General features: G+C 41.9%; 1 protein-coding gene and 1 long non-coding RNA gene across 5 annotated transcripts; both read right to left on the reverse strand.

Annotated features, from left to right (window-relative positions):
* Positions 1-19,163: 19,163 nt before the first annotated feature.
* On the reverse strand, positions 19,164-29,083 carry LOC138351230 (uncharacterized). The gene is made up of 4 exons (XR_011222378.1): positions 28,670-29,083; positions 21,678-21,726; positions 21,413-21,515; positions 19,164-20,883 (listed from the first exon to the last, which is right to left on the reverse strand). It is a non-coding gene; the product is annotated as an uncharacterized lncRNA (long non-coding RNA).
* A 1,910-nt stretch (positions 29,084-30,993) lies between these two features.
* LOC123763201 (uncharacterized) lies at positions 30,994-52,889 on the reverse strand. Of its 4 annotated transcripts, none has more exons than XM_069303016.1 (8): positions 52,818-52,889; positions 51,133-51,546; positions 39,021-39,129; positions 38,047-38,183; positions 37,137-37,292; positions 35,270-35,567; positions 34,483-34,600; positions 30,994-33,183 (listed from the first exon to the last, which is right to left on the reverse strand). In XM_069303016.1, the coding sequence occupies exons 2-8, from the start codon at positions 51,508-51,510 to the stop codon at positions 33,120-33,122; spliced, it is 1,260 nt and encodes a 419-aa protein (XP_069159117.1). In that variant the 5' UTR covers positions 51,511-51,546; positions 52,818-52,889; the 3' UTR covers positions 30,994-33,119. The 4 variants fall into 4 exon arrangements, with proteins under 4 accessions (XP_069159117.1, XP_045606184.2, XP_045606183.2 ...); XM_045750228.2 differs by having other exon boundaries at positions 30,994-33,225; XM_045750227.2 differs by having other exon boundaries at positions 30,994-33,225; positions 51,133-51,582; positions 52,818-52,888.
* Positions 52,890-61,350: the final 8,461 nt, after the last annotated feature.

Genomic DNA, 61,350 nt, shown 5'->3' on the forward strand with positions numbered 1-61,350 from the left:
CGACTATATAGCACTAGGAAGGGGTCAGGATAAGGATTTGGGATGGGACGAAGGGGAAGGAGTAGTAGTGCCCAACCACTTATGGACGGTCGGGGATTGAACACCGACCTGCATGAAGCGAGGCCGTCACTCTTACCTTGCTAGAAAAGTACGACCCCAAGCAACCTCCCTAACCCATCAAGCTTGCTGCAAATAACGGCAATAGCATGTTATTTAATTGTTTACTAATACGTCTTATTCCTAACGAATTGGTCAACCCCCCCCCCCCCAAAAAAAAAAAATATATAATAATGCTACCTATTAGGTGAAAAGACGAGTTATGAGGCCTGGCTAATCCCATTTGCTCTATTGGAAACCGATTGGAGAGTGCCTCTATTACATTTTATCAGATTTCAGTGAATATCAGAGCCTCAGGCACTAATGGTGGAAACCCTTTTCGTGCAGTGTTCAATCCCTTTCGTGAAAACGTCGATCTCTCCACGTGAAACAAAACCCGAATTTGATACACATGTTTCGTTTTTTTTTCTACCAATTCTACTGAGGAAGATATATTTAAGTATTTATTTGAAGAGCGATAAACTAGCAAATACCCAACTAAGTGAAACTTTATGGAGTTGATAATTATTCACAGTTGCGTATAGTTAAATAGCATGTAGGTAAGTAGCTATTTTATGCCTGTGACGCCTAGTGTAGGTAGCTATTTTATGCCTGTAACGCCTAGTGTAGGTAGCTATTTTATGCCTGTAACGCCTAGTGTAGGTAGCTATTTTATACCTGTAACGCCTAATGTAGGTAGCTATTTTATACCTGTAACGCCTAGTGTAGGTAGCTATTTTATGCCTGTAACGCCTAGTGTAGGTAGCTATTTTATACCTGTAACGCCTAGTGTAGGTAGCTATTTTATGCCTGTAACGCCTACTGTAGGTAGCTATTTTATGCCTGTAACGCCTAGTGTAGGTAGCTATTTTATGCCTGTAACGCCTAGTGTATGTAGCTATTTTATACCTGTAACGCCTAATGTAGGTAGCTATTTTATACCTGTAACGCCTAGTGTAGGTAGCTATTTTATGCCTGTAACGCCTAGTGTAGGTAGCTATTTTATACCTGTAACGCCTAATGTAGGTAGCTATTTTATGCCTGTAACGCCTAGTGTAGGTAGCTATTTTATACCTGTGACCCCTACTGTAGGTAGCTATTTTATACCTGTGACCCCTACTGTAGGTAGCTATTTTATGTCTGTGACGCCTACTGTAGGTAGCTATTTTATGCCTGTAACGCCTACTGTAGGTAGCTGTTTTATACACGTGACGCCTACTGTAGGTGTAGCTATTTTATAGTTTTAATACCTTCAAAGACGGTAGGACTCTGGTTACGGTGTTTCTTAATATATTATTATCTTATTATCTAAAATATTTACTTGAAAACAAGTATCCAACTCTCTCACTCTCTCTCTCTCTCTCACACTCTCTCACACACTCTTTTCACACTCTCTTTTCACACTCTCTCTCACACTCTCACAGTCTCTCTCTCTCTCTCTCTCTCTCTCTCTCTCTCTCTCTCTCTCTCTCTCTCTCTCTCTCTCTCTCTCTCTCTCTCACAGTCTCTCTCTCTCTCTCTCTCTCTCTCTCTTACTCTCTCTCTTACTCTCTCTCTTACTCTCTCTCTTACTCTCTCTCACACACACTCACACACTCTCACACTCACTCTCACACTCACTCTCACACTCACTCTCACACTCACTCTCACACTCACTCACACACTCACTCACACTCTGAACCTCTACGTTTAGTGGCTGTGAAGCTGAAGCTCTCAAAATGCATTTAAAACTTGCGTCAAGTTTGTGATGGCGAGACTGTGGAGGCGAATTAGTAATTAGCAACTCGTCCCGTCTTCAGAAACAAAGTCTAGAGGCTCGTTAAAGCAGCCACCAAACACCCCCTTGTTCATGAATTAAATACACTTTACACGCGAGTTACGGTGAAGATGTTTTAAGATTTCTTGAACATTGCTTCAACTTCCTCCTGAGTTCGAATACCACTTCTCTAGATGGCTTCAATCTCGACTAAAACTCGGGGATCCTGGGATCCTTGGGAACGGCAAGCCAGAAACGCAAGACCGATCCCATTGCACGTCTGCAATATTTTATCTTACAAACATTAAAAAACTTATAGTTTTAAATTGTACATTGAGAAGATGCAGAATTAAGGACTATATTGTTTTCTATATAGACATGATACATAACTTGAGACTTTTATAGGTATAAAAAAATAGAGCATAAACATGACTAAGATCATGCTATCTATCATGCTCAATAAGATGTTTAATTTTTGTAAACATCATACTAATACATTTGACATTTGATCAAAACTATATTTGTCAAAATACCCGACCCTATTGTATTTTATCCGAGAGGCAAGATTAGCATGCACCAGCTTGTAGTTGTTTTAGGTTAGACAAGATAACTACTCAACTAGGCTGTAGGCAGTTTGCTTCACTATTTTATACCTTGAATGTATTATATTTTATACCTTGAATGTATTATATTTTATACCTTGAATATATTATATTTAATACCTTGAATGTATTATATTTTATACCTTGAATGTATTATATTTTATACCTTGAATGTATTATATTTTATACCTTGAATGTATTCTATTTTATACCTTGAATGTATTATATTTTATACCTTGAATTTATTCTACCTTGAATGTGTCAATGTGAGCAAATAATCGGATATCCACACGCAAACACTTGGATTGGTAGGTAGAGCATCGGATAGTTTTCTTGCAGACTCTGCGTTCGAGTCCTGGGGCCAGATTTACGAAGCTGTTACGCATGCACTTACGAACCTGGGGCCAGAATCACGAAGCAGTTACGCAAGCACTTACGAACCTGGGGCCAAATTCACGAAGCAGTTACGCAAGCACTTACGAACCTGGGGCCAGATTCACGAAGCAGTTACGCAAGCACTTACGAACCTGTCCATCTTTTCTCGATCTTTAGCGGCTTTGTTTACAATTATTAAACAGTTAATGAGCTCCGAAGCACCAGGAGGCTGTTTATAACAATAACAACCGTTAATTGGCAAGTTTTCATGCTTGTAAACTGTTTAATAAATGTAACCAAAGCCATCAAAGATCGAGGAAAGATGTACACGTTCGTAAGTACTTGCGTAACGGCTTCGTGAATCTGGCCCCCTAGTGGCAGAAAGAGTTTCATATCCCAGCTCTTTGTCCCAGCATCCCAGCTCTCTTATCCCAGCCAAGGACTTCACGGTCATACGGTCTTAACCCTTTTAATCATCTTATTTTACGTACATAAAAACGCTTTCACAGGTTTAATTGGTCACCGGTAAGAGAGGGGGGGGCGTGACGTCTGGGATGCTCTCGGACGCAGGTTCGAATCCTCGTCACGGCCCTTGTGGATTTGTTCACGTGATGGGTATATCCTACCGTTGCTGGGGGTATATACACATCCCCCCCCCCTGTTAACGGGATACCTCCCTCCCCACACCATTCAAGAACAACAGAACAAGTAGTCACAGAACACTATGATGAACGAGAGTTTAATTTGGCGTCTGATCCTGTTATTGGATGCCCGCAGGAGACACCAGACTGTGATGGGTGGGAAAATGTAGAATGCACATTATAATGGCCCGTCCCCGTGTTAGCCTTTGATATGAATAACCTCACCTTTTATATTCGTTATTATTAATTTCAGCCTTTGTGATCACAGTAACCTGATTAAAAAAAAAAATTATATATATATATATATATATATATATATATATATATATATATATATATATATATATATATATATATATATATATATTCTCTTCACTTCCTTCGGATGCATAGTATATGTAAAAATAAATTTAATCTCTCAACAAACCGAAAATAGGTTGGGGAAAAAATATATATATATTTTTTTACCTAATACGTTACATATTATTTACGGTATCGAGCAATGCGTCAGAAAGGCGACGTATCGGCAACAATTAAATCACCCTAATATTAACGTTTTTTGGGGGTCCTCGATTAGGCGTTCATTAAACAGTCGCATTTGTTACGTTGTAGCAAACCGAGACAACGTGTTCTATAGTGAACATGTCTCCTTCGTTCACCTTTTCCAGCACACAATAATGATCTTACATGTCGTTGTCATATCCCCTCACCTTCCCTCAGGCTTGGGTCAGGCAATACAGTTGCATTTTTGACGGAGTGGCAAATCTAGGAAAAGGGGATGTTATCATTACAAGATGGGAGTGGATATTTAAACAACTTCACCTGCTACATCTGTTCACCTTGCAGGTACCCGGGAGTTAGGCGACTGTTGTGGCCTGCATCCTGGTGAGGATCAACAGTAGGCCTAACAGGACCTCGACCAGCCTAAATAGGCTTTCTGTCCCCAACTATGAGACACCAACGGGGGGGGGGGCCTGACGGCTGAGTGGACAGCGCTCAGGATTCTGAGTCCTGAGGTTCCGGGTTCGATCCCCGGTGGAGGCGGAAACAAATTATCAGAGTTTCTTTCACCCTGATGCCCCTGTTTCCTTGCAGTAAATAGGTACCTGGGAGTTAAGACAGCTGCTACGGGCTGCTGCTTCCTGGGGGATGTGTAACAAAAAAAAAAAGAGGCCTGGTCGAGGACCGGGTCGCGGGCACGCTAAGCCCCGAAATCATCTCAAGATAACCTCAAGAAGATACTTGCTCGCTAGCCAGTAATCTATTCAGAGCCTTAATACAACAACAAGGCTTAATGGACCCTAAGCGTCAAAAGTCCGACGCTTTAAGGAAGTTAAAACCGCCGGAATATTAACGCTTCCGAGGACTAATGAGCAATTAGCCTGGAAACGTAAGTGGAAACGTCCAGCTTTGTACGTTCCTGGTTAGGAACGTACCGCTTCATATTTGACGCTTGGATTAAAATACATTGTAATCTATATGTATTGTTAAAACTGTATTATGTCGCGTAGCTTCGTAAAAAAATAATAATAATATACAACTAAGGGGACCCATTCGAAGCTGTTCCTATGGGAACCTTTTGCGTTCCTATGGGAACGCAAAAGGCGAACCGCCTCTGACGGCAATTAACGAAAAAGACAATATTTACCTAATGACGGTAAGGGATGTTATTTTCCCGCGGTGCGCGCGGGCGGCAGACAGGCGGGCGGGTGCGCGCGGGCGGCAGACAGGCGGGCGGGTGCGCGCGGGCGGGCGGGCGGCAGACAGGCGGGCGGGTGCGCGCGGGCGGGCGGGTGGCAGACAGGCGCGCGGGCGTGTGGGCGGCAGACAGGCGCGCTGGCGGGCGGGCGGCAGACAGGCGCGCCGGCGGACAGCAGACAGGTGGGCTTGACCACCTCTCTGTCCCACTTTTCATTTAATCATAATAGTGCAATTATTTAATGGGGTTGTAGTGCAGGGCGCCTGACAGCTGGGTGGACAGCGCTTCAGATTCGTAGTCCTGAGGTTCCGGGTTCGATCCCCGGTTGAGGTGGAGACAAATGAGCAAAATGCTTCTGCCACCCTGATGCCCCTGTTCACCTAGCAGTAAATGGGTAACATCTGGGAGTTAGACAGCTGCTACGGGCTGCTTCCTGGGGATGTGTAACTAAAATGAGGCCTGGTCGAGGACCGGGCCATGGGGACGCTAAGCCCCGAAATCATCTCAAGATAACCTCAAGATAACGTCTGTGTTCCCCGCTACCAATAATACCCTATATAATATACGCAGTATGTCTCGGTATAATTAACATTTTCCTTATCATGTATAAGCATTAACTCTCTTTAATCTTTATTTAAACATGGAAATCTTTATTTACCTTCTACGTAAACATTTATCAGAATTAGCATAAAAGCGTCATTTTTTAATAATTTGATGAGCAAACACACTAAGGACCCCCACAAAGGGATCACTAGCTAGCTGCCAGATGAACAAATCACTTACTTTCCCTAGGTCTTATATTATATATATATATATATATATATATATATATATATATATATATATATATATATATATATATATATATATATATATATATATATTATATATTTTACAGTGTCAGACCACGGAGCAAGAATTGAAACAGGAATTTCCTTAAGTACTTTCGTATTTAATGATACATCTTCAGAAGTCCCTTCTGAAGATGTATTATTAAATACGAAAGTCCTTAAGGAAATTCCTGTTTCAATTCTTCCTCCGTGGTCTGACACTGTCACATTTTTCATCACGTGTTAAATTTCGTGATTTACACACACATATATATATATATTCAATCTTAAAATAAATCCATATATACCAGCAAGCGGAAAGCAATAAAAATAGATAAAGAATGAGATGGCACTTCAAGAGCCCCTATTTCAACACCCTCCACACCAGACAAACAGGTAATTAGCACAGGTCTCCCACGAGTCCCTCAGACGGTGAGAGGTAATTAAAATGGCGAGAAATATTTATATCAATTCATTATTGGGATGCGAGTATTTGTAGCCTGTTGCTCGTGTGGGTTTGTAATTTGTAAGAGGATGGGTTGATAGCGACGCTCCGCGCGCAGCACAGAGACGCTCCGCGCGCGCGCACACACACAGGTTGCAGGTTGCAGAGATGGTCAGAGAAATGGCTACTGGAGTTCAACACGAGTAAACGTAAAGTTATGGAAATAGGATCAGGTGATAGGCGACCAAAGGGACAGTACACAATGAAGGGGATTACCTCATCCCTTTGTGTGTATTTTACCTCAATAAACTTATTTCAATTTCAATTTCAATGAAGGGGAACTGCCTACCTGTAACAATTCGAGAAAGAGACCTCGGAGTGGACGTAACACCTATTCTAACTCCTGAGGCACATATAAAAAGGATAAAGACAGCAGCGTACTCTACACAGGCAATAATTAAAACTTCATTCAGAAACCTAAGTGAGGAGGCTTTTAGGGCGCTTTACACTGCCTACGTGAGACCCGTCTTAGAGTATGCCGCGCCATCATGGAGCCCCCACCTGAAGAAACACATAAGGAAACTGGAGAAGGTTCAGAGGTTTGCGACGAGGCTTGTCCCAGAGTTACGAGGGATGGGATATGAAGAGCGTCTGAAGGAACTGAACCTTACGACACTAGAGAAATGAAGGGAGAGAGGAGATATGATAGGGACATATAAAATACTCAGGGGAATTGACAAAGTGGAAATAGATGAAATGTTCACACGTAATAGTAACAGAACAAGGGGACATGGGTGGAAGCTGGAAACTCAGATGAGTCACAGAGATGTTAGGAAGTTTTCTTTTAGCGTGATAGTGGAAAAATGGAATGCACTTAAGGAGCAGGTTGTGGAAGCAAACTCTATTCATCATTTTAAAATTAGGTATGATAGGGAAATGGAACAAGAGTTATTGCTGTAAACAACCGATGGCTCGAAAGGCGGGATCCAAGAGACAATGCTCGACCCTGCAAGCACAAATAGATGAGTACAAATACGTGAGTACACGCACATGCACGAACCTGTACACCTGTTGATTGACGGTTGAGAGGCGGGACCAAAGAGCCAGAGCTCAACCCCCGCAAGCACAATTAGGTGAGTACACACACCGACAACAGTGATCTTGTTTCATTACATTTAAAACAAAAATCGTCATTTCACACCTAATTATTAAACTTAGCACTAAACTACTCTGTTTTAATGGTGCAAAATACAATATTTCTCAGCTTGGAGAGAGAATTATTTCGTTCTAAATTAATTAAGAGTTTGAATACATATTTGCTAAGGGTTTAGTAATTTGGGTCAAGTAATTGGAAAAGGCAATTAAGGCCGAGTAATTCGGGACTGGAAAAATTTTCCCTCGTATAATTGAGGCCGTATAATTAGCTGGCAAATAATTGGGAGCAAATATTGGTGCAGTGTTGAGAAATTTAATAAATTCCGCATAGTTATCTTGAGGCTACGAAGCCAGTCCATCTTCAGACTGTATGCTGGTCCAGACGATGGCCTACACTAACAGTCACTCACCAGTTTTAACATACAGAATTAAAAATCTTGTTTTTTTTTCTCGTATATAAATTGATATTACGTATTAGATTTGTATTCAAGGTGTAGGTTAGTTGTTTAGGTTCTGTTGATAACTATTTGTATTTCAATACGTCCTCAAGGCATGCTCGTCCAAGCATTGACACTAATATACATTCATACATTTTAATGCACTGTGAATTCAACTCGGTATTTTATTATATACAGTTCACATAATTTTATATAAAAATTTTGTGTATAGGTAGGCTTAAATTATGGTTATTTTAAGTGTTAGATCACAAGGCTAAAGGCTAGGTCTGGTGTCCAGCTGCTAGGTGTAGCAGCACTTCTAGTATCCAGAGGACCAGATTCACGAAGACGTTACGCAAGCACTTACGAACCCGTACATTTTTTTCTCAATCTTTGGCGGCTTTGTTTACAATTATTAAACAGTTAATGAGCTCCGAAGCACCAGGAGGCTGTTTATAACAATAACAACAGTTGACTGGCAAGTTTTCATGCTTGTAAACTGTTTAATAAATGTAACCAAAGCCGTCAAAGATTGAGGAAAGATGGACACGTTCGTAAGTGCTTGCGTAATTGCTTCGTGAATCTGGCCCTAGAAGTGCAATCCACTGCACCTCTGCTGGATAAACAAGGAGAACCCATTACCCTATCCACGCTGTCTAATCGACTGATTGATAAGTTGGTCGAGCAGGAGAGAGAGCCTGACAAAGTGAGCTACCCAAGTTGACAGCTTGACTGAGCGGTCAACCGATAGTTTCCGGCGTTTTAGGTCCGGTAGCTGAACCGAACTATTTTTTTGTTTACGTTTGGGGGACTCAAAAGAAAACGGGCTCGTTCATCAATGGTAGACTCAACTGGCATGTTCGTGTTCTGTATTCAAGGGAACAAGCAGGTGCCTTCATGTTCAAACCTTCCACAAATAAAATGGAACAATGGTTTTATTTTGTGTATGTAAAAACCTGTGAATTTCTCTTCCCCCAGCTTTGTCTGTCTGGGTGTGTGTGTACTCACCTATTTGTGCTTACGGGGGATGAGATCCGGCTCTTTGGTCCCGCCTCTCAACTGTCAATCAACTGGTGTACAAGTTCCTGAGCCTACTGGGCTCTATCATATCTACACTGTGTGTGTGTGTGTGTGTGTGTGTGTGTGTGTGTGTGTGTGTGTGTGTGTGTGTGTGTGTGTGTGTGTGTGTGTGTGTGTGTGTGTAAGTCTAGCACGGTGCAGTAGGGTTGCTGACTGAAAGAAAATCCCGCAAATGTGATACTTGACTGACACTAAGCTAATTAGTCAAGAAAAATAGTGTCCTGTGTAATTTAAACAGAGGGAACTAGACGAGCCAGCCAAGGATCGATGGTAACATCCACTCCCAAGAGCTTCCCGTCTAGACAACGAATACTGGAGCCAGATTCACGAAAGCACTTACGAACGTGTTCGGAAACGAACTTTCCTCAATCTTTGACGGCTTTGGTTACATTTATTAAAACAGCTTACAAGCATGAAAACTTGCCAATCAACTGTTGTTATTGTTATAAACAGCCTCCTGGTGCTTCGGAGCTCATTAACTGTTTAATAATTGTAAACAAAGCCGCCAAAGATTGAGAAAAGATGTACAGGTTCGTAAGTGCTTGCGTAACTGTTTTCGTGAATCTGGTCCCTGGAGCATAAATTGAAATAAGTTTATTGAGGTAAAATACACAGAAAGGGATAAGGCAGCTAAAGCTATCCTCACCCCGTTCGGTACAACGTGTTCATACATACATAAACACATCACAAACAATAAACATATTGCCGAACATTCTGAGAGATTAACATATAAATTTCAGAGAGAAATTGGCAAAAGACATGCAGATAATTCAACATTAGATTACAGTCTTGGTGCAAAATTCTTATATCTCTCCAGAATATCATCAACCTTTCCGTTGTTCCAAGTTAGATTAGATGACGTTAGTTGAGATTAGGTGAGGTTAGGCTTGGATAATGACAGGTAACATTGCGTTAGTTAGGTTTAATTAATGCTAGTTTGATTTAGGTGAGGTTCAGTTATGTGAAATTACATTCAACTGCTTTATTGAGGTTAGGTGCGTCGAGGTTTAACTGGATGTTAGCCTATCCTCTCCCCAAACTATCTTAGGTTAGGTTAGGCTAGTTTAGTTTAGGAGAGGATAGGTGGAATTATACGAGTTTAATTTTGATTAGGTTAGATGCGGTTTAGTGGAGATTAGGCTTGACTCAAACACCCAGACACACATACGTGTTCCCATACCTCCAGACACACACACACATGCCCCACACCTCCAGGGACTATATTATGACCCAGACGAGCTCTCTAACCTCCAGACAAATAAAAGTGGTTGCCATATTTATTTTACACTAAACTACACTTCGCGTCACCCCCCACCATACCCATCGCATACATCGATTTACACACTCTCGCCTCTCCCATACACCCCTACTCTTCCGTTCTTACCTATACTACACCCTTGTGTATATACACCCTTCTCTCCCAAGATAATCCTCACCATAACTGCTTGCTCTCTTTATACAATTGATTCCTCTCTCTCTCTCTCTCTCTCTTTTTTAAGGGGACACAGGTGGAAATTAGTAAGCCAATGAGCCACTGGGATGTTAGGAAGAATTTCAGCGTGAGAGGTAGTTAACAAATGGAATACATTAGTGAAGTGGTGGAGGCAGACTCCATACACAGTTTCAAATGTAGATATGGCAAGATGACAGTAGGCTTAGGAACCTGTACACCAGTTGATTGACAGTTGAGAGGCGGGACCAAATGGCCTAAGCTCAATCCCCGCAAGCACAACAAGGTGACTAACTAGACGAGTATACCCAAACACACACACACAGGCAAGCATACACACGTGCACAAGGACATGCAAGCAAGCACACGCAAGCAAGCAATCACACGCAAGCAAGCAAGCACACGCAATCAAGCAAGTACACACAAGCAAGCAAGCAGACGCCATCAAGCAAGCACACGCAAGCAAGCAAGCAGACGCCATCAAGCAAGTACACGCAAGCAAGCACAAACAAGCAAGCACACGCAAGCAAGCACACGCAAGCAAGCACACGCAAGCAAGCACACGCAAGCAAGTACACGCAAGCAAGCACACGCAAGCAAGCAAGCACACACACTTACCCACAACCGTCTCTGCATACATCCCTATTCGCCACTGTTTACATCCCCAGACCAGAGAAGCTCCACGTAAGGGGCTCAAGGAGGACGCCATCTTGTTAAGCCCAGCGTCTTGAATACCTTGCACCTGTTGCATCGTCTTCCGCCCCTTCCTGCGAGTTGCCTCTCTCCCTTCTCTTCCATCTCTCCCTCTTCTCACTTCTCTACTGTGAGAAGCGCAATTTTCTACATCGCTCCTGTGCCGGGTAAGTCCACTACGGGCTCACCATAGCCCGTGCTACTTGGAACTTGTTCCGAGTAGCTGAATCTGTAACAACAACAATACCACTTACGGGCTATTCATGCCCGTGCCACCACCTGGGTGGCTTAACCTTCATCAATCTCTACTATTTCTCCCCTATCTGTCTCACTCTCAATATTGTCCTCTGTTTCCGTCTCCATAAACATGTTCCTCCAGTTGGGATAAGTGGTGACATTGCCACGCACATCTTTTCAACAACGTAGTCACGCAATGGTATCGAACACTCGTCTCTGAACGCCTCGGGCACACGCTCTGTGTAATGATCTGATAGCTGAGTAGGCTGACACCCTGCCGAGTTGACTGTTTTTTATATAGAATTTTAACCGAGATGATTTAATTAGTTTTAGCTCCAATTATGCGTGTGCGTGCGCGCGTGTACACCCACCAAAAAGGCACAAAACATATGATAAAGTTTTAACTTACCAAGATGGAGGAAAGAAGAAACAGGGAACATAAACATACTGAAGACACGGAACAGTGGACGAAAACATTTTAAACGGCAACCGGCAAGACTACAGAGGCGCCACGGCAAGACTAGCGGCGCCACGGCAAGCCTACAGAGGCGCCACGGCAAGATTAGAGGCGCCACGGCAAGATTAGAGGCGCCACGGCAAGATTAGAGGCGCCACGGCAAGACTAGCATCATCAGGACGATTTACGTCACCGCAAGAGCCACATATAAACGCAAGAAGCTGTAAGAAGATTTCCAAATCCAGTAACTAACTTCCAGAAAAAACACAGCTAGGGAAAAAAAATCAAATAACGCAAGTATATAAATTAAATAAGTCGGAGAGGCGGGGCTAGAGAGCTAACATTCAACCCCTCTGCAAGCACATCTACCCGAGAAAACACACACACACACATACACATACGCGCACTGCACCAGTTCGAGACCCCCTGAAATTGGATACAAACGCCTCAAATAAGGATACAGTGCAACTTGTCAATTGGCCCCTAGCTGAGCGTTCACCTACATATTACAGTCCCTGAGGAAAGCGTAAATGCTCTGACGGCATAGCCTAACGAGGTGAGAGCTAGGATTACCGACTCCCGGCCATCTACCACCACCACCACTGCTCACCAGGGCGAACTCAATTCAATCGACAATCAACTTGAGAATGGTCCAGGACGGACCGAAACGTCGTCGTCGTCCCTTCACTTTCTAGTGTGTGGTTTGGTCAGCATATTTCAGCCACGTTATTGTGACTCCTCGCCTGCAACTCAATTCAATACACAACAGGTTAAAGCAGGTTAAGGCAGGTTAAGGCAGCGTCTGGGATGCTCTCAGACGCAGGTTCGAATCCTCGTCACGGCCCTTGTGGATTTGTTCATTTAACTCAGTTCAATTTCTCTTCAATTTCTGCGAACTGCGAACTCGAAATTTTGAGCCGGTGGCTGAACGGACAGAACACTGGACGCGTATTCCTGTGGTCTCGGGTTCGATCCCGGGCGCCGGCCAGAAACAATGGGCAGAGTTTCTTTCACCTTGATGCCCCTGTTACCTAGCAGTAAATAGGTACCTGGAAGTTAGTCAGCTGTCACGGGCTGCTTTCTGGGGGTGGAGGCCTGGTCGAGGACCGGGCCGCGGGATCACTAAAGCCCCGAAATCATCTCGAGATAACCTCAAGAAATTAAAAGACTTTAATGGTAAGTTTAATGTGCGATTTCTCGGAAAAAAATATAAAATAATATAACTGATTGCAATACTGCAATCAAACTAATAGGAATAATAATTGGTAATTTTAGTATTGTCTAATTATATACACATTTGCGTGTATATATATATCGATGTAGATATTATTCAATGCAGCGACGAGGTGGTTAACAAAACTACCAGTGTATATAAATGAAGATAATGAAGCAAGTTAAGATACTGGTGATCTGGCGTATGTTTGGTGAGGCGTCGGGTGTTGCAGGTGTAGGTTTATACCCTCCTTAAACCCCACTAACACACGCAACATATGGTACGTCAAACTGGCTTGCGGCCCGAGGCGTTTAATGGGGCAGTGGGATATATATATATATATGCAACAATGATCACAAAAACACTGATCCAAGTATGCAGAATAACCACATATGAAAAATAGAAAATGCTTAACGCGTTTTCGGCTAATTCGCCTTCATCAGAGCAAAGTAGAATCATTCTACTTTGCTCTGATGAAGGCGAATTAGCCGAAAACGCGTTAAGCATTTTCTATTTTTCATATGTGGTTATTCTGCATATATATATATATATATATATATATATATATATATATATATATATATATATATATATATATATATATTATATATATATATATATATATATATATATATATATTATATATATATATATATATATGCCAAATATGCCGGAAATGAAAACTGGTTCGATTTCAATCAAACTTTTTTGACGAATTGTATATGCAAAGGGTTTTATCTGGTCCAAGTCTCAGCATCGTAGCATAAATAGGAAGGGAGAAAAAAATATTGAATGTGTCAAAAATTTTCCAAAATGGTCAAAATTAACATCCAACAAAAGTGTCAACTGAAATCATGTCTATGACTCTCAGCTATCACAATAGCATATATTAAAAACAAATTATAGTTTTATTAATAAAAAATTAACAAAAAAGTTTTTTTTTAAATAATTGTTTTTTTATTTGTTAATCGGACGATTTGCATGAAACTTATACACCTGACTGCACGTAAGCCTATCTGTACGGGTGCCAATTTTGGAGGAAGTTGGTTGATGTCAACCTCAGCCACAGATGGCAGCACCTTAGACTTTAATATTTTAATGATTTATTTTTCAAATAACATAAACGACTTCAAACTCTTTCATTTTTATTCAATTTACATGAAACTTACATCTTATGTGCAAAGTTTGTCTTTAAAATCTGAAGGAAGCGTTTTTCCTAAGTTCATTTATTGATGTATAAATAGCAATAAACATGTTATATTTGCATATTTTTTTTTTTTGGGGGGGGGGAACTTTGACTATCGTATTAGGGAAAACTAAAGATGTTTTGGAAAATCCCCTGCTACAAAATTCATATTTGAAAATTCATGAATTTTCAAATATTAATTTTCAAATATTAATTTTCAAATATTAATTTTCAAATATTAATTTTCAAATATTATTTTTAAACATTTTTAAATATTAATTTTAAATATTATTGTTAATTATTCAATATTATTAAATAATAATTAAGTATTATTATTAAATATAAATATTTATATTTAAAACACACACACACGAATTTTAGCATTCTTGTACAGCCACTAGCGCGCACAGCGTTTCAGGCAGGTCCTTAATCTTAATCTTCACACACACACATCCCCAGAAAGCAGCCCGTAGCAGCTAACTCCCAGCTACCTATTTACTGCTAGGTGAACAGATGCATCAGGGTGAAAGAAACTCGGCCCATTTCTTTCCACGTCCACCGGGAATCGAACCCGTACCCTTGGGACTACGAACCCCGAGCGCTGTCCACTCGGCCGTCAGGGCCCCCCTATTCCACTGAACTAGCTCTGTGCCCTGCCCTGGCACTATTCAACTGGCACTGTGGCATATACGTAATTGATTGATTGATTGATGAAGATTAAGCCACCAAAAAGGTGGCACGGGCATGAATAGCCCGTAAGTGATGGCCCTTTGGAGCCATTACCAGTATCAAGAGCTGATACTGGAGATCTGTGGAGGTGCGACTGCACCCTGCGGAGAGGTCGTGACCACTGTGGCATATACGTGTCTAAAGTGACCCCAATATACTCGCCAATCACTATCAACACGAGAGAAGCTGTTAAACAACACCCAAGATACAGCTGGAACTTCACCCTTCCAGCCATTATGGGCTATTCATGCCCGTGCCACCTCCTGGTTGGCTTAATCCTAATCACTCCTTCCAGCCTAAGCTGTTCGTCGACTTCACAGGTTGATATTTATGTACCGAACTCACTCTCTCAACATTCAGAATACACCCATATTTCGTTTTTCAAATTCGGTCATTTAATCGCAATACAGTCAATGTTTAAACGCAACATATTCCCAACCATCTGTGTGGTATTCATAACATATGAAGGTCTTTCATCTTATAAAAATATTGTAAAATTGTATCTTGGCCACTTTACTTCCGTGCTTTAATATAAAATATTAATTATAAAATGTATTAACTATTTAATATAAAATGTATTAAATATTTAATATTAAATATTTAATACAAAAATGTATTAAATATTTTATATTAAATATTTAATACAAAATACATTAATATTTAATATAAAATATATAAAATATTTAATACTTTTTGTATTAAATATTTAATATAAAATATTCAATATAAAATATATTAAATATTTAATATCAAAATATTTAATACTTTTTCTATTAAATATTGAATATAAAATATTGAATATAAAATACTGTAGCAGCATTTACCTTGAGATGTGCTGGTGTTCATAGCAGGTCTGGTAGTCAGGTGTGGCTGTTGAATATCTTAGAAGCGTTCTTTCTTCACTCGGTATGGCGGGATCTTTAAGCCAAAGCAGTTGATTCCTTGAGTGGTAGCCAGGTCAGCCTACGGTGGTGAAAGTTAGTTTGGTGGTTTATTATTAAATTTGTCTGTGTCACCATTTGTTACCATCAAGAGTGGGGTTTTTCCTCTTCGGTGTCGCGGTCAGAGATCCAGTGACTGGTCGCGTTGAGAAAGACGGTTCAGTTAGCCACATACAGGTGTAATTAGTAGTGCGAGGTGAGCATTTAGCAGTCGCACGCAGGCTCCATTTAGTATGTCCAGGTCCTCCTCTGGCGAGCAGAAGGGTGTGTTATTCCCACATACTCTTGTCTGGTGTCGACGGGTTTCGTGTTGGCGAGGTTCTTGTAGGAGGTTTTTGATGGTAGGAGGTTCTTGATTTTAGGAGGTTCTAGATTTTAGGAGGTTCTTGATTTTAGGAGGTTCTTGATTTTAGGAGGTTCTTGATTTTAGGAGGTTCTTGATTTTAGGAGGTTCTTGATTTTAGGAGGTTCTAGATTTTAGAAGGTTCTTGATTTTAGAAGGTTCTAGATTTTAGAAGGTTCTAGATTTTAGAAGGTTCTTGATTTTAGGAGGTTCTTGATGGTACGAGGTTCTTGATGGTACGAGGTTCTTGACGGTACGAGGTCCCTCCTGGTGTATGAATGGTCACTCAGGATGGGTGAGCCTGACTTTTGTAGCACATGGTAGCTTCTCTATGTGCCAGTACCGCCTTCCTCTATAGGTCGTAGAGGATTTGAATTCCTGTAGAGTGGCTCCAGCTGGATAATGCCTTCCTCGACAATACCCATTACATAAAGAGGCCCTCCATCTATACCCCGAGTAAGTTCAAGATATCAGTGCGGGTTGACCTCTTAGTGCAATGCGTCTTATCGATAAGAACATGATACACGATCTTTGATCTGTTTCTGGGTTAAACCTGGACTAATATACACGCTTCTTAAGAGGATTTGAATTCTCTTAGCTCCAGCTGGATGGTGCTTTACTCTACAATACTCATTACATAAAGAGGCCCTCCATCTATACCCCGAGTAGGTTCAAGATATCAGTGCGGGCTGACCTCTTAGTGTAATACGTCTTGTCGACTATAACACCATATATGAGCTCTTGTTAGAGCGAACACGTCCTTTTTCCCATGGCGAACGTTCAGAAAAAACAGTCTGATCTGTTTTTAGGGCTGAACCTGGGCTACCATACGATTTTACACGCGCATTATATAAGGATAATTGTTCCCGCCATTTCTTATAAATGTTCACTAAAAAAGTTCGCATTAAATGTCACTTTTGTTCGTAAATAAGGGGTTACAAAGTTACACAACACTGCACACTGACTTATACCGTTCACTTACATACATATCCACTTTTGTAGTGTTGATAAACCACTCAAACACTGTTTACAGCACAATAGGCACTTCGGAAACGTAGTTTTACTAGTAATATCCAACAGTATCTAATTCACTATCATTTCCAAATCCCGTATAGCCACAATTCGTCATCACTATCGCCTTGGCAATCACTAGAGTCGTGCAAATAATCCAACAATGTTTTAATCCAGGAGCAGCGACGAGCGCCTCCACACCCACCCACGTCTGGAGGTCAACTGACCCCCTTCCCTCAGCTGAGGTGGGAGGTAGTGTTGAGGGGGATACGGTACTAAAAATTGAAATTAAAATAAGTTTATTGAGGTAAAATATGCACACAAAAGGGATGAGGCAGCTCAAGCTATTCTCACCACGTTCAGTACAATGTGTTCATACATATATATACACACACATCACAAACAATACACATATTGCCGAACATTGAGAGATGAACTTATACATTTCGGTAGGGTACTTCTCACATCATATTGGGGTCCATAGATATCTCTATTGGCATCAGAGGTTAATAAGTTAATTTAACAATAAGTTAAGTTATTGTTAGCAACTTAACAATAAGTTGTTAAGGAATAAAACAACTTATTTCTGCTGATAATTTCATTACCGTCCAGTTCCCAAGCTGTCTTAAGGAGTAAGGACTAAAACCTGAGAAAGATATCTATCAATTCACGGCATAGCTGTTTTTTTCCAACTTAACCTAACCCAAACGATCGTATCCCAACCTATCCTAGCCTAGCCTAACGAAAATAAAATTTATGAATTGCGTGTTTTTTTTTAACTGAAATTGAAATAAGTTTATTGAGATATAAATACACACAAAGGGATATTTATTTTTACAAGATAATGCATATGTTATAAATATATTTTATTTATACCTTTTGTCTGGGGGTGATAGCCTCATATTCATCACTTAATTGCCAATTTTCAGCTGTTTATTTCAATGAAAATCTAAACATGTACTCATGATTCATACACACACACGGACATATACAACCCCTCACGCATACATACACACAAATACAAACAGACATATATATTATACACAAGTTCAATTCAAGTATGTTTATTGAGACAAGAAAAAATACATCGCAAAGGGATAGAGTAGCTTAGGCTATTTCTCCACGTGCATGAAATCAAGCGCATGTGCATTGATACACACGCACGCATACAGGCACCCTTTCATACACACACATGTATGTATATACTCACGCATACACACAGGGATGCAGAGTCATCCGAACACTCACGCATACACACAATCACTCTTGCATATACATTAGGACGACGACGTTTCGGTCCGTCCTGGACCATTCTCAAGTCGATTGAGAATGGTCATTCTCACAATCGACTTGAGAATGGTCCAGGACGGACCGAAACGTCGTCGTCCCTTCAACTTCTAGTGTGTGGTCTGGTCAACATACTTCAGCCACGTTATTGTGACTCATCGCCTGCATACATTAGGACACATACGAACAGTCACGCTTACACGAACGCTGCCATGATTTCCTTGATTTAAATGCGATTTATTTCTATACACAAGGAGAAAGCGCCGAGGCCGCCATAGACAAGAACATGAAGATCAGAACGAAGTCAATGGCCAAGTTCAAAATATTGTGAAATACACAATATTTTTGAACGGTAATAGAGACCAAACCATTATTATCTGCCTCAACAAATGTGAAATAATGTTTTAAACCATGGAAGTAAGCCCATTCTTACAAATTATACGAAACGAATCATCTCACAGGCAGCAATCTGCCCCGAAATGTTGTGAATTAATGATTGATTGATTGATAAAGATTAAGCCACCCAAGAGGTGGCAGGGGCATGAAAAGCCCGTCAAATTAATGGAAATGCAGGACTATTTATATCAAGAGCCGGCAGGATGTTTGTCGAGGTCAGAGGTGGCAGCCTAAATTGATGCGGGAGAGACCACCATTTATCAAGATCTAATTTGGTAGATGATAAGAGGTCTAGGAGTAGAGTGACAAGGAGAAAGTTGTAAATAGAGTGAGCATGGTGAGAAAGTAGAGGGGTAATCTGCTGGATTAAAATATGAACATTTTAAGGATAGTTAAGTTCAAGTACGTTAATAGACAATAAAATATATCTCAAAGGGATAGAGTTGCTAAGGCTATTTCCTTGGATAGTTAGGAAGGCGTCTCAACATGCTTATGATAAAGACGGATACAAACATAATAGACAAATAAAACAAAATATAGACATAAATAAACATAGCAAATACTAGAAAAAACTTGCACACTATAATATACAATATACACATTGCAGTAGTATTAGAACTAACACTTGTGTGTACAGCATTAATATACATTATCGCAACCATATAAACATAGATGCATGTACATACAAATGTTTTAACACTGAACTGTTCTGTTTTAACAGAACAGACAAAAGGGCAAGCAGCAACACAAGCCAGGAAAAGGTTTAAAAGTAGTTTTAAACGTGAAAACTGAAAGCAGACAATTCTTGCAACCTCTTTGGCGTTGCAGTTAGTGCTTGTAGGGTCCTGGAAGTTGCAGTTAGTGCTTGCAGGGTCCTGGAAGTTGCAGTTGGTGCTTGCAGGGTCCTGGAAGTTGCAGTTAGTGCTTGCAGGGGGTCCTGGAAGTTGCAGCTAGTGCTTGCAGGGGGTCCTGGAAGTTGCAGTTAGTGCTTGCAGGGGGTCCTGGAAGTTGCAGTTAGTGCTTGCAGGGGGTCCTGGAAGTTGCAGCTAGTGCTTGCAGGGGGTCCTGGAAGTTGCAGCTAGTGCTTGCAGGGGGTCCTGGAAGTTGCAGCTAGTGCTTGCAGGGGGTCCTGGAAGTTGCAGTTAGTGCTTGCAGGGGGTCCTGGAAGTTGCAGTTAGTGCTTGCAACGACTACGTGAGTAGCATGAGCTTGGAAAACAGAATTAGGGAAGTAGAGAGGCACAATTTAGTCATTAAAAATTCCAAAGTTTAGGAAAGAGATGCAGTGCCAAAATCTATAACCTCAATTAAGTACAGTAGGATGGATATAAATGGAAGAAGTTTAGATTCATAAAAGGCCTGGTTAGGAAGCAGGATTGTTGATTAATAGGCCTGGGGTCGTTGGATTGTTTCAAGCTTAGATGTGAGTTTGGGTGAATATAAACAGCAGGGGCCTCGTATAGGCCTATACTTCATGATACCTATATAGGTATCCTTCATGCTCAAGTTGGGAGAGAATGGATGCTAATCGTGCTAATTTGAAGTAAGAAGAATTATAAAAAAAGGTAAATGGAAGAAGAATTGTTTCCAATAATCTGTGAATGCAAACAGCACACACACAAGAAGCAGCAGTTAACACTTCAGAGTCGAAGCTGTTTGTTTGAAGACAGTGATTGACATTCTGTGTATGGCAAGTCGCGTACAGAACTTGTACCACACAAAGCTGGTTGTGAAGCAGAAAGTTGTGGTTGTGGCCGACTTAGTTTGGTGGTAGGAATATTGACTCCACTCTCTGGAGGGTTATTAAGGCCATCACCTGTGCTTACTGAACAAACAATAAGTATACTTTAGTTTTAACCATAGTTCATATCTAAAGTACGATCTAAAATCTAATTTAAAATAAGTACAATCTAAAAATATAGATTTAAAATAAGTACAATCTAAAAATCTAGATTTAAAATAAGTACAATCTAAAATCTAGATTTAAAATAAGTACGATATAAATCAGATCTAAAATATTTAACATAGGTATACTTTAGTTCTGAACATAGTTCAGATCTACTCTAAAGTACATTCTCAGTGTATATTCACCGAGAAGCGTGATATTCAAAGTTAGTGTGCATAGCCCTTGTGATTGACTTACAATAGCGGGGTATTAGGCTACCGCCTGTCAAGGAACGGAAGGTAATTCAGGCCCCACAATAGCCTACTGACCAGCCAGCGAGTATATTTTATCCCTGTATATGTCCAGGGATAAAATATACTCTCAGTGAATATACACCGAGAAACGTTATTACACCTTTCAGTGTATAAATCCCCTATGAGGCTGACTTGGTGGTGTTAATCTGCCTTACTGCTGCTACAGCTGGTGGTGGTGCTGCTGCTGCTGCTGTTGGTGGTGGTGGTGGTGGTGCTGCTGGTGCTGGTGCTGCTGTTCCTGCTGCTGCCGCTGCCGCCCTGTGTGAAGCAAGTGGAAGAGCGGGTTTCTTTTATTAGGGATTTACACTCCTAACACGTTTTATAAGTCGCATTTTTTGTATTACATTGAATTTGTATTTGGCGTACGTAGAAGAAAGAGAGAGAAAGATTGCGGGAGTGTTCAATCCTCCTTATACTCACCTAATTGGTGTTTACAGGTAGGCTTCGGCTCTTTGCTCCCACCTCTCATCTGTCAATCAACAAATGGAGTTCAACCTGAGGGCCACTACGACACACATCAATCTAGCTTGCTTGATCATCTCTCCAGAGACTGATCTCTGGTGAGTGACAAGGTTTCCAGGGAAAAAAATTCTTCTTTGAGTTGCAAACATATGCAAGTGCTCGTATTAATTGGTTTGTTTCAAATTATCCCTCAAAATAGTTGTGTTGACACACAATGATTTCTAGATGGATTCTAGATATACACATTCTAGATATAGATTGATATACACATTGATTCTAGAGATATCAATATTTACATAATAAAATGTCTTATCTTTCCTGGTGCATATTCATTAATTTTTTTATATGATTATGAACATTGAGCTAATTCTGTTAATTCCTTCAGTTCTTGACATACATTGAACTTCCCAATTTACACTACCCATTACATTTCTCCAAGTTGAATTCCCCATTCATAACTAAATCCATTACCCAATTACATTTTTTCCATTAACCCTCATTACATGTTTGTTATTTATCCCCCCCTTACATTGTCCATTAATTTGAAATAAATAATAATTTCATTCACCTGGGCTCTAAGAGAGTCGAACCAGGGACCCTATGTGTGTGAGACCAAAGATCTATCCACTCAGCTATGAGTAGTCTTAATAGGGAATGATTCCAGAAGAAATGTCCATTTCCACGGAAATGTGGATAATAAGATTAATAATCAACTTTATATCCTGGAGACACAAATTACAGGTCACTCTCTCTCTCTTATTATCCCAGGGTGAAGTACTTCCGGGTCTGACCCCCAGGAGGATGGGCCCAGGTGATTATTTCACCTTCAAGTTGATGTGTGCTAGAAGAGGAAAGAGAGAGAGAGAGAGAGAGAGAGAGAGAGAGAGGGGGGGGGGGAGGAGAAAGGATCATTCCTCACTCTAAATTTAGGATCACTTAATTTGAATTCACTCCACATCTTTCCCATTGTGTATGTTCTCTTCCTTCACTCTTAGTTCTCTTTACTGTCACTCGACAGTCACACTGATTTCAACATGTAGTCAGCCTTGATGCTTCTCTAGCGGTAGCATCATGCTGATGGAAAATATTTTCGAAATTTCCATTCACTGCCCCCCTACCCCCCCCCCCCCCCCCCACACAGCTGCAGACGTTGCCAGTTACTCTGTATTACGTGTTCGCTCTCCCTCCCTCCCTTTCCCCCCTCCATCACATCTTCCCTTCACCCTGTCTCGTCTTTCCTATACCAAGATCCTTCCTCATTCCATCTCCGAGCACGTTTCCTTTCCCCTCTCCCCTCTCCATCTGCTCTTGCACCCTCTCCTCTCCTCTCTCTCTCTCTCTCTCTCCTTCCTGAGCTGGACGTTAAAGGGACACCTCCCGTTCACCGGGTCTTCCTCCATTTCACTCTCTCCCTCTCTCCTTCCCGTTCCTCGACTCTCCTTTTTGCTTTCTTTCCCCTCCTGTGCCTCTCAGCCACTAGGCCTTTCTAACTTGTGTCTACTTTATCTTTGAGACAATCTATCTCAATGTCTATTGTTTTACCCAGTAATTTGTTCAATAAATCGACAACAATGAGTGCTTGAATATTGTCCACAAAAATCTGGTCATTGTCCTCTCTTACCTTACTGGTGCATGTGGGGTGCCCCCTGACCTCTATCTCCCTACCACTGACTGTGACGCAGATCGACACGAGTCGATGGCTGGTGACAAAGTGAACTTCCAACTGCCGCTTGAGTCGATGGTATTACGATACCTCGTTTGGCTTAGATTGTTGATTTAGACATTTGATTATTTAGTTCAGGAGCAGGACAGTATATACTGAAGTTCATTTGGAGTAAAGTGAATAATTGGACGAGTTTGTCTTAACTCTTCCAAAAGTGGATCAGCGAGGCTGTATTTATGGATAAAACCCTTGTGCTTTGTTGCATTTATATCTGTCTTGCTTTAACGACAAAGCAAGATAGTTATAAACAAGCCAGTTAGTTATTGCCTTTAATTGTATCACTGTTGCAGAGAGGGTTAGTTAATATGTTGTTGCACTACGAAACAGTTTTTAAATTTCATTTTGATACTCTTTTTTTTTTTGTTAACATCAGTTTCCCAGAGCTTCATGAGCTTACCATTAAAGGCTTATGGAAGTACTAATTCCTCTCCTGCTTGTACAGATAAGGTCAGGTGTAGTGTTGGTGGCAGGCAGGGAAGTACGCAGGGGAAGGGATTCTTGGGCTGAGGGAGAGATAGAGAAAGGTGGAGGAGGCGAGACTGGAGATTCTTGCGTAAGATGGACAAAAAAGAAAAAAGCCGGGACCTGGGTTGAGATGCTGGAGTCAGGAGATGAGAGATAAGAGATGTCTAAGTAAGGACACGCGTGCACCCAAGTCGTTCTAAACAGAAGCTCTGAATCACTACGAGGTTGTCTACAACAACATGGGGCGAAGAACGACCCCGAAGCTCGTAGTAAACTGTTGAATAAACACAGATTAAGCCGTCATGACTGAGAAAAGATGTACAGGATTCGAATGTGGACACAAAGGCTTAATAAATCCTGGTCCTGGAAGGTCGAATATTCTGATTGTCGTTGGCTCTCCTGAAACGTTCTTCCAGTTGTCAATATCGAGGACTCCAAAGCAAGGTCTGGGTGATGCAACTGATATATCAATAGACAGAATTTCCTGGAGAGGGTAATGGGATCTCATTATCACACGTATGCAAAGCACTGGAATGTTTACCATGAACTGAAGTGTTATCTAGAGTGTTTGCAAACACCTGGAAAGAATATTGGAGTGGTGACAAAGAACTGGAGTGTATGCTGGAGAGGTGGCAAAGAACTGGAATGTCTGCTGGAATGAGAGAAAGAAATTGTATTTTCATCTCAAACACCGTATTATTATCTCTCTCAAACACACAGGCAATCTGGAAAATGAACAAGGCTCTCCAGAGGTTATCTGGACAATGTCTCCTGGAATCTCACCTAGACAAATTCAAAACTCTGAGGATATAAATAGGAATGAAACAGACCTTGACCACTGTACAGAACAATGGGGAGACAGACTCCTGCATCACAAATGAGAAATGCTTGCAAGAGTAACAAATGATAAAGATTTCGTAGTAGAAATAGGAACAAATAATAAAAGTTTGGAATTAGACAAATAAAATACCCGAGGAGGTACTCATATATAAGGGCAAGACGTTGGTAACACTTCCCAAATTGGTCGAAAATCCTTCAGGAACTTTGAATTTGTATCCCTGAAATGGAACCCCGATCTGAAATGGCACAACAAAACAAAACAGATAGATCCTTAGATATGCAAGAAGGCTTGCTCCCGAGCTGAGGGGACTGGGTTACTAGGAAAGACTCAGCAAACTGAACCTCGCCACACTGGTGTATAAGAACTCTCGAGATTCTAACGTAGATACGGGCTCACCATAGCCCGTGCTACATGGACACTTCGTTCTGAGTAGCTAAATCTAAAACAACAACTAACGAAGAATTTTCACGACCTAAGATCACATTCACTCCAAAAATCTACCACTTAAGGGCTAGTCATGCCTGTGCAACCTCTTGGATGGTTTAATCTTCATCAATCAAACAATAACGAAGAATGTTAAATGCAATGTTTATAGTGACTAATAGCAGAATGTGGTGGCATAAATGGAACCTAGAGGCATCAATTAGTCAGAAAGACCTTCAGTGCAAGAGGTGAAGCAGCCAAGGAAAGGGTTAGTTGAAGCATTCGTACCAACCTAAAAAAGATACAATTTTATAAGTAAATCCGATAATACAAATTAAAGAACACATTGTTCTAAAATACAGAACACGTGATTCGCGAGGCGGGTGTAGGTGTTCAAGCTGGAGTCAGCAAGCAGGTGAAGGTGCGGGCACGTTCACAGCCGAGCAAGGGAGGTTATCTTGAGATTATCTCGAGATTATTTCGGGGCTTTTTAGTGTCTCCGCGGCCCGGTCCTCGACCAGGCCTCCACCCCCAGGAAGCAGCCCGTGACAGCTGACTAACACCCAGGTACCTATTTTACTGCTAGGTAACAGGGGCATAGGGTGAAAGAAACTGCCCATTGTTTCTTGCCGGTGCCTGGGATCGAACCAGGACCACAAGTACAGCGTGCTGTCCGCTCGGCCGACCGGCTCCCCGGGAAGCACAGATGAAAACTACAAAGAGACGTCAGAAAAAAAAATAACTTCGTAGTTCAGAAGGTGAAGAGAGCTATTAGGGAGAAAGCCCTAGGCCATTACGACTATATAGCACTTGGAAGGGGTCAAGATAAGGATTTGGGATGGGTCCGGGGGGGGGGGAGGGAATGGTGCCCAACTACTTGGACGGTGAAGTTAAGTCGGTGGGATGACTGAAGTTAAGTCGGTGGGATGACTGAAGTTAAGTCAGCGCCAAACTTTAAACGTAAATAAGTGAAGAAGAACGTGGGAAATGCTCCGAATGCGAGACAGAGTTGGCGCAAGAGCTCACACGGTCACCTAGACACCTCTTGCAAGGGCACCTAGACACCTCTTGCAAGGGCACCTAGACACCTCTTGCAAGGGCACCTAGACACCTCTTGCAAGGGCACCTAGACACCTCTTGCAAGGGCACCTAGACACCTCTTGCAAGGACACCTAGACACCTCTTGCAAGGGCACCTAGACACCTCTTGCAAGGGCACCTAGACACCTCTTGCAAGGGCACCTAGACACCTCTTGCAAGGGCACCTAGACACCTCTTGCAAGGGCACCTAGACACCTCTTGCAAGGGCACCTAGACACCTGCCATAGCTAGAGTGTCTGTGGCTGAGAGCTCAGAACAAACTAGTTCCCTCTTCCGGCGAGGCAGCCAGTTGCAGCCTCCAAGCTCAATGGAATTGTGTGTCACTTGGGACGCAGAACTACGGGCTCACCATAGCCCGTGCTGCTTGGAACTTTTTGTTCCAAGCAGCGAATCTTAAAACAACAACTTGGGACGTGTGTGTACTCACCTATTTGTGCTTGCGGGGGTTGAGCTTTGGCTCTTTGGTCCCGCCTCTCAACTGTTAATCAACTGGTGGTAAAGCAGTGTTAGAGGACTTTGTATCCAAAATACACTTTGCTTTCAAGTAGCTCCCTCTCTTCACAGGAAAGTTCCACCCTACTAAGTACTACAGGTAAGTACAGAGTACTCAGGTAAATACAGAGTACTCAGGTAAGTACAGAGTACTCAGGTAAATACAGAGTACTCAGGTAAGTACTACAAAGTTAATTAAACACCATTAACATATTACCTCTTATTACCTAAAAATAAAATCCTTTGAACTGCGATGCACAGGCTAAACCATGTTAAATAGCATTAACATTTCATTTATTTTGTATTTATTTTATATTTATATATATACAAGAGTTCTTACACTTGTACAGCCAACAGCACGCGTAGCGTTTAGGGTAAGTTCTTAACCCTAATTTTTCCCCGGAATACGACCCACCAAAACGTTTAACAACCAGCTACCCATTCACTGCTGGGTGAACAGAGGCAACAGTTAAACCCAGACCAAAGCGTTTGCGCGAGTGTTTTACCACTGTACCACGGGGACTATATGCTTACGCTTATATTTCTTTTCATAAGCAAGAAGCTATAACTACCTTGTGTATAGCAGATTAATACTATTGCCTCCTATACAAGCCAAGCTTCTCCTATATGAAGCTTGCAATGTACTAACTTACTGATCCACGTGGAAACTGCATCAGTCAACCCATTATATATATGCAAAGAGTGTTGAAAACTATAGGGGGAAGAGGGAGCATTTATGCAGGCGATGAGTCGAGTCACAATAACGTGGCTAAAGTAATTTGACCAGACCACACACTAGAAGGTGAAGGGACGACGACGTTTCGGTCCGTCCTGGACCACTCTCAAGTTCGACTGTGTATGGTCCAGGACGGACCGAAACGTCGTCGGGAGCATTTATGCTTATTAAGCAACCTCTGTATGAGTTTATGAATCATATATAAACTAATTTGTTGGGATATACAAATTTAATAATGATTTATATAATGGTGTAACACGTCTACTAGGTAACAACTAGGCAGAGGACAAAGCAGGCTGCATTTGTTGCGTTGATTTGCCATAACGTAAAAAACACGACCTATTAGTTGAGAAGACGAGCTGGAGGAACAAATTAGAGTACCGTACTCTGCGAAACTGGTCAGAGTACCATTTTTTGAGGAGCAGGACATAGTGAATACGGATGCTTTTGGTCGGTTAAACACCATTTGGTCAGGCCAGTAGCCGGGTGGGTGACAGCGCTCCCAGCCTCGTCCCTGGCTAGGGAAAGACTTTGATAAGCCTAACAAGCTTACTGTTCCCGAACAATGGGGAACACTGTACGACCTATGTTTCAATTCTCTATACAGAAGATGGACTTGGACAAAAACCTTGCATCATAGGTTGGACTTGGCCAACACTTATCATAGGCTGGACTTGTACAAGTCCTTGGTATCAGCTGGACGGACTTGGCTAGGACTGAGGTTCGAGAAAGATAAGACGATATCCACCTTCTTCAATGTCTTCCTATCAACGCCAGCGATCACAATTGAGCCCCCCTTACCCCCGTTTAATGTGTGTGATCCGAATGACCTGACAATTCAGCTGTCTGGGTGGTACCACGCGGGCTAACGACCGTTCAGGAGCGCCACTTACGTTATCTCAGTTACTCAAGACGTTCCATCCATTGCAGACGCAAGGCAAATTCTGACTCAAACCGGATGGTCGATACCAGGGAATCAACACTAGGTAACTATTTAGAAAGAGAAAGTATTTAACACTTATGATATTGCTCGACCTTTCCCTCAATCATTTAGCCTCGTTAACACCTCGCTAACTAGCCGATGACCTTCCCTTGGAATACAATCTTCATACGCTGCAAACTTATATATAAATATTAAACACTTAAGAGACTTGATGCATCAATGTTGACCTCGATTAAGCTGGATATGGACAGCCCCGTTAATGTCTTGAGCTAATGTTGGTCATCCAAATGTTTTCTATCACTTTCTGACAAAGTTCCTCTATTTAGTCCACTATGCCAGGAGCACAGCGTGAAGATTCTGCAAACTCCAACACATGCAATTACTGTAGGGAACGCCACAGTGAGGCCCAGAGACAGGTGATTTGACCGAACAACGGGACGTCTCGTTCGCTTGGACGCTAAGTGCGGAATGACAATCCACCACCTTGTGTAGCGGAAGGCTCCCACCTCTGTGCTGACGTGTGTAAACCAATCAAATCACCGCTTTCACAGCTGGCCAATGACAGACCGGCTCCCGTGCTCATAAGGACGTCCAGAATATTCTCGAAGCACAGGACGGCGTCTACGTGACGTTACACATAATAGCTGACCTGACCAATAGCCTCGGGCATGTCCCTAGTGTTTATTAGTGACTTCAGACCTCAGACAACTTCTACTTGTTACACCAGAACTCCTCTTGACTTGCTCTGATGGTAACACACACGTGACTCACTACTGACTCTTGTAGAATCTTTCAACGACGACTCACGATGGCTATCTTTGCGTCGCTGAGCTCCTCACATCGTGGGCTATCCAACGATAGCACACACAATGGTCCGTCTTACATGCACAGGAGTGCACAGTAATCTGTGCAATTGAGTTGAATTCCACAACTCTCACACCAATTAATTTTTACCTCTCCTATTACCCCTTCCCCTCTACCTCTCCAGCTGTGCAAAATGTTTATTTCTCATTAACACCTCCGTTACCTTTCTCATCTTTCGTATCTCTGGGTTTTCTCCCTTTTGACTTGTTTTTTTGAGGGGAGGAGGAGGAGGAAGAGGTGGTAAGGCCCTTAGGGAGAGCTGTCACTGGAAGTTCAGACCCGCCGTACTGTATTGTGTCTTCCCTTCTCCTCCTGCTGCTGCTGCTGCTCCTGCTGCTGCTGCTGCTGCTCCTGCTGCTGCTACTGCTACTGCTGCTCTTCCTCTTCCTCCAACTGCTGCTGCTGTTGCAACAGTTCTGTGTTGCTGCTCTTGTCTCTGTTGCTGTTTGTTCCTCGATCTCATGCGTTTGTGGCATTCAGTACGAGTAGAATCCTAACTTTCATGCGTGACAGACATGTATGTATTTAGTTGAAAGTGACTGTATTGCTAACGTTGTTGATTTTGTCGTTCAGGCAGTCAATGCGTCTGACAATGTCCTTTGCATCAGCGTCGACTTGGGTGATTAGGCTACCGAAATTAATAATCATCTGGGTTATAGGGGAATAAAGCACAACAATAATGACTACATGAATGTATCATATGTACGACGTTTCGTTCCTGTTTGGAACATCTTCAGAGTTATGGAGCCAGATTCACGAAGTAGTTACGCAAGCACTTGCGAACCTGTACATCTTTTCTCACTTTGGCGGCTTTGTTTACAATTATTAAACAGTTAATGAGCTCCGAAGCACCAGGAGGCTGTTTATAACAATAACAACAGTTGATTGGCAAGTTTTCATGCTTGTAAACTGTTTAATAAATATAACCAAAGCCGTCAAAGATTGAGAAAAGATGTACAGGTTCGTAAGTACTTGCGTAACTGCTTCGTGAATCTGGCCCATGGTGTTTTGCACGACTGGTGAAGATAAAGCCACGCAATGGGTGGCACGGGCATGAATAACCCGTAAGTGGTATATTTTTTGAAATGTGATATTTTTTTTTTGCATGTATGGTAAGGGAAATATATACTCAGAAGTGACATACAGGTTAAGTGATTCAAGCCACAGAGCTCAGGTGTTGGCGAATGAAGTCATCTTCCATTTGGTGGAAGTCTAAGCCTCAGTAATGAGGCAAAATCGTTGTTTCGTAACATTGTTTGAATATATATAATATGTATATATAAACTGCCAACGATATTACCATGGATAATAAACATTCACATGGGTACTAGCAGACTCGAACCACCGACCCTAAGAGTGAGAGACGGTAGCTCTATCAACTGTACTGTGGAACGCCCTAATAAGGAATGATTTTAGAAGCTACTATTCCCGAACCTGGGAAGGTTTTAAATTCCAATTGGGCAGCAATTACTAGTTTCTGGAATCCTTCCTTATTAAGGCTGTCCATAGCATAGTTGACAGAGCTACTCTCTCCCTCTCCTGGGGTCGGTGATTCGAGTCTCCTAGTACCCATGTGAATGAAATATAAATTACTTTCAATATCTTAAATTCAAAAATAGATTTTTAGTTTATTTTGGTGTAAAACATTAATATAAATATATATTTTGGATTTAATTGCAAAACCACAAACCTTAGAATATTTTATTATCATTGAATTATCTTACAAAAAAATCTGGGCTTTATAAATATTCATAAACCGGGAATAAATTACAGTATGAAGCAAATGAACGTCATTGTTTTAATGCCTAATTAATGTTCAGTTATGTATTCTCATGTATCGCAATACACTGGCAACACATACATGCTATACACATGGTACAAACTTTGTGTAACACATATTACATCATTCTAACTAATTCTAAACATTTTCTAAAACATTTCCTGCTAGCTAACTTAACTATATATATATATATATATATATATATATATATATATATATATATATATATATATATATATATATATATATATATATATATATATATATATATATATATATATACATATACATAAATGTGTTTGTGTGTGTGTGTATATATACACAAAATATTGGGGAAAACAAAAAATACACAAAAACTTTGTTTCTAACCAATTAAATAATAATATAATAAAACAGAGTGGTGCAAAAATATGTACGATGCAGGATTTCATTGCTCTGATATATATACAGGTTTGTGCACCAGACTGTACAACAACAAAATGTACAACTACAACTGTTGTATTGTGAGAAGTGCCCGCACAAGTTAAAAAAAAAAAAAAAAGTGAAAATTTAGAAAATGAGAGGACGCATTTACCGAGAACGACATAGAAATATGTGAAAACGTCAGAAGATGATACCAGTTTGACAGTTTACCTATATGAGTCAGCTTACCCATCTCTGGCAGTTTACCTATCATCTCTTAAGAGCTCTCGTCTCTCGGGGTAATCTTATTGATGGTTAATGCTTGAGGGATATCGTACGTGCATCGTAAACTTTCATCACTCGAAGCCATCGTTCGAGTTGCTTAATCTATATAAATTATCGAATTGTGGCTCCGTTTGTTCACTATGAACTCTCATCATTCTGTGTAGTTTCAATCTATCGCGTTCTGTATCTTCATTTGAACAAATATCAGAGTTATCGTCCGTTTTGTGTATTTTGAAGATTATCATTCAGTATTTCCCTACCTCCCCGCCCCCCAGAGCTATCGTCTTGTGCATAGATCACGAGAATATATTATTTAACGACTCCCAAGACACTTCTTGGGCAAGAGTTCTTGAAGACCCGAGTCCAGCTTCTCTCTGGTGCTCGAAGCTTACTCAATATGACTTCGCAGATGAAGTTATATTGAGTAAGTATACTCAATACTTAATATTCTGCAGTATTAAGTCCGCGACTTCGCGGACAGTGACTTTGCAGACTGCGACTTCGCGGATAGTGACTTCGCGGACGGAAGTCACTGTACAATCCATTCACGAATATAATTTAGTAATAATATTATACAGTTACATAACGAGAAAATTATAAGTTTAGGATACAAAAAAATGGAGGTCATATATTGGGATCGAACTCTCATCCCTAGAATACCCAAGGCACACGCACAACCAAGTACCCGTGTGTGGACTGGTATTTCGTAAAAACTGGATCGTGATACCGGAAGATACCTTCCAAACTCCAGGGAAATCAAGTTGTGCTTCCAGCTGAAAGATTTATGAGCCCATCATGGTTCAGTCGGTAGTGTGCATGCGCGCCTCAACCCGTCCTCAGATCAAGTCCATTCCATCCAGCAGTCGACCCCAGAGACGTATTCATCAATTTTAACATGCTGTTCATTCAAAATAGGAATTCACTCAAATATAAATTACTATTATAATATATTAGCATATTGTGCATATATAGGCATAGGTTAGGTTAGGTGTTTAGGTTCTGTTGGCGATTATTTGTATTTGTAGTACGTGGGTGAAGCATTTACAGCGTTGTGGTTCGAACAAAGGTCGTCAGTGAAGCACTTGTTCCGGAAGTGTTCGGACGTCATCAGTTGTGAGTAGTGTGTAAACCGTTTTTCATTTATAAACAGCTAGGGGTTTGGCGGATGCATGGAATGGACTTTGGGGTCTTTGTTTTATGAGAACGGGCTGCGGACTCACAGCTTGGGTTCACTGCTCGGAATCTCAGCTTGGGTTCACTGCTCGAAGTCTCAGCTTGAGCCCTCTGCTCGGAGTCTCAGCTTGGGCCCTCTGCTCGGAATCCCAGCTTGGGTTCACAGGTAAAAGTTAGGCGGCACTGTTCTCGTAGGCAGGATTGTCGTAGACTTTGTCAAGGCGATATGAGGCGGTCCTGGGGTTGTATGTGGCCACAGCGGGAGGCGGCTCGTCCTCCCTGGGGGAGGAGAAAGCACCACATGCACACACTTAGCAACATGATCTGCAACAATGTTCATCTTAGATTATTTCAGAAACTCAACAGGTGAATACACAGTGGAACCACGGCTTAGGAATGCCCCTATTTACGATTTGTTTGGGTTACGAGCTCAATTACTTCATAAAATTCGATTCGGTTTACGAACTTTGCCTCGAGTTGCGAGTCGATACACATATGGATCGACTGAGTACGAGGTGATGACTTCTAGGGTGAAGTTTATCATCAACTCGTCCTCCTAAGAGAACATTTTTACGTATACTCTCCAAAAATCGTCGTACTAGAAAATGGAAGAGGCTCGTGGAATTGACATTCTGTCCCGTTTTCTGTTTTGGGTCCTCTGGTAGGTTACGATAAGGGGGCACTCTAGTACGACAGTTTCTTGACGTTGGGAAACCTTAGGAGGACGGGCTGTTATCATAGCACACAGGAACAATAAGATGAATGAAAAGGATCGGGTCAGAGATACAGAGGAATGGGCAAACAAAACATGTGAGAAATACAGTCGATACCAGGAAAAAATTAATTAGATTCCTCTACAGAAGTATGCACTTTGAACTACAATTACAGAAAGCACTTCTAGGTCACTAATCTATTTTATCAAACGACTACAAGAGAAGTAAGTTGACCAGACCACACACTAGAAAGTGAAGGGACGACGACGTTTCGGTCCGTCTTGGACCATTCTCAAGTCGTATGTGATGATGGTACAGGATGGACCAAAACGTCAACTTCTGACGTATGTGGTTTGATCATATCTTCTGCCACGTTATTGTGACGCATCGTCTGCAAATAGATCCCATTCATTCCAAACTCGTGTGTCTAACCTACGATCGAAACAACCCAGCCACCCCCACGTTTATTACATTACCTGGTGCTCGGTTCCATAACTAAATAACCCTATTCCTAGCCAGTCATTGTACATTGTAACCAGATCTTTTCCTCTATTTCTCCTCACGAATCGTGGGTACATTATTACGTGTCCTATTTTACATTATTACGAATTATATTATACATTATTATGCTCTCTTATATGTTACCAAAATCCGACGAAGAACCACAAGAGAATATGAGTAATTAAATGAAGATGACAGACACACAGGAAACTGGAATCGAGACAGAAAAAATAGTGGGAAAGCACTGGAAAAAAATTAAAAAATTCTAAATCTAAGAAAATATTACTTTCCAATAGCGAGGACTTAACGAAGATTCGCTTACTTGCACCTGCCGTGGACGAGGAGGGCCACGAGGGCCACCAGGCACGCACAGAAGAGTGCCAGGAAGACGTAGAAGGCGTCCCATATGGCCTGGGCCACACTCGCCAGCTTCTCCACCTCTGATGGTGAAGAGAATGATCAGTTGTCACCTTCAGTCTCTGCTCGACTCTTCACTATAGTCCCCCCACCAATCTGCCTTCTCTATTTTCACGCGTTTTCTCTCTCTCACACACACACACACACACACACACACACACACACGAGTTAAACAGCTGTCACGGGCTGCTTCCTCTGTGTGTGTGTGTGTGTGTGTGTGTGTGTGTGTGTGTGTGTGTGTGTGTGTGTGTGTGTGTGTGTGTGTGTGTGTGTGTGTGTGTGTGTCATTTAAATTTATGACCAAGAGACCCAACCAAGGAACAGAAAGGGACCAAGCAGAGGACCCTTGAACTTTACCTTTAACCAAGCGACAAAAATAAGTACATCATCAATCCCTCCATTCCCTTCCTCCCCCCTCACCTGTTCCACCCCCCTTCCCCCCCCCCACCTATCCCCATCTCCCCCCTCTCCTGTTCCTTCATGGTCCACACTCACCTACTGACCCATTCGGGTACACCCTCACTTATTGATGAGTGACAGTGTACAACTAGTGGGCCTGGTCGACTAGTGGGCCTGGTCGACTAATGGGCCTGGTCGACCAGTGACTGTGGACGACTAAATGGCTATGGTACAATGAGTGACCTCAGACGAGGTCAATCATTGACTTGGACCACAAGTGAACCTTAACTTACGCGCTCCAGTTTCCGACAGGTTAGTGCTTGTGTTGTTGGTAACGAGGCTGCCGGCAGTGCTAGTGCCGTTGTTGGTACCGTTGGCAATTACGTTGGTGGATTCGTTAGTAGCTACTGTTGTGGCGTTGAGCAGAGATTCTTCTGTTGTGGCGTTGACCAGAGGTGCTTCCGTTGTCGCGTTGAACGGAAATTCTTCCGTTGTGGCGTTGACCAGAGGTGCTCCCGTTGTGGCGTTGACCAGAGGTGCTCCCGTTGTAGCGTTGTGTAGATACTCTGCCGTTGTAGCGTTCACCGTTATCTAAAAAAAATAACGAGAAAAATGCATTAATGTTGATAGACTTAGTAAATTGGCCAACAGTGATTTTAGCTCGTTTATGTTTACTAATGTTTTAAATAATGCAAAAATTGGTTGTAGAAGTATAATAACTTTGTGGCGATTTAGAAACTAGTTGTAAAAGTTAGCTAATATTGTAGTGATCTAAAAATTAGCTGCAAGATCTTAAGTTATTTTCGCGTTGTCTTGAGGAAAAAACCTCTTGGCAATGACAATTCTAGTTAGGGAAAACTACATACATACAAAATGAGTTATAAGCATTGATTGATTGGTGAAGATTAAGCCACCCAAGAGGTAGGTAGCATGGGCATGAATAGCCCGTAAGAGTCAGAGGCAGAATGTTGGATTTTAAGATAGAGCTAGTATATACTGTGCTTAAAGCCACTAGTACGCAGAGCGTATTGGGCAAGAAACTAATAATTATTTACACTACACAGAGAAATCACAATAGAGTGATGTATTAAATGAACACATTCACAAGGGCCGTGATGAGGGATTCGAACCTACACACGGGATGTACCCAGGTGCGCCTTAGTCAACTCTATCACGACATGGTCAAAAGAATTGCAACCTGGAGTGCTACTGCCCTCATTATTATTTTGCAATTTTTGCAATATCCAGATTGCAGTTCTTTTTACCATGTCGTGGTGCAGTCGGCTAGAGCATGTGCCTGGGAACACCCAGTACATAGGTTCGATCCCCTATCACGGCTCCTGTTGGAGTTGTTCTTAATTCTTAGCTTAGGTAACCGAGTCTCTCAGACTTTGATGCGAGAAGTTAAGTCACTTATTTATTCCATGTGAGATCATATCTTCTTCAATAATGAATTGACTGTGAGCAGTTTATTTCCTACGAAAAGTTAGCTGGTTATATAATGAGCTTATTAGAAGCTAGTTGGCTTTGTATTAATTTTTGAGAATATATCTGGATTTGTAATTATTTACAGAAAGCTTGCTCTCTCTAACGTGGGGTATTTTTTTTTTTTGTCAGGGATATTCCTGCGCGGGCCCTAAGCCTCTGGCTGGCCCACTAAGTGTTGCTTGTTTCTGTTTTACTTGGGCGGAGTATGAGTATTTATGACTCGTATGGTCGCTTCAGTAAGATTACCCCCCATGTGTTTAACAACTTCTGCTCTGTTGAATCTAAGTTGAAATCTTAATGGGTTTGTAACTGTGCACTGTGTTAGACAATGTTCCAGTGGTCTGTCGGGCATTTCTCCACAGTGCTGACATTTCCTCTCATCTTCCGGAACCTGTAAGCCTATTGCCCATGCACATGGGTATCCAAGCCTGATGCGATGTAACTGTACTTATGTTGTTCTGTTCTACTGCTCCCTTTCATCAATGTAAGTGGTTCATTGTTGGTTGAATTCTGGTACCAACCCGCAGATCCTGATGTTGCGGAATGGTACAACATCCTCTATTTCTATGATCCTCTATTTCTAATTACTTGCTTAATCTGCGATAGACTCTGTGGTATGTAAACAAGGGCAAGATATAGGCTTGAAGAATTGACGTATTTGATGGAACTGACCTGAGTTGTGGTGTTGTCTGGAGGCTGGGTGGCAGGGTGGACAGGAGTGGGCGGGGGCGGCAGGACAGGAGTGGGCGGGGGCGGCAGGACGCCCATAATCTGAAGGACGCTGACCGCCCACACACCAGTAGTGTTGCTCCTCACCGCCAGTCTGACCTGCAACAAAAGTGTTGCGAAGGTCAGAGTAAAATCTGAGGGGGTAAATAACAGTAATTTTCTATCCTTTAGAGACATAAACAGTTAGGGAAAAAAACATTTACTACCCCAGGGACAAAAAATGGTTTCAGTGGTGTAAGAAGCCTCGCAAATTTTGATTTTCCTGTTTTTTAAGATTCTACTTTACAATTACATATGAAAATTATATTTGAGGGTGGGGAGGTAGTGTTTATGTAGGCAACAACTAATAGGTTAGGTTATGTAGGCAATAGGTCTACAGTTCTAGAAAGTTAAATACACTTCTTATAGAAAACATGCTATCAAACGCCTTCAAAATTTTACCTCTGCTTTTAGTCTGGTTCTTGATATATCCGAGATCCAAATATTGTCTAAGGAAATAGTTTTTTTGAAGTTCGTAACTATCTATATGTTAGATTCTAATTCTATTGTTAAATAATCTCAGCATTCAAGACCCAAGCTTAGCCAGATTTCCCCCTTATATTAAATACTGTAGATTCATACAATACCGAGTAAAGCTCAAATAAAAATAAAACAATTATAATAAAGTATTTATAAAATTACATAATTAAAAAACAATTTTATACTTACCATAAAGTTGCTAAACACAATGCACTTAGCCTATGCACAATGATATACGTTTAGCCACATTGCTAAACGCAATGCACATAGTTTATAGCTAAATATAACTTGTTTAATAAAATACGGAAACACCAATGGTCAGCGGACGACTCACCTTAAACTTGCCATCACCAGTGAAGTTGTGAAGTCTGAAGATTTGAGTAACCCACGTGTTGTTCTGCTCCAGCAGGTCGTCTGGGAAGGCGTAGTTGAAGATCTTCTGCGTCTTGTTCCCTGCTCCCAGCACCTCACCTGCGACAGAGAGGAGACCGAGCTCGTTGAAGCAGAGCATACATTCACACACCCCAGCTGGTGGAAACAAGCCAGATGGTGTTCTACACCAACCATCTGGCTAGTGTACGCGTGTCAGCTAGTGCGTCACACCCCCAGCTGGCGGCTAGAGGATACTTGTCAGCTAGTGATAATGAATAACTTGTAAAGGAGGCATTAACGAGCATGGGAATGGTCGAACTTTACATAGCGTTACGGACCTTCGGATCTGAGTCACACGTTTTGGTGATAACTAAAGGCTTAGGAAGTAGAGTTTGAGCAGGACCGACGACGAGGGAGAGGGGGGGGGCGGATTGACAAGGGGGGAGGGGGGGGGCGGATTAACAAGGGGGGAGGGGGGGGCGGATTGACGAGGGAAGGGGGGCCGGATTAACAAGCCGGCAGCGGGCCAGACCAAAGAGGAGGATTAGGGCCGTTGGCTCTATTTTCTACATTTGCTACAACGTCAAAAATGCAGCCGTTTTGCCTCACCAGAAACGTACAAGCCCAAACAACCCACCTCACCTAACGATGAGCCGAAAAACGTAAATATCACGGAGCTTCAATTCTTACTCACACGTCGCAGACTTAACGGATTGGTCGAATACGTAATGAATGTGACGAGAGACCCGACAGACACTCATCTGTCAATTGTTTATTATTTAATTGTATACATGTCTTCATTACAAACCCCTCTATCCTATCTCTCACGATTTTCTCTCACCCTCACACTCTCTCTGCACCCTCACACTCCTCTCTCTCTCTCTCTCTCTCTCTGCACCCTCACACTCCTCTCCCTCTCCCCGCCTCACTACTCACCAACCATGCTCAGGTCCCTGTTAGAGGAGGCGACGTAGTAGGTGAGGAGGAAGGACACATTCTCCATGGCCGGGAACTCCTTATCCAGGAGGCTGGTGAACGCCGCCGTCTGACAAGGAGGGAAAGAGATACATAAACAAGAACCATGTGTACTCACGTGTGTGTGTGTGTATGTATACATGTGTAAATACTGTGTGTGGGCGAGTATGTATACATGTGTAAATACAAGCACATGTACAGTATTTACCTACTTTTCAAAGCAGTAAAGAACTGTTATAGACCTTTTTATTAAAAAATAAAAAAAAAATTGTATCCTCACCAGATTCTACACACATTATGTATATCACCAACATATATATATATATTGTGACGATAATCTCCTTCAAGAGATTGAGCCTGCTCTTCCCTCCAAAATTACGTCTTCACAACTATATAAAAGACTATGGAAGAAATGTCCAACAACGACAACAAACACCAGCAAGGCTTGCAAGGGTGAGCAGAAACGTATGCAGCCCGCCACCTGTTCGGACCCAAATCACCAAACTACCCGTTGATCGCTACGGCTCCGCTGATTGGTCGCCGGTCTGGCTGCACCTGCACTCGCCCCCCAATACTACCCGATGTCTGGGGTCGCCCCAACATCAGTCTTCAGAATGTTCCGTGCTTTCGTAGCCAGCACTCCTCCCAGCTAGACTCTAGAGTGTACTGAGAGAGGTGGTGGCTTTAAGCCAATATTCCAGCACCTCCCACTTACTGTTGTATTGCACTTCTTGTTATTTTGCCTTAACGTAACTTTTCATTTTGTCATTTAAGTATTCTTATTATTTTGATTCATTGATTTTATTATACATATTTGTTTGTGCATTATTTTCATGTTTTGATTTATTTAACGTCATTAAAATTTCATTGTTAAAGTTTTACTTGTGTTTTGTGTGTCTTCTCCTTACCTTACCACAGACGAAGTTCCAGTTTTTTCTATTTTTTTTTATAACTATGTGACGAGGCCATACCCCTAGCCTTAAACAGCCGAACACCAACGCGTTACCGTCACAAGTTATATGGGGGCCTGTCCTAGGAGCCTCACTCAGGTACTGGTGCCAAGTGGTAATTTATGGTAAGCGTATTTAACTTTGTTAACGTAGCTTTACTATTTTTCATTCAATTTCATTTTTTATAAGGTGCGGTGTATTGTGCATTACGAGAGTAACATATAGTGAAGGTGAGACAACTTTGGATTACGTGGTGACTGTAGGCCGCAGTCATACTCTTAATTGGTCATCTCTCCCTCCATGTTATTACTCGTATTTACCATCTATGTCCCTTGAATATTTCTCATTCTGACAGATCATCATATTGGTACCCTGGTACTGTGGTCTGCCCCGGGTCAAGAGTACCCAATCTTCTGCAATCTGACTGTAGGAGGACAAAGAGGGCCATAGTTCCTCTAGCTCGAACTTTAGTTGCTGAATTGGGACCTCAGCAGCAGTTCTCGTCACCAGTTGACACCTCGCACCCCTACACGTCAGTCAGAGATGATGATACATACAACGGTAGGGAATTAGCTTATTTTTTCAGAGCACAAAAGTTCGCTAATTCTGTAAGTATCATATTAAATTCAGTGGGAAAAACTTGCTTTATGTCCTATAGAGACTTGGCAAGGTATGCCTACATTCTTGGACTACCAATTTTACTTTTGAAGCATTTAACTGTTTCATTTGTTTTCGAAACTTTGTTTCATTTGTTAGTAGGATTTTCTTGCCCTTATTCTCTTACATGAGTACCGGGTACAAGATTTCCTGCGCCCTTGATTTAATTTAATCATTTAATATCTTTCACTTAACGTTAATTGTTAAAGATCACACAGGATAGGTGCCAGTTGCCACGTTGTCCTGTTTCTGACATTTCATTATTGAACATTCGTGTACCTTTATTTGCTAATTTCACCATGTTTCGTCTCCAAACTTTCCGTGCAAATCCAGCAGGTGAAATAGGGACTTTGAGTCGTGCCAAGAGGACTGAACTACAAACTCTTGCACATGAGTATCAACTAGAAGTTCCCTACCAAGCCAACAAAAATGACCTACACAACCTGTTGCTGGATTACTATTTAGAGCAAGGTAAGATAGACTCTGAAACTCATGAAACTTACTATATTGCAGAGAAAACTGACTTGGCTACGATGAAACTTAAACTAGAGCTGGCCAAGATTGAACGTGAGCAGCAAAGAGAAGCAGCTGCCATACGAAAGGAAGAGCACGAACGCGAAGCTGCTTTGAGGAGAGACGAACAAGAACGTGAAGCTGCCTTGAGGAGAGACGAACAAGAACGCGAAGCTGCTTTGAGGAGGGAAGAACAAGAACGAGAAATCACCCTCAGAGAACGTGAAGCTGCCTTGAGGAGAGACGAACAAGAACGTGAGGTTGCACTACTCCAGGAGCGGGAACGAGTACAGCTTGAAACCAAACGACGCGAGTTGGAGATGCAACGCGAACATGACAAGCAACAAGCGACTCTGGCTCTAGAGTGTCGTCAACGCGAAATCTCCTTGGAAACTTCACACTTCACTCAACGCCAACAAGCTACTGCCAATCTTCCCGTCAGTTTTAATATATCACATGCAAGTAAGTTAATGCCATCCTTTGTAGAAGCAGAAGTTGATGTGTTCTTTACCACCTTTGAAACCCTTGCTAATCAACTCAGTTGGCCTGTCGACCAATGGGCAACACTTCTCAGAGTCCATCTTACAGGTAGAGCTGCAGTCACACTCAGTACTTTGGCGTCTGAGAATGACTACTACACTCTGAAACAAGCAGTGTTAGACGCCTACCTACTTTCCACCGAAAGTTATAGAAGGAAATTCCGTGACCACCTGAAGGCAAGTACCACTACCTTCCTCGAGTTTGCTAACACGAAACGGAGGTATTTCATGAAATGGCTGGAAGCAGCACATGTCTCTACTTTTACAGAACTCGTCAACCTGATGCTTGTTGAAGAATTCTTGAGACGTGTGCCGCCTCCTGTCCGCCTCTACTTAGCAGATAAAGAAGAAACCGACTACCTGAAGTGTGCTAAGTCGGCTGACACTTACAGCCTCATCCACCGGCTGACACCTGAACCATCCTCCAGTAAGAAGTCGTGGTACAGTTACGAGAAGGTGAGCCCCGATCAAGCTGGTTCACAACTGTACTGCAAGTATTGTAGACTCTATGGACATACCATAGACAAGTGTGGTAAGTCTCAATACAAGGGATCCACTGACCAACAACGACCCAAACCAACTCCTCCTAAGTCCGGTAAGCCTGTGATGAATGTTGGTGTTGATGTTAATGATCTTTCTCTTTTCAGTAACCACCTGTATACTGGAACTGTCTCTGCCAACGGTTCAAATCCGGAGGGACGTTTCAAATTGAAGATCTTGAGGGACACAGCGGCTCTACAATCGATCATCTTGAAGTCGGCTGTGCCCAACATAGTCTACACCGGGGAAACGGTCTTCATCACTGACCTCACTGCTACTACTCCATACCCTCTCGCCAGAGTCCACCTGGATTGTCCCTACGTGAACGGGGAAGTCCAAGTCGCCGTCAGGGAAAAGCCTTTTCCCATGCCTGGAGTGCAACTTCTCCTAGGCAACGACTTGGCAGAAGACCTGCAACCAACCAACCTGATCGTCATGGACAAACCCCAGGTGTGTAACTCTGTGCCAAGTAACCCTATTCTCGAGTATGTTCCAGCAGAGGTTCAAGAGAGTGATGAAGTTTCTCCTCCGGTTCTCGTGACCACCCGTGCACAAGCCGCACGTCCACAGCCAGCTGACTCTACTGCTACCGCTGTCCCTCAAGACCCTCAGAAACTACCCCCGCATCTGACCAAGTTGGAGTTCCGTAAGTTGCAGAGGGAAGATCTTACTTTAACACCATTGTTTTTCCAGGCTGAGACTCAACCCGACAGTATTCCTGGGTTCTTCCTAGAGAACGACTTGCTCTACCGCAGATATAGACCCAGTAAACTGAAGGAGGAGGACGATTGGGCCAACACCGAACAACTTGTGATTCCCACCAGCCTGCGGCCCACTATTCTACACCTGGCCCACGGAGCATTCTCCCACTACGGCTTCAACAAGACTTACCATGGGATTCGTCAAGACTACTACTGGCCAGGTATGGTAAATAACGTCAAACAGTACGTAAAACAGTGTCATACATGTCAGATGGCAGGCAAACCGAACGTCTCCATTCCCAGAGCACCACTGATTCCCATACAGGTGCCTGCGGAACCTTTCCACAGACTCATAATAGACTGTGTTGGTCCTTTACCTCGGACCAGTTCAGGTAACGCCTACATCCTAACCATCCTGTGTCCTACCACCAGATTTCCCATAGCAGTTCCAGTGAAGAACATCACGGCTGCTACGGTTATCAAACATCTATTGAAGATCTTCACTCAATACGGATTTCCCAGGGAGATTCAAAGTGACTGTGGCACCAACTTCACCAGTGATCTCTTCAAAAGAACACTGGAGGAGTTCAACATCAAACAGGTATTATCCAGCCCCTATCATCCTGCTTCACAGGGTTCTCTTGAACGTAGTCATCAGACCATCAAAGCACTCTTGAAAAAGTTTTGTAGTGAAACCTCAAAGGATTGGGATAAGCAGATTGACCTAATAATGTGTATTTTCAGAAGTCTCCCCAATGAGTCCCTAGGAGTATCTCCTTATGAGATGCTCTACGGCCGTAAGTGCCGTACTCCCCTTAAGGCTTTCAAAGACTCTCTCAGAGATGCCACCTTCAGTGAGCATCAGAATGTGCCCCAGTTTCTTCAAAACCTTCAACACATTCTAGAGAGAGTCCACCGCTTTGCTCATGATAATCTATTGAAAGCCCAGGTGAGAATGAAGACTCATTACGACCAGACCAGCAAAGTAAGAAAATTCAAGCCGGGAGACTTCGTCCTTGCTTATTTCCCTATCCCAGGTTCACCTTTACAAAACAAATTTTCAGGACCCTACTGCGTCAAAGAGTGCAGAAACAACAACACATACGTCATAGAGACTCCAGATAGGCGGCGGAAGACCCAGCTGTGCCACGTCAACCTCCTGAAGCAATATAATGGTACTCCTCCCACTGTCTTGATTAATTGTTCTACCTTCACAGAACCCTACATCCACAGTGAGACCATCCCGGCTTCTTCTCCCGAAAGCACTGACAAGGAGTCGGCGCTTTCTAATTCCAAAATCCTTAATGATCTTCCCAAATGCTTTCAGGATAATAATCGTGCTCCTATGCCCTCTTCTAATTCCACTCTCACCTCGTCAGATAAGCCCTACATCCTCCATGTCGACGCCAATGGTACCGACGATGGTGGTGTCGTGATGCAGCAACGAGGCGAGAAGAATTCACCTGTCAGCGACTACTGCTACAAGGAACGACGGAACAATTGGCAAGGAGCTACTCTTCCTCATCCTGAAGCTTCAGCACTTCACTCCACACCTGAAAAGTGCTCGGTCCACCATCAATACGGACCACACCACCCTACACCTGCAGCACGCCCACTTCTCATCTCAACGTCTTCTACTATGGGCTTGCTAACTGCAGAAATTCAACCTGGAGACACGCTATACCAAGAGTCTGACAACATCTTAGCCCATGATCTCTCCAGAGTTTATGAAGTAGAAGCAACTCCATCCATTACTCCACCACATAACGACGTACTTCTTCCAGAACCGCAGGCTGCGGGGGAGAGTTGTGACGATAATCTCCTTCAAGAGATTGAGCCTGCTCTTCCCTCCAAAATTACGTCTTCACAACTATATAAAAGACTATGGAAGAAATGTCCAACAACGACAACAAACACCAGCAAGGCTTGCAAGGGTGAGCAGAAACGTATGCAGCCCGCCACCTGTTCGGACCCAAATCACCAAACTACCCGTTGATCGCTACGGCTCCGCTGATTGGTCGCCGGTCTGGCTGCACCTGCACTCGCCCCCCAATACTACCCGATGTCTGGGGTCGCCCCAACATCAGTCTTCAGAATGTTCCGTGCTTTCGTAGCCAGCACTCCTCCCAGCTAGACTCTAGAGTGTACTGAGAGAGGTGGTGGCTTTAAGCCAATATTCCAGCACCTCCCACTTACTGTTGTATTGCACTTCTTGTTATTTTGCCTTAACGTAACTTTTCATTTTGTCATTTAAGTATTCTTATTATTTTGATTCATTGATTTTATTATACATATTTGTTTGTGCATTATTTTCATGTTTTGATTTATTTAACGTCATTAAAATTTCATTGTTAAAGTTTTACTTGTGTTTTGTGTGTCTTCTCCTTACCTTACCACAGACGAAGTTCCAGTTTTTTCTATTTTTTTTTATAACTATGTGACGAGGCCATACCCCTAGCCTTAAACAGCCGAACACCAACGCGTTACCGTCACAATATATATATATATATATATATATATATATATATATATATATATATATATATAATTACTTTAAAGCATTCAATATCAAAACCTGAAGACTAATTAGGCTCTTATTAAAAAAAAAACTTCCAGTGAATGCGTTAAGAAAAAGCCTGGCATGTTAAAGGTTAATTTCCATCAATACTAAAGCAGAGAGGTTTAACAAATATTGAATAGCTGTAAAAATTGGAGTTGAGCTCCAGCTCTGACGCCCATAGCCACCCAGTACCTCCAGCCTGTGTACCGCACCATCCGGCAATACCCTATAAATACCCCTACACATCATCATCTCGGTTACGGGCTATTCACGCCCATGTCATCTCTTGGGTGGCTTAATCTTCATCAATCAATCAATCATCTCGAAATCAGCAACCTTAAACACCCTCTGAAGGACGTCAATCGCATGAGAATAACAGAAAAGCCTCACAGACAACACACACACGGGTAACTCCACTAAATAACTCATTCTCAACTATAGTATAAAACTACCGTAACTCATTCTCAACTAACTATGGTATAAAACTACCGAGGCTACCAGTTCCCCACCCCAACACATTTTACAAAACGTGAAGAAGAAAATCGCTAACGACGCCTGTACTGTAATCATCAATGAGCCCAATTCCGGCCTGCCATTCCCCCATATACAGAAGACCGCCTCACAGGGATGTACCTTTCACTCCACACATAGCGATAACGAAGCGCCACTTAGTCTGAATCCACAATCTTCTGCGAGACGGGGAACACTGGGTGACACTCTACACCCTGGACAAAGTACCAAACCAAGATAACACTCGATAACACATCATTAGGCAATCTAAACGGCGCATCACGCAACAAAATCTAAGTAAACACCTTTCCAACATCCGAAATCGTCACAGATCCTGCACCCGACGGCATGGTTAGTGCCTTATCATCAAAATGATACGTAAAGAATTTGAAAATCTTCGTATCCAGACACACACAGCACCGCTCCTGTGCCAGGTAAGTCCACTACGGATCACCATAGCCCGTGCTACTTGGAATTTGTTCCGAGTAGCTGAATCTATAACATCATCATCATCCTTGTATCCTTGAATTTCGCAACAATTGTCACAGCTCGCAATTTCATACCAATGAGATCACAGAGACTGACATGCAGCATCAAAACGCCATGGACAATAACGTAGTCAGCAGGGCCCAGGAGCTGCAATCCTGCCGATGCAGGCTGGTGAAAGGGCGCCAACACACCACTCATTGCTGCCACACCACGCACACACCCTCCCAGATCTGAGCAAGGTGGCAGCGCCTCCCTCATTTCAAAAACAGACGAGCTCAACAAGTTGTAGGGGAACTAGGCAAATACACCCCACGACTGTCAGCAAGCTTCTCCCAGCTTAAGCTAAAGTCTGGCGTCCAAGTAATGTGTACTTCATTCATTGTGATGTACTGCCGGGAATCTTAGCGAAGTAACCAAAATTTGCTCACTGTAATACATGCACATGACTGTAAAGCTGCCGCTCAATTAGGTGGGTGTAGAGCAAGAATATGTTGTCGTTTTAGGTTCAGCTACTGGGAACAAAAAGTTCCAAGTAGCACGGGCTATGGTGAGCCCGTAGTGGACTTACCTAGCACAGGAACGGGGCTGTAACTGCCCCCCCCCTGGTAGTGTTCATGACGACTCTGTGTGTATACTGCATAACGCGGCCAGGTAATACACTAAACTCACGCTGTATTCACCTTCAGCATTGTATTGTTACTGTACCTAAATCGCTGTCAACAAGCCACCCAACAATCTATGCCGAACTATATATAAATGTATACATACTCTGACGCTGCTGGTTCATCTCATCTGACGTCATGTCTGGTAAATGAACGAGGAAATGTTCCCAAGCTTGAGAACACAGATTACCATGATTGGTAATAACCCTTATAATGAGTACACTACAATGCCCCTAAAAAAAAAAGTGGAGAACCTAAAATTAGTGAACGCTGCATCCGGCATGTCTCATGTTTGCCCTAGATCCATCAGGCCAGCAGTAACAGCAACGGGAACACCTGTTTGACACCTGTGACTCACCTCCTGACCTGTATTCCACCCTAATAAAACACACCCCTTCCTTTCCCACCCCATCCCCTGCCACCCTACCTACTACGAACGTTTATAATTGTCAATCTTTCTATTTGGTCCACTTCCTCCCATCCCACTCCCCCGCCTCAGTTGCTGTACCTCTTCACACCCCCTTCCCCTTTCCCTCTCTCTCCCTACACACTTAAACCAGCACGACGAAGCCTCACATCAAAGGAAAAGTAGCATGAGCTGTACTTGAGGCTATCGCCTGTTGGTCTCACGATCCGGCCTCATCCCTCAGTCATTGTACTCTCCAACAGTACTCAGCGCACTCCAAGGCTTTATGATGAGCCTTTGTACGTTGTAATATCTTAAAAGTGTCTTTCCTGCTAACACTTAAATAGCATAAAGTTATTTCTTCTGGCTATTCTCATCAATAGGATGGATCATCTTAATTGGATAGATGCTTCATTAGACTGTTGACCTGTTTCGAAGTTGTTGTTTTTATACCCACTCCTGATCAACATGAGCCTTGCAGCAAGGGATCTGATAAATGTAATCCGTTATGGATAAAATGTAATTCCTCACAAATAAACAGCTGTGATATATATGAATTAAGGTCTTTAAGGCAATATAATTCCCTTAAGTAATAGTACCCTAAATAAAAAAAGCATCCTTTAGTACTCTTGTTCCCTAAATTAAAGCTGTGTTTTAAAATAATACAATACTGATTTAGCAAGAGCTCGTAAAAACGTTCAACAAAATAATTTTCGGAAAGTAAGGTTGTTTCCATTTCTACAGGATTATAGCAATTAGTTGACAGATATTCTATAGTTTTTTTATGAACATAAATATAAGTCGCTCAATTGTTACACAGATTCTTAAGGAACTGTTGCATTTATACATTGTTTGAATGATGATATTGCATATTGTCACCAGGCTAGGCTACTTAAAAGTGGCGGCCGACCCCCCCCCCCAAAAAAAAAAAACGACGCATTCATAAATTCTAACATACTGTGTATTATAAATTAGGTTTGTTCTTGTTAATATATTAATATTATTATATATTAAAGTTCTATGTATTGTTAGGCATGAGTTAGGTTACGTGTTTTGTGTAAAACGTTTTTCATTCATGAACACCATGAGGTTTGGCGGGTGCATGGAATGGACTTTAGATCTTTGTTTGGAGGACGTAGCTGGCATTTCTAATATTTACAGAGTTGTGATTTGAACAGAGGTCGTCAGCGAAGCACTGTTCAAGAAATGTTCAAACGCGAACACTTTGGAAGAGAAGAGTGGGAGTGTCAAGTTAGATTCTTAATGGGTGACGCGTATTTTCTCTCCTGTTATATGAGGATGTAAATATAAATGTAAAATAAATATAAATGTAATAATTTCCCCTGTAAATTAATGTAAATATAATCTCTAAAATTGTAAATCATTTAAAGAAAAATAAGTATAACATTTAGGGGTTTAAAGTTCATGCTTTGTGATAATATGAAACATTTGTTTAATAAGAATTATAATACTGTATATGTAATGTATTATTGCCGTGTAAAATTTATGTATATATGATTTATATTGTATTTTATTAAATAAAGAAAAAAAATGTTAGGCTGTTGAGACACGGGCACATGAAGATTAAACATTTATGAAGTAATAATGCTAAGGACCGTAATTAAGCAGTTTGTGTTGAGTGGCTCAGAATTGCCCCGTCAGGTCTTCAAAACATTAATGTTATTACCTTTTTTGTGGGATAATGCGTTATAAATAATATAAGCGAGATGGTACGTAATATATAATAATAGTTGAGTACTGAATCGAGTATCATGCAGTAGTTCCGGGATTCGGGCTGGCATGAATCTAGGTCATCGATCGTGGGAATGGAACAATGCGATAGGACCATCAACATTGAACTAGATAGTATAGTCACTCAACATTCTTTGTGAATGATTTCCCTCAGCCGAAACAAAGAAACACCATTCTTACCCTAATTCCCCGGTGACAATATTTACTTAACAGTAACCCGTGAGTGTGAACAAACACACGTTATTGTTAACAACCCGAATGTAGAGCTCTCACTAATAACAATATGAGAAAGGAAGTGGAGAATTGCCACTAAATTTTTACAAGACTGAAATAAACACGATAGGCTGCCTTTCCTGTACGATGGAAAACGAAGAAGCAAACACCAATAGCTAACTCAAACACGATGCTATTCTACGAAAGCTCTACACTACTAAATTCCACAAAAGATGTTAGCGAGAAAACAGCTATAGCCAAAAGCAGCATTACAAGAAAATACAGATTCAGGCTAGCATCAATACTCCACCACCCTCAGCCATACCAACGGGAGCCAGTACCCAGAGCAACGGCAGCCTGTACCCAGACCAAACGGGAGCCTGTACCCAGACCAACGGGAGCCTGTACCCAGACCAACGGGAGCCTGTACCCAGACCAACGGCAGCCTGTACCCAGACCAACGGGAGCCTGTACCCAGACCAACGGCAGCCTGTACCCAGACCAACGGCAGCCTGTACCCAAACCAACGGCAGCCTGTACCCAGACCAACGGCAGCCTGTACCCAGACCAACGGGAGCCTGTACCCAGACCAACGGGAGCCTGTACCCAGACCAACGGCAGCCTGTACCCAGACCAACGGCAGCCTGTACCCAGACCAACAGGAGCCTCCTCAACGCCCAGTCCTTATCAGCATCCCGGGGCTGAAATACTGACTCTCAGTTAGCTCACTAACTATGAGTCTGAAATACAGACTCATAATGGACTAAACTCTACCTTACCACTCAGCGACTGATTGATACAGATTAAGCCACCCAAAATAGCACTATGCCATCAACCTCTTCCTAAATAACATGAGTTTTCCGTCTGCCCCTGACAGCCCTCCCACCTATCACAATCGTTTCTAAACTCTTATAGTTATAAAACCTATCAGCACATCGGATCAGTTAACTAACTGAACCTCAACTGAGCGCTGTTGCTGTTATCGCTAGTATAACGATAACAGCAGGCCCAAGCCATAAGGGCAAGCCATGAACAGCTTGAGATGAAAAGCACTGAAGATCTTTCTTGCCGGCTGGCTGTGAGCAAAATCTTTTTGCTCACATTTACAGACTGACGAACAATTAATTTCTAAACAAAAGCATCTCAAGTCGTTGTAAACACGGAATCTTCTTGTAAACAAGGGGAATGTTGTTGACAAAGGTGTGAGGAGCAAAGCCTCGTATTTGTGTTTTCCATTATAAGAAGGTGTTGATGATAAAAAGCTTGAATATCCTGGGTTTACCTACGTGTATGTTGGTACGTGTTAATGTGTATTAATACACTCTGGCTGACTGTCCCCCGACACAATGAATTCTTAACTATATAATTTTGAATCGTAATTGTGTTTATTGCCCCTGATGAGTTATAATTAATTCATTGTCGAGGGACAGGAAGCCAGTGTATACATACAGTACATGTTAGGCTTATATCGAGAGCCCCCCCTTCCCCAGGGTCGATATCCCAGGCATTCTATGCAACCCAGGCATTCAACATCCCAGACATTCTCTGAAACACAGGCATTCTCTGCAATGGTTGCCTTACCTGACAAATAAAGACCCCCTGGTCTGAGTCCTCGGGCACACGAGGAATGGGCGGAGGATGCATCTGTGCCAGGTCGTACTTGGCCCACGACCCCATGAAGTTCCACCCGTTGACCCCGACCACGAAGTCCGTCGTGTCGTTGTAACTTCTGTTGGCGGGAGTCTCCGTGTTCTGTACGGCGTCTTGCGAAGTCTCTTCGTGAGGGGGATTCTGGGAGTCGACTCTGAGGCGCGGATCGCGGGTGTCATTAATTGTGTTATTTTCCACAGCACCGGGAACGTCAGGGCTGTCGCTGGCCTTTTCTTTACCAAGGGAGAAGCTGATGCACAGGAAGGTAGAGAAAATAAAGACGGCTGGCACCCACCTGTACGACGCCATGGTGTTTAGCGCTAATGTGTTCTTTCACCTTTTTCTCTGTGGTAGAATTTGATACCTTAAATTATATATATCCTGGAGGTTTTGGGGGGTATCTTTTATTAGTTTTACCTTAATACTTCCCCTAAAATTCCAGTATAACCAACAAGGCCACGAGCATTGCATCCCCCCAAAAAATACAAAACATATTTGAACGAAAAGAAAAGCCTATGGCAGGAGGATAACGGTGTAATCTGGATACGCAATTGAGTCGACAAGATGTGAGACAGTTCTAGACCCAGACACAATTCAAGATGTTACACGACCAAAGACCAACATTCACTCCAAACATCTATACCACCTACGGGTTATTCATGCCCGTGCCACCCCTTGTGGTGACTTAATCTCTATCAATCAATCAATCAGCGTAAAGATCTCGATCTCTCGCGCCCGTAGTTACAGGTGAGCACTGGAAGTAGACCAATAGGCCTTAACCACTCTACAATAAGGTATTCTCATCATGATGATACACACCGAGAGGTGTACTTTGTTTCTCGGTGTATATACAATGAGTTTACCTTGGCTGTAGACTATGTACAAAGTATACGTACTGGTTGGTCAGTAAGCACTTCTGGTTCCCTTAATAATCCTCCACAGGTTGATAAACATTAACCTCAACACTATACCAGTATTTTCACAATTCGGGTTATTATATGAAATGAATTGCAAGAACCTCGAGGATTTGAAAGTTGCAAGTCTCGAAAATAAGGGAATTGCAAGGGCCTTAGGGCTAAGGGATTAAATAATGCCACGTTCCACAACCGTCACAATTCAGAACACTAAACATCTCTCCACTATAAAACAAAGCAATACTCAGTGAGGTTACGAGTTTTAAACGTGTTTTCAAATTACGTAAAACGGAATTAAAACATATATAACAAAGATAATTTAAATATCCTCTGTTAAAAAAAAGCTTAAGAAGCGCATAATTGTCCAGTAAATCTTGTAACAGTTCTGTTATTTATTGGTCTTGTTAGAATTTCATAGCTTACTGTGAAGAAGCTCTGAAATCTGCAGCCTATTCGATTCGTGGAATTTTTCCGTTCTGATTCGTAAATATTAGGTAAGTATGAGTGTCTTTACAGTGATTTCTTTCTTTTTTGACTGTAGAAGCTCATTTATTCTACATTCCAATGGCATTCGCCCCTTGTCCAACAGCATCTTTTGCAACTTTTATCATGCACGAGCACTACAGGACTTTCCGAAGTATGAATAAATTGTTTACAATAACATTTGCACAAGATTCACTGTTAATATCTCTAAAGTCATACAGCCTATGATGGCACAGTTTCTTGTTAGAGGGACGTGGAGGGGGTGGCACTTGACTGTGGAGTGAGTGCCGGATGACTGGAGCTCTGATGGTGCAGGGGGGGCCAAGGTGCCCTCCATTCTCCCCGGCACCCCCATAAAATATTCCCCCCCTCACCCCCCTTTCCCTTCCTCCATAATCCCCCCTCCCTCAATATTAATTCCGCATTCGCCTTACCCACTGCCGGGTCCAAGACCTCCACCGGTTCCCCAGATACACACTTCTATCCAAGAAACTCTCCCACTGTCCCCAAGACCTACCTTCCTTCCCCACCAAGATGCCTTTTCCCCTTCCTCCGTGGTTCCCCCACACCCCCAATCACCCTGGATCCCTGCACAACTGCCATCACCTTATTATATATTTGTTACCGAAACTCTGCTTTAAAATCTATAGATAACCTCTACAGAAGTTAATAACGCCTCCGTCAACCTCAGAAAAACAAAGAATCAAAAGTTTCTAACACACGGAATTAATCTTAAGCAAATGTCATAAACGGGTCAAACTCTAAACACCAAGAACACTTGCATCAGCACGAGTCGAATATTCACCCCCCCCCCCCCACCTGCACACAGGTGTGTCGACCACCTGCTGGAGCAGGTAAGTGGGCTGGCGTAGGTACACGCAGTATCTGCTGCTGCTGCTGCTACTCCCCTTAATGCGTGACCTTACTTACGCTTATATATATATATACTTTGTGTGTGTATATCACGAAAATAAACACGTGATTAAGAATGTGACAATGTCAGACCACGGAGGAAAATGAAACAGGAATTTCCTTAAGTACTTTCGTATATTAAATACATCTTCAGAAGGAATATATATACTTTCTGCCGAAGTTTCAGATTTACGGGTTACTCATGCCCGTGCCACCTCTTGGGTGGCTTAATCTTTATCAATTATCAATCAATCTAGTTTCAGATCTTTTTGGTGGCAGCGTTCGGTCCCGTTCTCTTGATACGCCGTTCCGTAAACCAAAAATCGACTCTTCTAACCTAACAGAAACGTACGAATCCAAGCCTAATTAACCTATCAAAGCCGGAGATATATTACAGTGTTCTAATATTTACTAATGCGTCGGTTTTGCACCAGATTGGGTAACGTATTAGATGCGAGGACGGGCCGTAATTCTCCCATGTGCTTCACAGCTTGTATTACTTGATTTATTCAGTTATTATATATTGCTGGTCTGGTCTTGTCTTGTCTTGTGTTTGCTTAGGAAGTTCTCGACTTTGTTTTATTTTGTGTTTTTAAGGCGGGTTTCGGCTCTGTTTTATCTTGAAGGATATTATGGATGTGTGTTTGTTCTGTTGGCTCTTCTGTCATGCGGTTTATTTTATAACGTTACTTCAACTAAGAACGTAGCTTTAAATATTGTGCGATACTGATCTCAAGGATCTCCAGAGGGAAGATCCCCAAAGGGGGGAGATAGATCCCCAGTGGGAAAATAGATCTCCACAGGAGGAATAGACACATGCCAGTAAGATGTTTCTCCATTACGATGCTGTGCCTCTGACTTAAGACTGGTTTCCGGAAATCTTAATGATTCTTGTAAAGCTGAATGTCTTTCTTTTTTTCCTATCAGTTAATCTTTTTTGGATTGTTTTGTGGCACTAAGATAGCCGCTTGTGACGCCAAAGGATATTTCATTGAAGTCTCCAATGCAGGCACGTCTCTCCCAAACCAACCTGTCGTCTTACAAAATACGTATTTCGATCGTATGCGTTACTCAAGGCCAAAACTTGTACTAGGAAATTGAAGCGGCTCGCGAAAGTCGCGTTTCTGTTTTGGGTCCTCTAGTAGATTCGGATAAAGGCACTTTAAATTGACCGTTTTCTTGACCTTGGGAAGCCTGAGGAGAACAGGCTGCCCATGCTAGTACAGCTCTGCCATGAGGGTACATCTCTCATATGCAGGTACAGCTATCACATGGGGGAGTTTTCGCTCAGACCGTCCAGGGCCGATGTTTAATATTACCTTCACCAAAGGCCACTACGCCACCATCTCTGCCTCCCTCACCATCCCTTGCAGTCCACTACAGACTGTTCTCCAACACCACTTCAGGCCTTTCCACACCACCACAGCCCCTTCCATTCCATCACCACGAGTCGGGTGGGAAACAGTAAGGCGATTTGAAAACGACATTGCAACCAAAGCTAAGGACCAGCCATAATATTAAGAGAAACAAAGATACCACGTGATAGGTTGTGAGGAATTCTATGCGTAAAACGACAAGATGGTGTGCGAGGATCTAGACATGATATTTCAAGAGGTTTAAAAAAAAAATAACATTAATACTAAGACCAAGGTGACGAGACGAAAGATAACCTTAAGAAGCACTAGAGATAGCATGATAATTAAAGTAAACGAAATGGAAAAAACACCACGAGGAAACAATGCATTATTTCATTATAACCAGATTTATCACCATAGCTCCTTAAAAAAAAAAGGTGTTGTCTCCCGCTAACTAAACTTTTCAATAAAACACCCGAGAGAAGAAATTTAGCAAAATTCGTGAAAAAGGCTTAGCCCCAATATCTTAAAAAGGTAACAGACAAGAGACATTGTATTATAGACCAGTATCACAAATAAGTATCAGGTTGAGAGTAATGGAGCACCTGGAAAGGAAAACAATTTTGAAATGTATGAGAAAACAAGGATTGAAAGGAGAAAATTCGTGGCTGACCAACTTGCTCGAGTTCTATACTAAAATATGACAGGGTGGGGGGGGGGGGGAACTATAAAGGTTCTGTAGAGCGTATCTTCCAAGATTGTCAAAACGTGTTTGACAGTGTTCCCTGTGTACACAAGTTATGCATGCTAATGGCTCTGCAAGAACGTACCACTTAACCACCGCCAAATCCACTTTCACAACCCATAATACTTCTTGAGTTGTATAAATAAACAAATGAATCAAAATGACAAAAAAAAAAAAGTTGCGCCTCACTTTCCCGTCCTCGCTGTTAGCAAAGTACCACAAACTACTACATCACCTTGACCCAATAACCCACCACCACCACCAGCAGTGAGGCCGCCCAAATGGTACTGTGACTAGCATTATTGACGAGAATGCGGGCGTCCTACCGTACAAGCCTCTCTCTCTCTCTGCCAACTTTAATTCATTTCATATATTTATATCTAATCCCCATATTCCAGTTTTGGTCTAACAAAAGTCGTGAACAGTTTCTTTAGCATTTCACCATCCATGTATTTAAAAGCAATTCTGAAATTGTTAAGTGTATCATAGGCTACACTTGTAGCCATAGCTACAAGTAGCCTATGGCTATACATCAGTGGTTCATACATCAATGAACGAGATTCTACAAGGGGCTTACAAGCAAGAAAATTCAACCCGTTCTCGCAAATTTAATAAGTCAATATTGACTTATTAGTTGCATACATAGGTGACATACTAAACATAATAGTTTCCCTTGAAAAGCTTCATAGAAAACACCGACCTTACCTAACCTACTTAATATGTTAAAATAAGCATCTTATAGCTCCGTAATTACAACTGTTACTTAACCTATTATAGGTATAGGTTAGGTAATAATTGTAATTACGAAGCAATAAGATGCTTATCTTAACATACTAAGTAGGTTAGGTAAGGTCGGTGTTTTCTATGAAGCTTTTCAAGGGAAACTATTATGTTAAGTATGTCACCTATGCACATATTTAATAAATCAATATTGACTTATTAAATTTGCGAGAACGGATTGGAAAATTAGGAGGAAGATGAGAACCGGAGTCAACAATCGATAAGTGAGAACCCAGTTCATTTGCGGCCAACACCAGATCCACTACATCAGAACCTCTGAGGTGAAGGACAGGTGAAATATCCGAAACAAACTTACCTGTTATCGTGTCGATTTTCTTCTAGATTTGAGGGAGAGGGATGTTAACTGTAAGGGCAGAGACTTAAGCACTCTAGTTCTCACTCTGTGCTGTACGGATGGCCCTGCACTTGCCTTCCAGAGCAAAATAAAAGAGTTGGGTATGTGTCTGCGCTGGTGTCTTTTTCTAGTCTGCATGCTTACAGCGGACAGCCCAAGCACAGTCCGAATTCCACCAGGAATTGTGAACCAGGCGCACACGGGGCACTCGTGTGTGCCCTGGGAGGTAAAACTGGCAGCATCGAATAAGGTCTCGTAATAAGGAGAGCTCTAGGGAGAGGCAAATCAGATAGGTCAGAAAGAGTAGCATGGAGGGTGAATAGATTCCAGTTGGCCTTATCAAACAACCACTTAGGAAAGGAGAGGGAAGGGTAGGAAGAATAGAAGGATACAAGGATGGGAAAATGGTCACTTTTATGGAGGACATCAAGATCCTTCTAGGTGACCTCTAAATAAATATAAGAACAGAGAGAAGGATCAAGACAGAAAAGGGTGTGAGTGCGTGTCAACATGGTTTGGCTCACCAGAATTCAGAAGAGACGAAGAAGAGAGGATGGAAGTTTCGAGACGGCAGCATGGGTATTCATCAGATCATCATCCCAAGAATGCATGCAGACAGTTAAAATCACCCAAAAGGAGCACAGGTTCCGGTAAAGAGTCCAATAGGTTTATGATCTGGAAGAGAAAGCGGAACATTTGGGGGAAGATAAATGCAACAGACTGTGTACCATTTACTTACAAAGATATGGGCAATAGAAGAATGAATGCATGACTGAAAAAGTAGAGATACAAAGGGAATATCATTATGGATCAAGACATCAGTAGAATTATGGGCCCCAGCAAAAGCTGGAGGTTAAGAGAGACAGGAATAACCGCGGAAGCGACCAGGACGAATACCAAGCAACGGCTCCTGGAGACAGACACAAACCAGCGAAAACTGAGAGATCAGAAGTTGGAGTTCATGGAAATTCATTTTGCAGGGGGAAGGGTATTTCAGAATTTGGGGGGAGGGACATTTTCATTTTTTCTGTTGGGCTTTTAGGAATTTATTTGTTGAGCGTTTTGGTACGTTTTATAAACGGCCAAAAAAAAAATGCTCAGTAAAATAATATCAGTACCTCTCTATTTCTTACCAGTTATTGGCTGAATGAAGAACTATATTGCAATAACTTATCAGTGCTACTAATGATAGTGCTGGCTATGTGGATATGACGCGTGTTGATGCACAAAATGAGTCACAATAACGTGACTGGAGATGTGGTGACCAAACCACACATCAGAAAATGGAGAAACGAGTTTCAGTCCATTCCGGACCACAGTTATCAAGTCCTGTGACATGGTCCAGGAGGGACTCAACATTGTCATTTCTCTATTTTCTGATGTGTGGTTTGGTCATCATGATTGTTGATGTAGGAGATATGTAGGAGGGTGTGTACACGATTATTATATAGCAAGTAAAAAAAACAATTACTATTCCTTTAAAGGTCTTTGTACTCACATAGAAAGTGTGTGTACAATTTTTAATCAATCTTCAACGTACAATCTTAACGTTTTATCAAACGTTAAGTGAACTTTAAAACCACATTGCCCAACATTTATTATAACTGCTTTATCCAAAACATCTTGTTCAATATCATCTTTGGTCACTGAATATCTTGGGACAATTTTTGCATAGACCAAAAGCCTTTTATAGCCTTGTATTTAAACATATGCACTATACATATTATACAACAAAGATTTCATTCTTTAGTACAGCATTCGACACTTGGTCAGGAAATTATGTTTTTAACATTATGGGGAAATATCCACCTAAACAATAGAAGCACAGGTGTTTCCTGTACGTGTTTACAGAAAGAACACAATTTTGCAACATAAAACTGTATCATAAGAACATAAGAATGAAGGTAACTGCAGAAGGCGTATTTGCCCATACGAGGCAGCTTCTATCACTGCTTATTAATAATGTAGCATCAAGGTTTAGAGCTCATTATTTACTGTGCTAGACAAATCATAACTATCTGTTGAAGCTCCCGAGGATTAATATCCCCGCGGCCCGATCTCTGACTAGACCTCCTGGTTGATAGTCTGATTAAACAGGCTGTTCAATACAGCTGCCCGCAGCCTGACATATGAGTCACACCCTGATTGATCAGGTATTCTTTGCAGGGGGCTTGTCGAGTTCTCTTTTGAACACTATGAGAGATTGATAAGTTATGCCCTGTATACGTAGGGAAAGTGTGTTGGAAATTCTTTGGGCTTTGATGTTGATAGAGTTCTCTCTCAGTGTGCCTATTGCACCTCTGCATTTAAGTGGGGCTATTTTGCACATCTTGCCATGCTTTCTGGTCTCATGTGGTGTTATTTCTGTGTGCAGACTTTGAGCCAGTCCTCCTAATATTTTCTAAATGTATATTACAGTATTATGTCTCTCTCCTGCCTGTGCTCTAGGAAATACAGATTTAAAATTTTTAGGTTCCAGTAATTTAAACATTTTATGTGGGTTCTAGTAGTAAAGGATCTTAACACACACACTCCAAGTCAGCAATTTCTCCAGCTTTGAATAGGGCTGTTAATGTACAACAGTATTCCACTCTAGAGAGCACTAGTCTTAAAATGTATCACCATTGACATGGCATCTCTTGTTTGGAAGGATCATGTTATCCAACCTGTCATTTTCTTGCAGTAATGACAGCTACTTTGTTGTCTTCGTTAAAAGTAAGGTCTTCTGACATGATTACTTCTAAATATTTTACATTGTTTTTTCTTTCAATAGTGTGGTTTGACTGTTTTACATGTGGTTTCTGCTTTGATGTTCTTATTTTTACCATAGCACAGGAATTGGAACTTATCCTTATTAAACATCATGTTATTTTCTGTGGCCCATTGAAAGATTCAGATTTTACTTTGATGACTATTACACTCTGGGTTCTGTTTGATATGAAGTTAAAGATCCATCTCCCTATTTTGCAAGTACTGTACAATAATTCCTTTTGTGCACATTTTGCGTGCAATAACACCATGGTCACATTTGTCGAAGGCTTCTTCAAAATCTGTGTAAATTACATCAACAGTTTGTTTGTCTTCCATGGCATCTAAGGCCATGTCATAGTGGTCTGGCAATTGAGTGGCAGGTGCACCCTGTTCTGAACCCATGTTGCCCAGGGTTATGTAGCTGCTATGATTCCATGTGTTTTGTAATCTTACTCCTTGGAGCTCTTTCAAAGATTTTTAACATGTGTGATGTTAGAGCCATTGGTCTATCATTTTTTGCATCAGCTTTACTACCTCCTTTGTGAAGTGGCATGATCTCTACTGTTTTAAGTGTCAGGGATAACAACAGTATTTAGGCTCCGTCTGGAAAAGATGTTTAGGGTCTGTGATGGCATTTATTTTTTGGAATTCTTGATGAATATAGAATTCCAGGAGTCTGAACTTGGTGCAGATTGCAAGGACATGCTGTCTGTGGCAACGGTACTTCAAAGACAAGTGGGGTCATATCTGGATCATATCTGATATATGGTTCGATGATGGTGTCACAAAGAATTCCTCTGGGTCATTGATCTGCAAGGGTCCTGGGGATTCACTGAAAACAGAATCATTCTGTAACCACGGCATTTCACTCATTTCTTTGCTGTCATCTGTAAAAGTTCCATCACACTTGTGCAAGGACCCAATGCTGGATGTAGGTTTTTGTTTTAGATTTTACATAGGAGAAAAAGTATTTTGGATTCCATTCTATTTCGCTTATGGTCTATGTTTTTTTTTTTTTTTTTTTTTGACACAAAGGGAAGGCCATTCTTGTTCCAGTTTGCATCTTTTTCTCTTTCTCATTAGTAGTATGTGACTTTCATATATTGCTAGTGCTACTGTGCCTATTTTCTCAAGGTACTGGTTTAAGTTAGCATTATCTAGCTGTCTTTCCCAGCATATAAAATATTGGCAGATTCCCAGTTCATGCTTTGTTGGATTTTGTTGGGTTATCTCTATGCTGGAAGATGTAGCTCAAGGGCTTTCAGATTCTTCTTGTTGCTCGGTCACTTCCATAACAGGTATTATTATTACTTTCACTCTGGCCACTTGTGCATGGGTTAGCTGCATACGCTTCTTGCACTTACCGATATCTTGTGTTACCACCTCCATCTTTTCTGACGAAACTTTTTTCCTGTTGAATTTCCTTACCTAAACTATTGCACTCACTAACATCTGGATTTAATTTAACTGCAAGAGCTATCTTTAAGACTATTTTCCTCCTCCAGGACTTTTCCTTGAGTTTCTCAGTGATTCTTATCTTTGCATGTTCTATTATTTGACATTTCACGACAAACTTTGTTTCTTAAGTTTTTATTACTGCTGCTCAGTTTCATAATTGTATCTACATTATTATTTACAATGATCTTTATTTTGGCCAACCTGTTGTGAAGACCACTCTTAAGTAATTAAGTATTTATCAAAACAAGGCACCAAGCCGGAGAGGCTATGTAGCACCGTCAAAAGTGCGGAATATTCAAAATGCGCTAAATATCACTAAGGATGCCAATACGAGAACAAAAGCGCAAAAGGCGAACAACATCAAAGTCATGACCACTCCTAATATTATCCTCACCA

The sequence above is a fragment of the Procambarus clarkii genome, chromosome 49 (assembly GCF_040958095.1).
Source record: "Procambarus clarkii isolate CNS0578487 chromosome 49, FALCON_Pclarkii_2.0, whole genome shotgun sequence".
NCBI lineage: Eukaryota > Metazoa > Arthropoda > Malacostraca > Decapoda > Cambaridae > Procambarus > Procambarus clarkii.

Bases quoted from the DNA above. Each gene is read 5' to 3' on its own strand.
- LOC123763201 (XM_045750228.2), bottom strand. From the start codon at position 51,510: ATGGCGTCGTACAGGTGGGTGCCAGCCGTCTTTATTTTCTCTACCTTC. The intron at 38,184-39,020 runs GTGAGTAGTGAG...TCTCTGTCGCAG, and splicing joins CAGGGACCTGAGCATGGTTG to GTGAGGTGCTGGGAGCAGGG. The intron at 34,601-35,269 runs GTAAGTTAAGGT...CTTCACCATCAG, and splicing joins CCTGTCGGAAACTGGAGCGC to AGGTGGAGAAGCTGGCGAGT.